Source organism: Strongylocentrotus purpuratus, unplaced genomic scaffold (genome assembly GCF_000002235.5).
Source record: "Strongylocentrotus purpuratus isolate Spur 01 unplaced genomic scaffold, Spur_5.0 spur5_scaffold_20, whole genome shotgun sequence".
NCBI classification, from domain to species: domain Eukaryota; kingdom Metazoa; phylum Echinodermata; class Echinoidea; order Camarodonta; family Strongylocentrotidae; genus Strongylocentrotus; species Strongylocentrotus purpuratus.
In genome coordinates this window covers 27,118,712-27,174,170 of record NW_022145606.1, presented here as the reverse complement: position 1 = coordinate 27,174,170, position 55,459 = coordinate 27,118,712, and the positions used below count along the sequence as shown (strand labels likewise).

The window sequence follows — 55,459 nt, the reverse complement described above, 5'->3', positions numbered from 1 at the left end:
TTTAAAGCAATTTTATATTTTTTTCAATTACGGTAGAAATAAAATGTTTGTCGTATACGCAATAATGAACTCGCATTTCGCTCACGATTAGCTACCAATGTAAACTTAAACTTGTATTAGAACAATCACAAACTAGTAAAGCGAACAATCTAAACGGAAAAAACAATGATTTCTTCTAAGTATGATTGTGAATGTAATATAATTTGAATGTTATTCCATTTGCAACTTGGAATGATTTAAAACAGACTTGTAGCGAGGAAGAAAAATAAATCCACATCGCCTTGTATCACTTCGAAAATGTATACATATTACTGTTCGATGATTTGATGGTTGACTGGATCAAAAATAAATAAATATATTTTAATGCAATTATGTTTGAAGAGCCTACTTCTGAGAATGTAAAATGTCTTTGTTTTTCCTTTGAACTTCTAATAATTTCCCCCATTATTTCTATGTCTATGTCATCTGGGTTATACCAAGAAGTCTACACCACCACTAAAACACATACGCCCGCATTCTACTACAATCTCGAACCGTAGCCATAGCTTGTAAATACTGTGCTTTAAAAGGATGGCTTTCCAAACACCTTCTTATTTGATGATTATTTATCGTTAAAGGATGTGGATCATACGTGTACGTCACATTGTTTGTTGTGCCATATATACATCTCTGTGTACAGTGCATATGGCTTTAAGCAAAACTGGATGGATATCTTATTATTTTGATTATTCTGAAACCTGACAGTATACACCAATACTTGTGTGCTACGTAATCTACCCCTTCAAATCGGAGCCAATCAATTTCTTTAACGATGTTATGTGTATGACTAGAACCAAATGTATCTATAAATATTGTAGTCGATGATTATTTCCATCGACAATATCCGGTACTATTGTATATTATGTTTTCGATATGCTCAACTATGTTTCTAACTTAGATTTCTATGTGCTCCCGAGTATTCCTATCTTAGTTATGTTAAAACAAGAGAGAATACGAAATTACCTTGTAATGGTAAGCCTTTTCAGATAATGCTTCAAAATATGAATGTATATTCTATGGCCAGTATATAAAAAAATGAAAAAGTGAAGAAGAAAAAAAAATATAACAAAATCACATTGGCTTATACATTATGCAAAACGGATGTCGGATGATTAATTTATTGTCAAGTTCAATGTCTTTATTATTAACTTTACTATTATTGTTATCATTTTTATTTGAGTGATCTAGGACGAATCTAGCTATCACCACTGTATAAACCACACAGTTTTACATGTTGACAAATAGGATATTCTACCTTATATTTCTAAGGTAAGATGTAAGAAAAGTTATGTGGCATGATTTAATGAACAATCATAACAGACATACAAACAAAATGTTTAGGCAGGCATTTAATTCATTTGAAAATGTTTTCCGTTTATTTTGATCGTAACGATAATTCAAACTTATCTCCGATAGAAAGAAATGAAAGATTTGTTAAGAATACTAAAGTGAAGAGTGAATTTTTAAAGCAATTTGATATTTTTTTCAATTACGGTAGAAATAAAATGTTTGTCGTATATGCAATAATGAACTCGCATTTCGCTCACGATGAGCTACCAATGTAAACTTAAACTTGTCTAAGAACAATCACAAACAAGTTAAGCGAATAATCTAAACGGAAGAAGCAATGATTTCTTCTAAGTATGATTGTGAATGTAATATAATTTGAATGTTATTCCATTTGCAACTTGGAATGATTTAAAACAGACTTGTAGCGAGGAAGAAAAATAAATCCATATCGCCTTGTATCACTTCGAAAATGTATACATATTACTGTTCGATGATTTGATGGTTGACTGGAACAAAATAAAATAAATATATTTTAATGCAATTATGTTTGAAGAGCCTACTTCTGAGAATGTAAAATGTCTTTGTTTTTCCTTTGAACTTCTAATAATTTCCCCCATTATTTCTATGTCTATGTCATCTGGGTTATACCAAGAAGTCTACACCACCACTAAAACACATACGCCCGCATTCTACTAAAATCTCGAACCGTAGCCATAGCTTGGTTTACGTTTTTGTTCAAAACCGGGATTTACAAAATAATCTAGTCTAAGGTCTAGGTTTTCTTTTGTTGAACGTATCCATAGACCCAGGGTTGGGTTTAACTGAAATAGTGCAGTTTTCCCATAAAGAAGAATACGGAAATACAATGAAATAAGAATGTTGATTTTTGTTTTACTTCATGTTGGCAGTAACAAATAGATGAATATCCACATTTTTCTCTCACCATGAGCCTGAAAGCTGGTCTATTAGTATACATTATTAAAGGCCTTATCCGATGAAAATATTACTTGATATAAATGGAAGACTGAATGAATGTAGAATACAAATATAAAGGAATGCAAAGTATTTACCCTTTCATTATTGCACAAAAGCAAATTAAAACCTCATTTCCGCAACCCTCCAAATTACAGGTCAACAGTGGTCAAATTTGTCGAAGTTAAAGTGACGAAATAACATGTGGACCCGATCGGTTCACCAAATTTCTGAGGCGATGTGAGCCGTGCTTAATTGAATGCAAAGTCATTGTGAATATGCGTACTCCACATAAGATGAAGTCATGTAGTCGATAGCAAGTTTTTAGGTCGACAACTTCCGATTTTCAAAGCTTAAGATTCTGAGTTTTCAGAGAGCTGGTACTCCTCTGACGGACAGTGAAATTGCATACAATTTATATTATTATAATCTGTGGCTTATAAGCTTTCCGTTGATTTATAATTCGTCCATTTCATTTTTCAGTTAGGATATGGTCTTTAATGGATGACCGATGTTATTTTTAGTATTATTTGTAAGATAACAAATTAAATATGCAACAACACGACCCATGTGAAATAAATTGGAACCTGACAAGAATTTATTCCTGGAAGTGCTAAAGCGCCATTAGGGCGGCCATGCTAAAGCAGTTGAAATCATTAATCGAGTAGCAGTAGCGTTAGGAGTCTTAAGTCTGTCAAACATGAGTGCTATAATTATACAAGAACCAACTTTTTTTAAAATTTTATACTACTTATTTCACTGTTTAGCAGCATATTTCAGATGTTTCTATAATGACTCTCTTTCTCTTCTTGAAAGAGTTTGGTCCGCAGATCATGGAGCTCTGCTTTCGTGAGCGCGCTCTCCAAGCCTGAGCGCTGTTCCGTAGCATTGGTCTTTGACCGCCATTTGAGGAGCAACTCACGCGTTCCTCTTTCGGTGACCTTGCCCTCGGAGCGATTGGTCTCGAGGCAGCGTCGTCGACTGACTTGCCCGATGTCCAGAGCCTGCATGAGAGACTCGAGTACCTCGTCGTTATCTATCTGGTCCGCGACCTTGAACAAAATGTCGTCTTCAACGCTCGCCAAACGCTTCCTTAAAGTAAACATATGTACAGTTAATAACTAAATTATTCATTCCCCTCATCAATTTGCTGGGTTTTTCGTGACTCAAGAATAGAAGGTGTACCGGTTAAAGTAAGGCCTGTGTTGGATATTTTTAGGTGTATAAGGTTTAATATGTCGAATTCTTAAGACAAGTAAATCTCTACAAATGACTTGTTTGCAAACTTAAAAAACAACGTAACTATATAGAATAGTATATAGTATAAGGTATAACATATAAAACATATTAAATTGCCACGAACATTTCGTAAAGCAAAAAACAGGTATCAATGACGCGGAACAACGGCTATGGTTACTTAGTCTTAGGAAAAGTAGACTTACTTCTTTTGGCTTTTGCTTTCTGGTTCATCATCATCGCTATCCACTACTCTTCTTTTTGCAGCTAAAAGGATTAGAAAAGAAAGAAAATAAGTGAATTTCACTCTTGCCATTAGGATGTTTCGTCTACATTTTATTTCATGCGTAGTTTCATTTTCACATAATAAAACTAACACACATTTAAAAAACAATCTCTACAATGGCCATGATGGCGGGAACTAGGTACTTTATACACCATGATCGACGATCGGAATTGTATACAAATAATAGTTGCCAATATAAACTTGTAAATATACCATTTTTTTTAAAAGCTTACAGAGAATAATATATCAAAAATGAAAACAAAATTAAGAGACTTTGGTTGAAACATTCATGAAGCAAAAATGTAATATTTAAATTTAGTAAAAATACATGCAAAAAGGTTTTACCTTGTATCACGGTTCTGAACTGAAGAGACGCCCTGTTAACATCTATCTTGTTTTTGTCTCCTTGGAAGAGTTCAACGGCCATGTTTAATTCGTTCTCAGGTTTCTGGCTGTAGTCTAGCTCCACAAAGAGGGCGTTTCTCTCTAACTGTAGAACATTGTCTTGGCTGATTGTCTATAAAGGTATTATAGCAATATAAATAAGGGGCGTACGCAGGGGGGTTTTGGGGGTTCAAACCCCCCCTTTGGTATTTTTATGTATGTAAACCCCCCCCCCCCCCTAAAAAAACCTAAAACCCCCCCCCCCTTTTTTTTTTTTTTTTTTTTTTTTTATTTAAAAAAAAAAAAAAAAAAAAAAATTATACTCACGGCTAACCTAAATTAGGTGACCTTACCCCCCCCCCCCCAACGACAAAAAATGTCAAATTATGAAATTTCGAGACCAAAAAAAAAAAAAATGTGTCCGCTTTCTCCCCCCCCCCCCCCCCCCCCCCCCCCCCCCGACGCTAACGACGCTTTTAATGATATGCAGAACTGTGCTTGTTCAGTTTTGGTTTGTATATATATCTCCAGATTTATAGAACAGTTTATTACCATTTTTGTGTTTCCGTCACACACACACACACAGATGCATATAAATGCGTTAAGTTGTGTTGCGGCCATTTAATCAACACTTAACTAAGTCTATTGACTATTGGCGGGGGAAAAAAGGATATTCATGGAGTTACAGTATTTGTCATTTATACTGGGCCAGACATTTCTTTGAAGAAAAAAAATTACGATAACCCCTGTGTATTCCCTGTTTAGAACGGGCTGCCCGAACACCCAACCTGTCCGGACAAACAACAATTTGGTATACACTTGCCTTCTTGAATTCTCGACGTTTCTTATCTTTGATGACAATCTGTAGGTCCGTCCCCGTTGGCCTAACCAGCAGTTCACACTCTTGAGTCATGGGCTTTCTGAACCCATACAAGGTTTCCTCCTTCTGGATACGCTAAAATATGACAAATAAACGAAGTTATTGGTTAGAAACTACTGTGAGATATTCAAGTGGGCATTCTTTAGTAGGTCCCCAGGAAAGAAACATCCGTGAATTTGATTATTTCATTCAAGCAGTCCCTTGCACAATATTACAATATAAATAAAGACAAAAGAAAGAAAAGATACATTCTTTTTGTTCATAGCCTATACCATATTTGTATACAAATAAACTATTACCCCGGTCATTGGATTCAATATTTGAATAAACTACAACACTCATGTTGGCATTTTTCCGTCCGTCCTCAGGAAAGAACCATCCATTAATTTGAATATTTTAGTTAAGCAGTCGGTTGCACAATATTACAAAAGAAATCATTCATATTTAGTAGTACATTGTAGATCAGTTGCTACTATGCAGATCTATTGTATGATGCACATTTTCTTCGATATAAATGTATTCATCTGCTTCCTAATCTGTACATAATGTTGTGTTAAGTTTTTCTTTTGAATAAAACAAAAATATTACAAAAGAAGGGTATTTTATATATTTTTTTGTCTCCTCACCTCACTGTGGCCTTCCGTCAGGTCATAGATGGAGCATCGGACGATGGGTCTTCTTGTTCTAGGCATCTCAATAGGCACGAAGGGAAGACATCCGACTTTCTTTCCATGAATGAAATTCGATTTGATGCGTATCCAGCAGTCTGCGAATTGCTTCACGTAGATGTTGATCCTGTCTCTGAAGAACTCGCAACCGGGTGGAACAAGTTTTGTCCTCGTGATGTTTTGATCTGCAGCAAAAGTAATGAATAATTGAAGAGCTTAATTCCAAAAGGAGCTAAGTCCACTTGTGATGAGAGTTGAGTTATTAATATCAGGAGATTGTTCACTTAAGTACCCGTCTTTCAACACAATTATTTACCTACATTTTTTTTTTTTTTGGGGGGGGGGGGGAAATTATGAGAAAATGCACCTTCTAATATTACTTTTCCGTAGACGCCTGTACACATTCTGGTAAACAAATTCTTTTTTCTCCGAAGTTACAAAAAAGGATTTAGCTCCTTTTGGATTTAAACTCTTCAGATTAAAGAATTATTTACCAGTTCTCAATCTGTCTGCATTTACAGGGGGTAATAAAAACATTGTCTATTAAAAGTTTGTTAACTCAATTTCATGTTATCCATTCCAAGCACGAAAAGAAATCATAACTGCAATGGTCTAAAGGATCATTACTGTAACAAAGTAAAGAAAGGAATACGGTTATTGAAATCGATTAATCTAGCTCCAAGTTGCTAAACGGCATTGGTTCTAAGCTTTGGTTAAAAGTTAGAGTAACTCTCAACTTTGTACTGGTGTGTTTATGTTGTATCATGTTTATATAATATGCTTATCTTATTATGCATTATGAGCGAGTAACTTAATTTCTTAAATTTTCTGAGCAATGTCTTGTCTCATATTTGGAAAAAATTATCAAATGTACATAAAGAAAATATAAATGTCGAATTAATCATATCAATACAAATTTAAAGAATATGTATGTTTGAGAATACGATATAGAAATCAACAAATCAATTATCAATGTTTACTTTAAAAAGCGTTAGCATAGCATTACCAATATTAATGTAGCTGAACAAGCTGTAAAAAGGTAAGAAATACGGAGCCTAAAATGCAAGATGCATAATACTTTTGAAAATTGTTATTCTACCATCATAAAGCTAGAACATATTCGTTATCATATAACCTGATAAATACAAAGAATGCGTTGAATAGACTTAAAGATAAACTCCAGTTCTGGTAAAAAAAGAAGGAAATAAATTCTCACAGAATCAAACGAAACTTACATTGAATGTTCAAGATTACAAATAAATGTCATGTGCCAAACGATATTGGAAGAAAATGTATACTGGCTGAGTAATGAACATAGAAAGAAAAGGAAATCAAGGTAGTACTAGCCCCGACACCATGTGTGTTGTCCCATATAAAGCTTCCTGTGTACAGTGCTTGTTACTTTACCAAGACTCGGTCAAATTTATTATGATTTTGATGACTCCAGAACCTTGCAGTGCACACCAATACTTACATGCTACATGATCAACTGTTTCTGATCCTTTCCACACCTTTTCTTTCACAATGCAATCGCATTACCAGTACTAAAGTTTATCTTTAATGTTACCTAAACTTTCATTCAGATACGTCACATAGGAACTTTTGATTCATCACTGTTCACTTTCATCTCAGGGCAAGTGTAATTATGTTGTTTATCCTCAGAGATTACAGAGAACTATACCTCCGGATCCTCGCTGACTGTCCTCTCGAGTGTAAAGCAACAGTTCGCCCTCTCCCGACAGAATTTGTTCAGTCAGCTCAGCGCAGTGGGTAAGTGTGAGTTGTACAGGGTCTCGAAAGGTCAGACCGGAAGGAAAACATCTGACGCTAGGGCATAGTGATACTTCGTCTTTTGATGTGAATTCTTCCGGAAGTTCCTCTCCAAGAAGCTGGACTTTGATGTCTCTGTTACCTGCAGGGAATTTTGGCGAGGGTAAAACAATGTCTTTTTACATATTGTTAATAACAAAAACTCAACTAAAAGCCCACTTTCTCAGTCAGGAATCACAAAGACCTTCGATAAGTAAATATCAGGCGATTTGAATAACTTTAATTGATGATTGTTACCAGTACTACATTGATGTAATCCAAACATTATTTCATTACAAAATTTGCCCTTGACTAAATCTCTCGAACTCCTTTCTCATCATGTTTGCATAATTATGTAGGCCTACGTCGATTACATTTCCATGGATGAGGCAGTTTCGAGTAATTGAACAAGAATTAACAAAATATACAAAAACATTTACAACAAAATTGAAAAATGGATAAATAAATGAATAAATATTTTTTTTTTAATCGAATAAACATTCGTGAATATATTAACAAATAAATCATTAAATCAAACAATCGACAGCAAAAAAGGCAAAATATATGAAATAAATATAACTTTTAACTTTTCCAAAGTTTAACGGACATTTCTTGAAATGTTATATAGATCTAGAAACAAAATAACAAATATTCAACATTAATGTTAAATTATACCTGTCAAGGCACCTGATGGAATGTTCAAAGTGACCCCGTGACCTTTGACCCTCAGGATACCTCCCTTACTCCCGATGGTTTTCCTAGCATACGGTTCATCTGAAGATGGAGACTTTCTCAGATGTTGTTCCACTAGATTTGTTTATAAAGTATAAATACAAAATTATAAACAATACACGTTTTTAGAGTAACATTGTACGTTGAAAAAGATTAGGCTTATTTTCTTTAAAATATGACGGAGCTAAGAATGTCTGACAACAAATATTGTTGTTTTAACGTATTCAGAGTTCAAATTAAGATTATTTGTTTTTAAATTTCTTTAATAACTCAATTAAGATTTAAAAATAAATGATCACACTCGTTTTGAAAAGACATCCACCTTTCCAAATAGCTAAGTTCAAAATGACAAGGTAAATTTAGCTATTGATTTGGATCAACCGCAAGTTCTCTAATTTATAGCAAGTTTGCAGTCTTATGCCTATTTCATTTTATTTCATTTGATTTATTTCATTCTTCAAAAAACATTAAAACATACAAACATGATATACAGATAAAGATCGATAACACCAAAAATACAAAGGGAAGGAGCAAACAGAATTGTATGGTAATGCGGGGTTAACAAAAAGGGCAATTAGCCTTATGAACGTCAACCCCTTAATCATATGTATTAACATAGTTGCGCCTGATTTCAATAGCAATTAAATTGCGATTTTTGTTTATAAGACGCGGCTCTAGAAAAAACCAATAATAACATTGACAGATCGTCTATGTAAGTAAAATAAAATTTCAAATGAAAGAAATGACTACTGAGAAAAGTTTGAATGTAACAGGCATATCAAAAAGATTTTTTAAAAATATCAATGGTTTGTTTTCATGAACTTTGTGTCAGCGATTTTACCTATATTATTGAATGAATAAATACCTCTTTCCACTTAAGGCAATAAGGTTTGATTTAATTTTCTTCCATGTATTTACAACAAAATTGCAACGCTATTTTTTTCCGTGTTATCACTTTGAATTGTATTCGATTTTTATTTATTGGTTTGGTTTTATAAAGAGTCTCCAGCAGGGCAGATTGCGACGGTCACTCTACACGGTAAAACAAATCTACCGGGTCATTTCAAATCATATAAAAGATTGACGATAGTATTTGAGAAGAAAAACAAATCATTCGAGGCTTCGAACCTACTTATCGTAAATATAGTTGTGGTACAAATTCAATACTCCGTTTTAAGAACTTGCCCTCCGTTATTTTAAAGTTATATATTATACAGTGAAGTATCAAGATGCCCATTATTATAACATGTATACAAATAATATATCTTACCGTCTTTATTGATTAGTCCACGATCAAAGTCACAAGTCAAACAGAAGAAAAAATGGTTATAAATGATGTTGTATAACATTCGTAAATGCGCATACATGATTTGGTTTTGAATACAAATGAGAAATACATATACAAATATAGATAACTGTAGAGTACATGTTCACCTTATGATTGTAACTCCCATTATTTGTAACGTTACACTTATGTATTTATTTATATTGCAGGTACTGAATGCCTCTTTAAAGTCCTTTTTTTAGTAAAATTTAATAGTCACAGCGGCTTTTTTGAGATGCGCTTGGTAATGTGAACGTGCTATAAGCATATATCTAAATCTTCGGATGTACTATGGTACATGATATTATTTACTTGATGCAGTATGTGTCATATTATTACAAGAAGAAAAAAAAGTTGTTCTGCTGTACATAATATTCCTTCTGTTTTGCTATATACACTGCATTGTAAATTGATTGATGTGACATATATGATAATACACCGAATATTGATTTGTTACATGTAAATTGATTTATATGTTTATAAACAGATTATTGATGTACATTAATGAAGTTTGATAAATACAATACAATACAAATGCAGAAGCCAAGATGATTGAAAAGTATATTAGCATGATTGAAAACAGTTTAATACTTACTTCCTTAATGTTGTTTATCGTGAAAGAAAATAACAAGAGATGTTGATTAGTAATAGGTTGAAGGATTTACTATATAACGGCTATATCACAGATCTGAGGAGAAAATACATTAAAGCCCCACTGCACTACGTTTAACTAATTGCGCCCTCTATATAACAAACAATGCCTAAGTGGTGACCGTTGGTCCCCCATGGTCCCCTTTTCTTATGTTAATTGAGAGCTGATTTGATGAGAAAACCACCTGTCAGTGCCTAGCAGGGAGGTCTAATCCCTCCTGGCCAAACTAGTGCAGATAGACTTTAAGTTACACAAACTGTTTTATGTACTCGGATACAGAATATAGCCATAGGCTATATGTTCTAATTTCTGGTAGGTCACCAAGTTAAATATGTGAGAAAAGGCATCACTGAAATATCTTTACGGAAACCATCATTATTATTTTTTTTGCATTACAGGTACCCCCTAAACAATATATATATATTATGGGTCTAAATAACGTCGCCATTACAAGTTATCGTCATTGATAACACAATCAGCTTGTGTAAATCCTGAAAAACTATGCCTAGATGTTGGTATACGCAAATAAATGATGAAGGTCACATATTAATCATATTTGTTTCATATCCTCGAAGCATATTTGTCAAGGGGCAACAAGAAGGTCACACAATTTAAACAAAATTTTATTAATAAGTAATATACTTAAGGATAGTATAACAAGTAGAAAGAAAGAGGAAGACAGAAAAAAATGACTATCAACACTTACCCACTATATGTTCAGCAAGATGGGCAGGGGAGGTGAAGGGGAGAATACAAAATATTTAAGTATGTTGATTGCGATATTTATTTCAGAAGATACTATTTTTTATGAATTGTTGATGGGCCCAATAAAGACAACATTCGTGCTTATCACGGGGTTCTATCCCCTATGTGGCTAAGTAATTAAATACATAAAAATATGAATGAATAGATAAGTACATACATAAACAAATACATTAATGAATAAGTAAATGAATAAAATTGATACAAAAGTAGATTAAATAAAACAACTTGTGATACACACATAAAACGCTCGTGTCTTGTGGCAGGTCGAACGATGACAAACAGAACAATTTATACATTTAATAAGTACAATACAACATATTATATGGACTCAAATAAATTTTTCTTTTTCTCTCACAAGGATGCCAGCACTAGAAATATTTCCAGATTAAAAGGATAGACTGTATTAGTGTTCTAAATAACACGAACAACTGATTTTAGCATAATTAGAATAACAAGTTTTAAAACTAAATAAAGTTACACTCACTGTTGTTATTGTGTGTATTCCGATGGTGTTATAGGCTGAATTATAAAGATGAAAGAAAATAAAACATGACAAATCGAAATGGCGAGTGATTATAATGTCTATTAAATGAATTGAAAACGAAGAAACAAAGACAAGAACAAAAAAAATTGATTCGGTCCCTAAAACCTCGAATACATTAACACCACAATTTGCCGACGGAGATATTGATCCTTTATGCTTATTAGTCAATGTTGGCACTAAATACAATTCTGTTATGCATCTGTTTTACAAAAAGGATTTTAACCTATCTTATCAAGCCAAACATCTACGCAACAAGTTCAATATGCACCCAGTATAAACATACTACTGAGAAGAAAAAAAAGGATGAATGAAAAACTTACTTTATATATCACACTAAATTATTGCCTTCATATTGCTCCATTTGCAAACATGTAGAAACGCTTCAGCTGAAATTTCTATTGCTGAGATCACTTTAGGAGACCACAAGTAAATAGTGTTGTCAATTTGCCGAGTGTGTTCCGATAATGATCCGTTTCAAAGAGGATACAAAAACTAATAACTAGCTGCTTGTAATTAGTATTTCTGAGGTGAATGCTTACTCATGTTTACATTATAAAACATTAACAGGTTTTGATCAAGAATTTGTCGGCTACTGCTATTTGAATGAAGAAGAGTGTTGCCGTTTTGCCGAGTAAAATTATATTCAATACGAAAATTAATCTATATCCAATTAATTAGCTGTCTGTTATGGCTATTTATGAGCGTAAAATGCATGATTTGTTTACACTGTGATATTAAAAGATTATGTTAGAGGCGTTGCCAACTATCGCAGCTCAAAGTCAAATGAATAACCTTTGCCCCCTTAATCGGCTAGTTTACATCTCATATTATCACTAGTTTCTGCCGGGCTGAAATGTTATCAATATTCGTACTAGCCCTTGTCTCAAGTCATATTCCGTTATCTCATTTTTAATTGCACGTACTCTCATGCATCTTAAACTTTGCCTCGTTAAGGCGAACGAACAGGAATGATTATCATTGTTGTGTACCGTAAGACAATGCAAAACATTATAATATTGTACGGACACGGGTATCAGTGGCAAAGCACGTCTTTTGATACAACTCTCCCTTGCTTTCAAAAAACACAAAACACAACAAACAAACCAAAAGGGGCAACAACAACAGCAACAAGATAATTAAATGGGTAATTTACAATCCTTCGATAAACATGTACCTAAATTTACAAATTTTCCCCACATAATGTTACTATTAAACTCATCTTAAAATTCATTATTAAGAACCACGTTGGTATATTTACTGAGAAACACATCGGCAATGACCCCTACTTGGATTCCAGCATTCCAATATGTGGATAATAAACTTCCTACCTGATTTTGTCGTAACCAACTGTAAGATACCTTTACTCCCTATTTTTCTTCTTCTTCTGTCTATGATTGACCCTTGCTCCTCACTTTCTCCCTATTCATCCTCCACCCCATCTCTCTTTCTCTATGTCTCTCTCTGTCTCTTTATCTGTCTCTCTGTCTCTCACTCTGTCTCTATATTGGTCTATTCTCCCCCCCCCCCTTCCCTCATTCTCTCCCTCTCTCTCTCTCTTTCTCTATATCGTCACTCTTTTTCTTGCCTCTGCTCGACTCTCCTGGGTTTTGTCTCGCTATTGGTATGCACTTTGTCCCTCCTTTCTCCCTCCCACTCTCTCACCCTCTCTCAAATACATCCCTCCCACCGCAACATATAACACCCCCCTCCCTCTTTCTCTCTCTCTCTCTCGTCACTCTCATCCTCGCCTCGATATTCTCGACTCTGCTGCTTTTCTTCTTGGTATTTGTGCGCACCCCCCTCTTTCTCTCTTCCACTTCCTTTCTTCCTCACAATCATAAGCACAAGCACACACACACACACACACACACACACACACGTACTACCACACAACCATTAACCATCAACGCACACACACCCACCTACACAATACGCACCAACCCGCACACGCTCTCGCACACAGAGCCCACATAATATACTACTTAGCTTTTATATAGCGCTTAATACAATGTCTCTAAGCGCTTTAGAAATATACTATTACCCCGGACATTAGATTCAGTGCTTACCCGCACATAATGTGTGCACATTCTCCACTCCCTGGGGAGCATTCCAGCCAGGCGTTACATGACCAACAATGACGGCCGCATCCTACTGGGTACCCATTTAATACCTAGGTGGAGAGTAGCAAGTGCAGGTTAATATCTTGCCAAAGGATATTATTGCCGTGTTGGGATTCGAACCCTCGAACTTCGCATTTCTAGTCAAGCGCCTTTAAACACTCGACCACGACACTCCCTATATACCGTCAACAAACACCCACAAATTATGTGGGCCTATTACATATCTAAATATACCACAGCTCAGACAACAGTTTTAAAAAGGCATGAAAAAGCAGTAGACGGCAAATAAGTGACCAATGTAATCATTTCGTGCTTTTCTTTTACATGCTCAATAGTGATAAGGAGAACAAATATTTTCAATATAAACATCTAGTTTCTGTAAGGTTCCGCCTTAATATCCGGAATCGTAGTGGTATTTCCCCCTTTGGATGAGGCAAATCTTCTAGTTGCAAAGCGGAGTCAGACACAATCTATCCCAGCACGTTGCTGGTTGTTTTATACATAGCTGGCTGGACATATGACGCAGCTTGAATCGCATCTGAGTGATTACCAGGTCGTTATACGCTTTACAAGATTTACGTTACCCCAATAGACGGATTTTCAACACAAGGAAATCAGAACACATCTGAATTTTAATTGTGAGACAAGGAGGAAACTTTGTGTTCTCGAGTCTTGGCAAGGGCTTTTGCCGGGGCTATTTTCGATGATTGAAGTATAGTTTGCAAAAAGTTTTCCTTCTGTCTAGGACGACCAGCGAAGGTATAGCCATGACTTAAATTTAGTAATTTGTCTTCACTAGGAGAGAAATACTAAAACATCACCAGTGGTTCAAAATTAAGCTTGGCCGAAACTTTCGTCTTGTTGGATAGTTTCATATAGGAAAACCCCCATTTTATAATCATGATAAATTAAATTTAAGACTAAATTTTGTGAAAAAGGAAACACTACTCCTGAATATGACAGGACTATTTCATCTTGCCTCGCTGATGTTCCCTAATTTCGATGAGTCCTTTTTGTTCATCTATGGATGATGTTGGCTCAACTTTATGTCTTCAGTGTTTTCAAGGTCCTGATCTTCACTAGACCAGCTAGATTAATGGACGCGCGATGCTGACCTAATATTGCATCTTCGTATCATGATTGGAGTTTGTGTACATAAAAAGAAAGAGGCCTATACCATCTAGTCCTCATTTAGGATTCACTAAATAGCCAAATGTGGAACCGTAAGCTTTTAATACCTGAAACACTGTCAATTACCAAACAAAATTAATAACGGCAGATCTTGTACCTAATCGAACCAAACCGTTGCAAATAGACTGATATTGCTACATGTTACAAAGGTGCGATTGGATTGTTTAGAAGATTCTTTTCGGAGCCTGCAACTTAATTTAGAGGCCTTTCTAGCGTGGATTTAGTATTGAAGACACTCCAGTACAGAGAATTCCTAATGGACTTGAAATGATGTATAGAGCAGAGGGCTCAACTAATCACTGAAAAACTTATTTTGCCTGTTTACTAGTGTGTTCACCTACATATTATGGCGTCCTTACTAAGTTGGAGGAATTCCTTTGCTGGACTCATGCTAGTATTGTTTTACAGAGTTGCTACAAGTAATGGTAAGTAACAAAAATGCACATTATTATCTATACGCAACGATGTGCCTTATAAATAACCTCCATTTATTTAAAAAGTATACTTGAATAGGAGAAATACAATAAGCTATACTGTACAACATAAGGAAAAAACACCCCCCCCCAAAAAAAAAAAAAAAAAAAAACATAGTATTTTTTTTTTAAAAGTCTATATTAGTCTAGGCTATACATATTACATATCCGAATATTTTTTTTGCGTAACGTAATTTTATACTAGCCTAAGTATCACATAAAGAGAGAATTTAATAAGCTTAGACACTTTTGACTGTTAAAAGCTCAAAAGTTAAAGCTCGAACCCGAATGTCAAGTTTGTGACATTTCTTTTGAAAAGAAATATCAGAATGTTCTGATTACATTTTAACTGTTTGACAATTCTAGGACATAACATTGGTGTCGGTATTTAATTCAGACTACCGCAGTGCTGTTGTGGAATGTTACAAGTCCATAGTGTTTCTTATAACACATGGTATGACGAAGGTCGCTTCTCTCATTAAGCCAATTTCGTAATGTATTTCAAATACATCTCTTTGTATTCCCTCGATAGATATTATTCATGCATCTGAATAATTGTATGACAGTATGCAAAATTACATGCATTACGCGTTGTTATGCCTGGATTAAATTTGCCCCCGGGCGCCGTATGATAAATTAGTCTACGATTTTTCATAGACATCGTAGGAGGCTACGGGCTACGATGTTTGTGTTTACATTATCTACGAGCATCGTGCCATTTATTGTATTGGCCCTCGGGGGCAGGCTGGGGCAAATCCGTACAGAGGCTGCTCGGAGATTGTACGGAAATCGTGCAATTTGCATGCAGTAGCCGTGCAGTCTCCCCAGCCTCCGCACGGAAATCATACGGAGCCCGTGCAGCTTCCGTGCAAAGGTTGCGCGGAGAAGGCGCGGTGACCGTACAGCAACCTTGCGATAGCTATGTAATTGCCGTGCGAATTCCCCATGAGTCTACAATCTCCGTACGATTTTCTTTGCCCCCATGTTCACCGAAAAATCGTACGTTTGCTGCACAATCAGTGCGAGGCCTCCGGGCGATGCCCGTGCGGGGATTGTGCAATGCCACCTACGACATGTATACGGGCTACGGGCTTACGATTTTTTTCAAATTTGTTTAACTTCTCGCGAAACAAAATCGTAAAGGCTGCGGAGCCCGTGAATCCGTACGAAAATCTCACGGCCGCCTTCTGCCACCGCACAGAGGCCGCACGGAAAAGGGGATACGGGCAGGATACGGGCTCCGTAGACTAATCGCAGGCCAAATGTAATCCAGGCATAGGTAGGTTTTATTGATGGCTTGATTCTCGTGCAAACATGTAGAAACACATATCCAACACATGCAAATCTGCCTTTTATATGTTATACAATCTCCGTCACATTCGTCGATACTAAGACCGGAAAACATCGAATTTAATAGCAGTAGGCTTAATTATTGTAATTGATTATTGTTTGGCTTGCCATTTTACAAATAATCAAATTGCAGAATGTTCAGAATGCATGTACGAGACTTGTATCTTATACCCCATTCACAGTGGCCTCAAACACCGCGACAGCAGCGGGACTGTCCCGCTGCTGTCGCGGTGTTGTCTTCAGTGTGAAGGCTCGGACCCGTTATAAACTATCGCGGGATAACACCGCCTCGCGATAACGCCGCGACAAACTATCGCTAGGTTCGCCTAGCTACAGCAGCGGGACAGTCCCGCTGCTGTCGCGGTGTTTACTCAGTGTGAAGGCTCTCCGCTATAACACCGCGACAAACACGTGTGATTTGTTTACTTACCTATCACTGGCCTCTTTTCTCCAGCAATGGGGAACATAAAGTGAAATAGAAATAAAGTAACCAGTGGATTCAAATTGATTTTATTATTATGTAGATATTATAATTATCCAAATAAAAATATTTCACACTTCAAAAAATTAAAATATTCTGACTGGAAGCAATAAAAATGCTAGTTTTTTAAAAAGTAATATGATCGAGGATACAAAAAGCAACTTGACATGTTTACGCGCTGAAGTATTTCCGGTCATGTCGGGGTCACTCGCGGGTCATGAGCCATGCATACACGTGTTTGTTACGGAGGTAATAAAAATCACCCGCTGCAGCGTGAATGGGTACATGATATTTATCCCGCTGCTGCAGCGGGATAACTTTTCTACTGTGAATGCAGTTGTAGCGGTGTTATGGCGGTGTCGCCGCTCCGCTACAACGCCGCTACAAATTTCAAAACCACTGTGAATGGGGTATAATTCCACAAAATGTTCCTCTATTACACATGTTTTAACCAGGGACGTGATAGAGAAGGACTGGAATCAAGCCGCTCTCCTTTGACCCCATGCTCCAAGCCGCCGAAAAGTTATGCGCTAATCTGCAACTGTTGACCAGGTGGTGAGATAAAAGAGCGCATGAAATTTCAGGAGTTAGAATTCCTACATCAGAAAATGGTATCACTGCAACTGTTCGCTGTCCCTTCCAATGATTTCTCATCCATTGTTGAATGTGTAAAGAGTAGAACAAGCGAACACAAACTTGTGTACTTTCATCCTTTTTTAAACTTGAAAAATAAAAAAAAAAACACGCGAAAACACGCATTAGCAAACTTAATGTTATTGAAGATTGTAAATCATGGATCAAATAACGGGACATTAAAGCATGCACAAATTAGCGCATCATCCTAAAATATTGAGTTTTTGACAGGATGTAATTTTTCTTTTACCAACTCTGGCACACAAATTAAGGGAAGGACGGAGTTCTAATTTGAAAATTTGTTTGCTGCACTATTCCCAATAAAATCCCCATATAAAGTTTTTGATTTACACTGAAATTTTGCCGGTAATTTAATATTTTGTAATAAATGTAAAACTGGTGCCTGGCTTCCGAAAGTCCCCGCAGTGGAAGCGCGGTTCGGAGCATGGAACTTCAAAGCCAAGTGGAATGTTACACATCCCATTGTTACGCTTTAGAACTCAAGAATGCGTTTGAATAAATTACAAGAGTTTCGCCTCCTTTTCTTTCACCTCCCTGTTTTAACTAAGGTTACATTGGTTGCCAATGAGGCATAGTATTGCATGTGAGATACTTTTGCTTGTTTACAAGGCGTTGAGTGGTATTTGAAAGGGTATTTGTCCGCAGAAAGTGTGTAAGAAGGGTGATTCGATGAAGGGTCGTGAATGTGGAAAGGGATATTCTTTTTAATCAAGTTGTGGAGAGCAGATGTAACCGGTGTGTTGGCTCAGTCAGTAGAGCGTCCGCCTCATAACCGGGAGGTCGTGGGTTCGAACCCCGGCCGCGTCATACCAAAAGACGTTAAAAGACGGAAGTTGCTGCTACCTGTTTGGCGTTCAACAATTAGTGGACAGAGCAACCTCGATCTGGCGCTGCTCGGTGGCTGCCGGGCTCACGATCAATTGGGCGAAAAGAATTTCATTTTCGGTTTAATAAAATTTGGAGTGGACTAAAGGATTATTATTATTATTAATTTCATACTGCTGTTCATGTGCATCCGCAGGTAACCTCCATGCAGCTGCAATGATTAACCTTTATTATAAGCTATAGCAAAGTGGGAGTTATCTAAATTATTTTTCTTCAATCCTTGCCAAGTTTTTTTTTTATATAGAACATCTGTTTGTAGTTTGCTTGTTACCTCCGAACTTTCTTTATCCATTAGCAATAAATTACATTTACAAACGATGAAAAACATGGTATGAAGAGGCGGAAAGGGTGAGGTACTTCCTACTTAAAACAAAGTTCATTATTCTGTCATCATCAAAACCTCAGTTTTGTTATCTCTTAACAAGACTGATGTTTTGTTTGGAAGTAAAAGTGTTTTAGTTTGCATTTTTCTGTCATCATGAAACTAAAAATAAATATATTCGTATTCTTTTCCAAGGGATATTAATTCTTTTTTTCCGTGTTTCGAAAAGCGAAAATGAAAAGAGATTTGATTGTTTTATGAAAATGTTTGTAAAATTGTTCTATATATATATATATATATGAGGAAGAGCTGGACAGCCATGGACCCTTTTCCGTATAAATAAAGAAATATAAAAAGCACGTAGCCATTAAAAATTGTGCTCGATTAGAAGGAAGGAAAACTAAATTGACAATATTCCACATCATAAAGGATGGCGCTTCCCCATTCCACTTTCTGGCAAGGAGCTATACAAATCTGTCCAACAAAAGCATTTTCCTAGCCAAGTTCTGTATGGGCATAATGATGCATAACTAAAACAACATGCGTGTACAAAATGCCTTTGCTTTAAAACGCATGTACTATAAACTATATTGATTCTATCTAAATTCGTCAAAGCGGCTCCGTTTGAATTAAATAGTTGCTTTTTTAAGGCCTATTCTACAAATACATGTAGAGACTTGCATGTCAAAAATATCTGGGTACTTTATTCGACACTGTACTGAATTTAAGAGTTGATTTTAAAATGATTGAAATCGAGCTTTCTATAATTATCACTAGATATATTTAACCATTAAAGACATTCCAATGCACTGGGGGGTGGGAGCGAATCAACGCAAATACCCCGAATCAGCTGATTAAAATCTACCAAGCATTCGAAACGTACCCTAGATACCTCATTAACCCATTTATTTTGGGATTTGTTTAAATTTACTCTCGAATTTTAATATCAATGCAACAATTACATTAATGTACATTGGGCTTTTGGTCCTACTCCTTCATGTTCAATTGTGATGTTCAAATAGCACATTTGGCCTACCTCATAATAATCATGTTTCTTATGTTGTATTACGTTATCAATCCCCATAATTGTTTTAAAGAATGTATTAAACCCGGGAACGTATGGAGTTCATCGTTTGCAAGAGTGCCATTGCTCTCCACGTAACGTCTGTACCAAGGATACAGAGTTGCAGTTAGTTATCATTTGAAACGCATTCCCTGCTTGTGTCTGTTATTCGTTCTCCTATTTAGTGTTAAGATTAAGATTTCCGCACATCAATTGTTAGACGAACTGGAAGTACTTCTACAATATTCCCACGTACGTGCTCTCCAGTTAAAAGCTATATTTCGAAAGTGTCATATTTTGAAAACTTAGTGTTTTTTCGCATAGTGGTAAATTTAAACCCTGTCGTGTGTAGGCAAGATGTGTTGATTGGACAAAAAGGCGATGGCATTTGTTTACAAAACCTAATAATTCCCTTGTTAACCCGCACTTGCTACTTTCCACCCAGGTGTCAAATGGGTACCCAGTAGGATGCGGCCGTCATTGTTGGTCAAACAGCTTGTGAGCGTCAAGTAACGCCCGGCTGGAATGCTCCTCAGGAAGTGGAGATTGTGCACACAGTGTGTGTGGGCAAGCACTGAATTCAATGACTGGGGTAAATAGTATATTTGTAAAGCGCTTAGAGACATTTGTATTAAGCGCTATATAAAAATTTATTATTGTAATTATTATAATCGTTTTACGTTTTGTTTTACAGTTCAAACTACCCCCATTCAGGACGTTGACGGTGATACACGTAAGCTCACATGGGTTCATAAGTCAAAATAAGAATAAAAGCGTATTAAGATATGAGGCAGAAAACCTCAGCTCTTTTTTTTTTTAATATAACGTGTAAATGAATCTCATTTGCGAGCAACAAATAATAATGATAATACTAATTTATAATTGTTTTAGAAAGAGAAAGTGCTACTTCAAATAGTACTACGACTACTATTTCCAGTACTACTGCTACTGATAGTAAAACAAGAAGTACAAATATTAGGCATTTGTACTTCGCCATCTATCTATAACTTATATTCTGACTCGGAGGCGCACTTCTATCAAACATCCCAACTTTTCCAATCTCACATAAGCATTGTCCAGATGTTCCTGTAATGGATTTTTCAGTCTACGAACTCAATGGCACGTCTGTTTCCACGGATGTCTCCAGAAAACTTTTGAAACTTGTAATATTACGCAACTTATAACATCACCATCATATTTGTTAGTACAAAGTCTTAACATTTTAATGGCTTCATAGGACTTTGTTAAAGGTAAAGACCAGTATTGGAAACGCCCCCATTTCAAAAAATGAAATGGAAGCTCACATTACCAATCTTGTGAAAGAATATGTTTTGACTAATACATGATGATAACAAATTTGCCGGGAAACCGCCTACTAATTCATATATTTGGTAAATTTGTTTCTCTCATGGACTGTGAGAGATATAGGGTAGTCCCATATAATCTTTCTGTGTATAGTGCTTGTAACTTTACGAAGAATGGGCCAAATTTCTTATCATTTTGATGATTCCAGAACCTTGCAGATGCTAGATGCTAGATGATCAACCTTTTCTGATCGATTCCACAACGTTTCTTTCACAATGCAATCGCATGACCATAACTGGTCTTTACCTTTAAATTCAACTTTCGTTTAATTGTGTGGATACCGTAAAAACATCTTCTTAATTTGCAAATTACAAGTTCCGATTAAGTTTATATTTTAAATTTTTTTCCAGCACCCGCAAGTGTAGAAGCCCTACAATTGTCACCTTCAACCACACAAATTGAAGTAGGCTGGGAACTGTCATGTAGCCTATGCTCCCCTGACTACTATATCATACGTTATAGTCTTTATCAGAAGCTTGCCTGCTCTTCACCAGAAACAACCCCAACCGAGTTTGAAGTGAACACCAACGTCACACAATACAATAATCTAGTGGGGTTGGAGCCTTACTCGCGATACCAGATCACCGTTACAGCTGTTAATGGTGCCGGGCAGAGTGAAGCCACGATCGGCTATGCAGATACCAGCCCAGGACGTGAGTAATGAACCAATAAGCAAAATACCCTTTCCCCATAACAGTTTCAAGACATGTATAAGGTGATATATTTTGTTATCCGTGTAATGAATATTGGATATATTATACAGAAACAAAGTAGTGACTGGTCCAAAGCTCGTCGCGTGATATCGAAGGCGAGGATCGTAATAATCTTGTTATCACTTCCGGTTAGCAATTCGCAAGGGAGAATGTTCACTCGTGATCACAATTCCCCTCGGCGCTGTGCGCTTTTTGAACATACTGCTCCTTTGAAAAATGTTAACTCCCTTCGGTAGTCCAAAAATGTTACACCCTACCAGTCAATATCTGCTTTAGATTACTTTTATATAACATACGTAAGGTGTCCTTGCTTTATGCAAAATTATGAATGGTACAGTTTGATTGCGATGTATGTTCCCTTCTACCTTCACGCTAGCGTTACTACGTAAGCAAATAACACGTGAAGATTTAACGGATTTAGGTTCGTTCTCTCATATTTCTGATTCACTTTAGCACCATCCAACATTACAAATGTCAGGGTTAATCCAGAAAGGACGTCTCCAACGCGATTAGGATTCACCTGGCAACCTCTCAACTGTAGAAATGCGAATGGAGTGATCTGGTACTACTATGCAAGAATCTACAAAGATGGTGATAGAAATGGGCCACCTGTTCAGAGGACTTACTTAGATGATGACTTGTCATACTCATCAGTAGAGTTCAATGGTCTTGAGACATGCACGATGTACGAACTGAATATCAATGCTTGCAACTATGACGTGTCAGTTTGTGGAAATGTGTATCATGCTATCAGTGTAACAGGAGTTACTTGTAAGTGTCAAATAGTTCAAAGATAATAAATGTTTTAATCACCCTTGTGATGTCAGATTGCCCTGTTATGTTGACGAACTTCAATTAAATGACTTTTGTTCCAAAACTGCATGGTTAAGTAATATATGTGGGAGAGATCCACATTCTTATAGTGATACCAAAGTTTCCTTTTACTTTATATGTCAATATATAGTCGCTAAGACAATTAGGGATTTTCAGGTAGGGATAACTATATTTCCCCGCTACAAAGGGTCGTTTTTACATTTTTACATTTTTTCCCAATCTCAGTCATTACGTTATATCAGGCGACATTAAATTTGTAACGTTTTCATAAAGAATTAGAAACATGAAAATGATAGTACGGGGCGAGGATTCTTAACTGAATACGTAAGCCTCTTTTTATTCAATATTTAGATACGTCATGCAATGTATGTTGTATTAATGATAATTATAATTGACTGTGGTTCAGATATGGACCCTGTATTGATGAGAGAGCTTTCAGTTATCAACAGTGGAAAAGGGTCCTGGTAAAATTATAAGAAAATATAAACACATACAATCTGTTTCTTGTTTCACACTTGTGTCGCCCGCAGTATGATGCTAAAGGCGCCCCAATATATAACCTAGCTTTGGGCAGACTTCCAATTCGTATGCTCACTGTAATAAAAGATACCTGTCTGTTGGATAGAAGAAGAAAAAAACATGTTCAATGTTTACAAAGATAAAAATAAATAATGCTTCATGTTTAGGTACAGTGAAAATTAAGCTCGGAAGTTCATGAAAATGTAATGAGACGGTGTTGCAAGACTGGCAGTCGGTTCTCTGTGTTATGGCTATTGGTTGGTGTAATATATATAACCTTCTATAATACAAACCGCTATCCTGAAATATACGATATTTCGCAAGATTAAAAATCAAAAATATTCTCTCTATTTGTGTTGAATATAGTCACATATGCATCCGCTTATGCAACTGGGAATCAACTAAGAGTTCAGTGGAGTGTTCCGTCTCAATGCAATGTGGATTACTACAGGGTATCATATCAACTCGTCTCACGTAGAGCGTGTCAAGATGTTCCTGTAGATGTTTCAGTCTACGAACTCAACGTCACATCAGTTTCCACAGATATCCCAAGAAACCTTTCAAACTTTGGATATTATACAACTTATAACATTTCTATCATAGCTGTGGTAAGGAGAGTGGAGAGCTTACCCATCAATGTTATTGGAGACACACGAGGTGGAGGTATATAAACAATCATGCTAATATATATATATATACTAGCGTTAGCGTATCTACGGGGGAGAGACTGGAGGGGGCAGAGGGGGCGCGTGCTTCGGTTAGCACTTGAAGCGAGCGCAAACAAAAAACGAATAAGAGAAAGAGAAAGGGTATAAAGAGAAGAAAAAAATATAAATAGCACTATTTTTTTTTTAATGTATAGGTATCAAATGCGAACATTTCTGAAGCTTGCTCGCTTTGCTCAACGCGTATGTTCCTTCAGATTCCGAATTGTCGCCCCTCAATATAAGACATAATTATTGCAAATGCCTTTGCTTGCTATCTATCTTATAATTAGCATCGGCCTCTTGTGAAATATAAGACAAAGGACAAATGCAAAACCGTATGAAGCGATTTGTAATTGTTTAACATTTGAAAGAAATCTTAAATTGTACAGGTCCTTTAAACTATAATCCCTATAGGTACGCCACGGAATACTAGATTTTGTAATGCATGACATGACAAGCAATTCCACTTCATAAAACACGTATCAAATCATTAGTTTTTCCTAATATACGCATAACCTCTGCTGTGTTCTGTAGGCACGGGAAGACCAAGGGCCTAATGCTTTTATTGCAATGATCGTTATGACGGACAGCCTTACATGACCTTACGATGAGATTCTAAATTATAAGAGAAATATTGTCACTTTCCGTAATGACTACTTCATTTTTTTGTTATGGTTTAAGTAAGTACAAACGAAATTCCGTGTTCGATTTCTGTTTTCGAGTTACATCTTACAACTACTTACATTTGCTATATTATTCAACACTTTGACTTTCTTCACAGAACCCTCTGCCATCGAGTCAGTGTCGTACACCTCTACTGCTCACTCATTGCACTTTGTGTGGGAGGAACCCTCTTGTGAAAACCTACAAGGTGTTTTGGATGGCTATGACGTCGATCTCTATGATCCTACTGGTGGGGGTAGACCTGTCCAGGATACAATGACCATACGACGAAATGATGTACGAATAACAGGTCTTGACGCTTGCACAGAATATCGCTTCAGAATAAGAGTACTTACTACCCAATTGAGAAGGAGTGAATGGCATATGGAAATGGCAATGACTAATATATCAGGTTTGCTAAATGAGATGAAGATGTGTATTGTTTATAAAGAGTTGAATTGCGCGATTTGTCCGTTGTACACATTGCACAATTGACGATTAAAGAGTAATTGCTTTACAAGGGACGGTGTGGGAAATTACATGTTTAAAAAAAAATCAGCTTTAATACAGTCCATCGCTTGACGTTGCTCCAAGATAGGAGCATAACATAGATCCGAAAACCAAAGTGTCATTGAAGTCAATACATATTGTTAAGATGGAGATTATATTTAATATAATCACAGTATAATCAATTCATTATTGGGAACTTAAATTAGCCCGAATTAAAATCATTCCTTTATGTGCACTTGCTTCTGGAATGTCGGTTATTACAGAGGTTACACCCAACAGCAGGAAGACATTGGCACTACTGGTCTAAATTCTAATAGCAACCTCCTTCATCTCCTCCATGCCATCCTACGTATATACTATGACATAAAAACTACTATGTTCTTAAAGGGAGTATGTGCGAGGATACCCCGATTGATCATATAGTTAATTTAGCAGGGACTGTCAATGGTCCAACTTTCAGTCTCCCTTTCTTGGAGTTGCGTACCAACTCTAGGTACAGGGTGTTCGTGAGAGGCAAAACCGGGAGCGGTTAGGGTGGTTCGGATTCCCAAGTAGCTAACATCTCCATCTTATTTGGTAAATACAAAGTCTTTTTATTTTGATGGCTTCATCGAACATTTTTTAAATTCTATTTTCGTTCAGAACCTCCAAGCTTTCTTGAAGCTAACATAATCGTCCTAGATATGACATCTCACTCGATCACCATAAGGTGGACACCCTGGAATGAGACTTATGATCATGGTGATGGGCCAGTGATTGGATATCGAGTCTACTACAACACACACGGACAGGATGACATAGCCAAGGCCCCAGGACATCTCATCATAGATACAACTTTCACCATCAATAATTTGACACGGGACACAGAGTATGATTTCAGAGTGACGGCTTCGAGAGAGGGGCCAGTGGGTGAGGGGATGTTGAGCTCAGTAGCAAGAACTAGGACAAAGTGTAGTGGTAAGAGCAGTAGATAATTATTGTGACAACTAATAATTACTGGATCATCATCATCATTTAATGGCCGTAATCTAGAAGGAGTTCACTTTTTGACGTCACTCGCTCTTTTTAGTCATCACCTTATTAACGTCTTCTAACTTAAGATTATGATTACGGGGTAAAGTAAATTCAATGAATGGAATTTATCTATTGTCGTAAATTGTATACAAAATATAAAAAAACGAAATATTCAACCTAGCGGTTACCAAAAATGTTCCGCCTTTGTCATTTCTCTAGAGAAAGACATTTTTAACTACTACACAATTTTGTTAACCGTTTGCACTTGATATCATTATGAATAACAGGCACCCTTTGTAAATGAAGCATATGCACCTACCAAATAATGATGGATATGTGAGCGAGAAAAAAAATCGTTGTAATTTGACAATAATATTTGCAATCCAGCTGAAGAATTGTACATGAATGGAAATAAAGTAATTATAAATATGATAAAAGTAATGGTACAGTTTATTGGATATTATGATCACTATTTCTCTCCTGACCATTAGGACCCTAATCCGCTGATGTTCCGAAAGACATTGATCTATTACAGTACATTTTTTTTGAAAGGTTCTCGTTTGTTAAATTTCTCGCTCTCAAAATAATGTAGAGTTGGTACATTTGGACCGAATGTAGTGAAATTCACCGTTAAAGAAAAGGTTCACTTCTTGGAAGAGATAAACAATAATTTGTGAGCATTACCATTGCGGAAGAAAATCGGATAAAAGATGTTCCCTGAAAAGTACGGCTCTTCAAATGCTATCATATTCTAAATATGGCATGTAATAACATATACATCGGGGCAGATTTTCATGCCACATGTTCTCGTAGCTCCATACACATCTTTCTGTGTACAGTGCTTGTATTGTAACCTTACCGAGACTGTGCCAAATTTCGTATCATTTTCTTGATACCAGAACCTTGCAGTACACACCACTTTACGCTAGATGATCAACCTTTTCTGATCGATTCCACACTTTTTTTTCTTCACATTGCAATCGCGTGACCAGAACTCAACTTTATCTTTAAGGCTAACGAGTAAAGCCAGTTCATAGTTGTAGTCTGAGCATAAGTAGATTAGCAGATAAGCAGACCAAATTTTGAAATACACAGAAAAAAAAAACTGTAAGGATGATCATGAAAGTTTTGTAATCATTATTCATTTATGCAAAAGCAGTGCACTCCATGATACCTAGGTGGAAGTATTCTTTGAAAAGGGGAAACAAAGGCTATTAGTGTAGCATCCCCCATCGCTGTAGGAGGGATTATTACAAAATGTACAAAGTGGAATCTCCTCATGTTTTGAAGATATGTGGATATTGGGGGTCATTGGGGACATGTGCTAACCGTGAACTGGTCTATTATCTAGACAGCACAATACAACTTGTGCATGACGTGAATATTCTATCATAAGCTCTACTGACCAGTAATTGAATTACAAATATGAAACTTATACGTCGTCGTTTTAATAATTTTGCAGCACCTTCTGAGCCCCCTGTTTTGTCTGTGAGAATTAGAGGTCAAACATTCATCACTTTGGAATGGGAGGTAAGCTAGAATGATGCACAAAATGCACACAACTTCTTACAATTATCTATGCATTAACGCATTTCAGTTCAATTTACATTATATCAATAATTAAAACTTGCTTAATTTGAAAAATGAAAAATGTGTTTCATTTTCTGTACGAGCGCTTTTAGAACTGTTGCAAATGCCGTAATAGTTTACATTAAAAGTAAATAACTTTGGATATTGCGTATCGTATGCTTATTCCGTATATGCGAACAAAAATTAGAAATCATCAATGAAACTTCTTCCAGTCAGAGTATATTGAAAAATGTAAGGCTTCGCGGTGAATATGCTAAACTTACTATGTGCCAATTGGTAAAATGGGTGCATTTTCCCATTTTCAAATTTATATCGATAACAGGTAATACCTAAGGAATCATGGGGATGCAGTGCCCTGTCTGACTTGGAAATCAATGTTAGTACCGATGGACAAAATGACTTTCCTCGAACCTTGTCATTTGATACTACGGCGGGTTCTGCTAATATTGGAGAGCTTGAGGATTGTACTACGTATGACATCAACGCAGCATTTAGAAACAGAGACGAATTGGGGATCTCTTCAGAAATATTGTCAGTGAGCACAATTATGATACGTAAGATTACTTGTTTTGTTCGTATATGTATATTTATTTGCGTTGAGTTGCTAAAAAAAAACGCTTGGGCTGTAATACATTCTAAATACCTCATAATGCTCATTCATTATGGCAATGTAGTCTATTTTCTATTCCTTCGTTATCCTTGAAAAGATAAAAATTTGTTTAGAGGACTATATCACTACGCTAAAAGTGTAGTGGTTATCATTGAATCATTATGTAACTTTAAGCAACACATGTCTTTCATGCGAGGAAATTTCAGGAGTACATGGTAGTCAAATATGGTCTAAATGCCAGCTGTATTCGTTTGTTAACGGATCATCAATTTTGTAATACCCAAAACACATCTACTTAATTTGCAAATTACAAGTTTCGTTTAAATTTATATTTTAAACTTATTTCCAGGACCCGCCAGTGTAGAAGTCCTACAAATGTCACCTTCAACTACACAAATTGAAGTCAGCTGGGAACTGTCATCCAGCCTATGCTCCCCTGACTACTATATCATGCGTTATAGTCTTCGTCAGAAGCTGGCCTGCTCTTCACCAGTAACCAACCCAACAGAGTTTGAATTGATCACCAATGTCAAACAATACAATAATCTAGTGGGGTTGGAGCCTTACTCGCGATACCAGATCACAGTTACAGCTGTAAATGGTGCTGGACAGAGTGAACCCACGATCGGCTATTCAGATACCAGGCCAGGACGTGAGTAATGAATGTATACATCCCATGTGTAACAGTCAATAATAAATAGATTTAAAAAAACATTAACAAAAACAAAACCTTCTTATTAGTTTTCCGATTTTGCTCAAACTTTTTTTGATTGGTTTGTCTGATTTTACTGTTTCTATTGAAAGTAAGTTATTTTTCGAGTGAACTTGTCCTTTAAGGGGTCCAAAAACGTCCGCTTTGGGCTATTTTAAAGAAAAGGGGTACTTTTCAAAATGGTACACAATCCTACTGTACGCGCCAGTATACTCGTTTAGGGGTATAGCTGTCAGGTTAGACCAGGGGAAAAAGGGGTAATCATAATGCCCATTAGCGAGACTTCCGGCCGCCGCCTGCCAGTATTTAGATCTTCATGGGATCAAGATGGATACCCACAATACCGACCCAGGCCTACCAGTCTCACGCCTATAGCTGGTCCCTTATGTTGTCATGTGACCAGAATTTTACCTTTTCTTTTGTTGCTCAAGGGGGGAGGGGTGTTTAGTATTAAAACACGACTCACTATGCCCCCCCCCCCCCCATTGAGCAACATATCGGCCGGCACGATTTTCAAATTTCAGCACAATAAATTTCAAACTATTTCAACCCCCCCCCCTCCCCCCCCCCCCCCTTAGAAATCCTGGATCCACGCATGCTTAGACCCCGGGCTAATAAGCATAATATAATTTACTTATAACAGTTAACAACGTGATATGTATTATTATCCGTGTTGTAATTATGAATGTTGGATATAGTATACAGGAACTAAATTGTTATTGGTCCAAAGCACGTCACGTGATATTAATTGCGAGGATCGTAATAAAGATATTTCACTCCCGGTGATGAAAATATAACTCTTTGGGAAAATATAACTCCCTTCAGTGGTCCGAAAATGTTATATCATACGCCAGTCAAATAGGTTTTAGATTCCCTGCATATAACATACGCATTGATTCAAAAATATAATTTTCAAGAATTTTTCTCTATGCAAATCATGAATGGTACTGTTTGGTTGCGATATATATTCCCTTCAACCTTCACGCTAGCCTTACTAAGTTAACGAATAACACGTCAAGTTTGAACAAATTTAGGTACGTTCTCTCATATTTCTGATTCACTTTAGCACCATCCAACATTACAAATGTTAGGATTAATCCAGAAAGGACGTCTCCAACACGATTAGGATTCACCTGGCAACCTCTCAACTGTAGAAATGCGAATGGAGTGTTCTGGTACTACTTTGCAAGAATCTATAAAGATGGTCGTACAAGTAGGACATCGGCTGGGAGGACATACTTGGATGATGACTTTTCATTCTCATCAGTAGAGTTCAATGGTCTTGAGGCATGCACGATGTACGAACTGCATATCAATGCCGTCAACTATGATGTGGACTATGTTGGAAATCTGTCTCAAGCTATCGGTGTAACAGGAGTTACTTGTAAGTGTCGAATAGTACAGAGAGAATAAATGTTTTAATCACCCTTATGATGTCAGATTGCCTTGTTATGTTGACGAACTTCAATTAAAGGAATTTCGTTCCAAAACTGCATAGTTAAGTAATATTTGTGGGAAAGATCCACATTCTAATATAGTGATACCAAAGTTTCTTTGACTTTATATGTCAATAGGCATCGAGACAATAAAGAATTTCAGGTAGGGATAACTATACTTCCCAGTTACAAAGTGTCGTTTTTACAATTTTACATTTTCTCCCCATCTCAGTTATTACGTTTTATTAGGTGACATTAAATTCTTAACGTTTTCATAAAGAATTTCAAACATGAAAATGATAGTACGGGGAGGGGATTCTTAACTGAATACGTAAGCCTCTTTTTATTCAATATTTACTTACGTCATGCAATATATGCTGTATTAATGATAATTATAATTGACTATGGTTCAGATATGGACCCTGTATTGATTATAGATCTTACAGTTATCAAAAGTAGAAAAGGGTCCTGATAAAATTATAAGAAAATATAAACATATAACATCTGTTTCTTGTTGAACACTTGTCATGAGTCCATCGCAGTATGATGCTAAAGGCACCCCAATATATAATCTAGCTTTGGGCAGGCTTCCAATTCGTATGCTCACTGTAATCAAGAATACATGTCTGTTGCATAGAAAGAAAAGAAACCATGTTCAATGTTTACACAGATAGAAATGTATTTTGCTTCATCTGTAGGTACACAAAATTAAGCTCGCAAATCCATGAAAATGTAATGAGACGTTGTTGCAAGACTGGCAGGCGGTTCTCTGTGTTATGGACATAGGTTGGTGTAATATACGATATTTCGCAAGATTACAAATTAAAAATATTCTCTCTATTTGTGTTGAATATAGTCACAAGTGCATCCGCTTATGCAACTGGGAATCAACTTAGAGTTCAGTGGAGTGTTCCGTCTCAATGCAATGTGGATTACTACAGGCTATCATATCAGCTCATCTCACATAAGGCATGTCAAGATGTTTCTATAATAGATGCTCCAGTCTACGAACTCAACGTCACGTCAGCTTCCACAAATGTCTCCAAAAACCTTTCAAACTTGGAATATTATGCAACTTATAGCATCTCCATCGTAGCTGTGTTTATGACAGCGGAGAGCTTAAGTATGAATATTAGTGGAGACACACGAGATGGAGGTATATAAACAATCATGCTAATACTAGCGTTGGCGTATCTACGGGGGAGAGACGGGAGGGGGCAGAGTGGGCGCGTGCTCTGGGTGGCACTTCAGGGGGCGCAAAAAAAAAAAAAATTAGAGAAAGAGGAAAGGGATAAAGAGAAGACAGATAGACAGATGCGAAAGCTAATGTGGTTTGATTAGCAATGGCGCTTGTAAAATGGCGACTGGCTGGAATGCTCCCCAGGGAGTGGAGAATGTGCATACCTTGTGTGCGGGTAAGCATGAATCCGATGACCGGGGTAATAATATGTGCTGCGCCTAGAAACAAAGTATGAGGCGCATTGTAAATGTGAGCAATTATTATTATTATTATATTATTATAATGTAAACCCTCAATTTGCAGAATAAATAGCATTCGAAAAAGAAAAAATATCAAGGTTTTGAATGCGAAAGTTTCTAAAGCTTTGTCGCTTTGCTCATCGTGGAGGTTCCTTCAGGCTCCAAAATGTCGCACCCCAATATAAGACATATTCATGCAACTGCCTTTGCATGCTCCCTATTTTATAATTATCATCGGCCTCTTGTGAAATATAAGACAAAGGATAAATGAAAAACCGTATAAAGCGAATTGTAATTGTTGAACATTTGAAAGAAATCTTAAATTTTCCGGGATTTTAAAAACCATATTTCCCAGTTACGCCATGGAATACTAGATTTTCTAATGCATGACATGACAAGTAAGTCCCTTTAATAAACCACGTATCGAATCATTAGTTTGTCCTGGTGTTAACGCCTCCCCTCTATAGGTCCGTGAAGACAAAGGGCCTACTCCTTTTGTTGTCATGTTGGTTATTACGGACAGCCTTACATGACCCTTACGATGAGATTCTAAATTATAAGAAAAATATTGTTACTTTCCGTTACTTTAATAAAAGTCGCCTTCTCGCTGCACAGTTTGAACATCCGAAACATAAGGCACCTCTTGGCGAAAACAATCCTTTTATTGTAGACAAACAGACATTGAATTAAATTTAGTTTTCTCCTTTTCTCTTTTAAATGCATTTTTTATTCTTTCTCTTTGTGAATCATGAATTTCTCCTCGGTTTGAAAAAGACGAATTTCCGGTGGGTGACAACGAAACAAGTGCAAATTCAACAGGAAGATGTCCATTCAACACTACTCACGGTTGGTGTTCATTGGCTTTCATTTATTCTAATCCCAGGAGGTAGACGGGGAAATAGGTTAAATAGAACGACTAATATGACATTTTCCCAAAAGGTTTTTTTTTGTTCAGATATGGCGCAGTAAACCGCCGCAAAAAAGTCCCCAAACTGTTTCTTGAATAAAAATGAATTTAAGCGAGGCACACGTAGAAAATATTAACAGGAACCCTAAGCCCCCAGCCCTCCGACCCAATTAATATTCTAGATCCGCGCATGTTTTTGTATAGTTCCAGAATCATGAATTACTGGAGAAAATTTCAATCAGAGACAGTACTTCTTTTCTTGATTCATGTCTCCTCGTTTCTTCGTAATAATAATTTTTTTGCCAGTGTTCTTTTGATATATATATGTATATATTTTGTTTTATACCGAACAGCCAATGAACCCATTGGACGAGCTCGGTGCATCGGCGATAGCATTAACCAGAGCCAATGGCAACACGTGGATAATTGCGGACCATTTAGAAATGTCACAGATACTCTCACCAAAATTGCACAGGTTTCTGGAATTTTTCTTTTAAAATGTGATCATTGAAAAGAGGCTTTTTATAATCTTCATATACTATGTAAAGCAATTGTGTATATGTACCGCTTATATCTCTAACCTGAAAACAGTTTTTGTTTTGTTTTAATGGATAAATATATTCAATTCACGTTCCCTTCTTAATCAACTTGTTTGTGTTAGTGTACCCCTACTGTTCATTTGTCAACTATACAATCATGGATGTTAGGTAATGCATATCCCACAGTCCAACAATTCTACTGATTCAATTCAAAAAAGTATTGGACGATTCATAGTCGAGGCGGCAACATATTCACTGACATATTCATTGACAAAACTTAAATAAGAATAGTTGCAAAAAGCCTACTCATCTTCACTCTTTAACTCTTGATAAGGCATTAAAAACAGAAAATAGGTTAATATTGTAGAGTTTAATCATTCGATTGCATTTATAAGATGTTGGTCTGTTTAAAATCCTTTGAAAACAGTAAGCGATTATAACCGCCAAATTCACTCGGAAATTATCTACCGGTTCATGAGTTGTAAAATTAGATATTATGTGACACTCTTTTTTGTAATAATAAAGATGGTATACGGATAATGAACCTAAACATATATCATTTTAATATCAAAAGGGAAACATGTCCGCAAATTTTGTATTACCTTCATGAGGGAAAGTCAATCACTTAAAATGTACATGCTGTAAGATTTTTCCCCTCAAATTGTAGGTAATCGTAAGTGAAGAAAACGCAGGTGAAGTGAGCCAGCAAGTATTATCTGTTACTTCCAACATCGAAGATATCACATCAGATGACATCACGTTTGTGGCAGAGATAACATCACAAATTGTGCAGCAAAATCTTACAAGTGAAGAGGTATTCTGCAAGTTGACTAATCCTATTGAGCATGAATTAAGTTGCGATGGATGATGAATTTTATTTTGTTCCGATGATTATCTAAAGGGAAGAAAATTGGGGTCTTCCCTCCGATACATGTAAAGTTTTTTTCATAAACATGAAAGAAGTAAATCCCATAACCGTTTTTTCACAATATTGGAAGCCTTGAAGCTTAAGTAATGTGAATGAAGAATTTACCAGAGCCTTACCCTTTATCTGGCTCTTTTTTGGAACTTTAGAATTATATTTTATTGGTTTTGTCCCTGTTCTTTCATATCTTTCTGACCACTTGGCGGTTTCTCCTTCCAGAGGTGGCGTAACAGCTTCAAAATAACAGCTGTCATGTTTAACACTTTCGTCAGTCAGATTTCCGAGATTTGCCAACTTTCCGCAACTATGGTTGAAATAATGTTTACATTTTGTGTTTAATTTGACAGGTAACGGAGTCTATAACGAGTATTGCGAGCAATATAGCTCAGGTAGAAACAGAGGAACTTGTAGCTGCTGAGGAAGACGGTGGGGCAATAACTAAATTTGTCCAGGCTTTTGAGGAACAAATCAGTCGTGTTGAGGTTGCCGATGGTGAGATGCTCAACATTCAGAAGCCAAATGTAGCAGTACAGGTGATTTTAAATTATATTATAGACTTTGAACAAATAATTTGATCTTAACCAGGACTCTAACATACAGAACCATGTTATACATTATGTAATTGTTTGCATGGAGTTTCAAGAACAACAAAATCGACACTGCCATTCGTCCATTTGTGGTCTCATTCTATCCAACAAGGCGCAACACTCCTACCATTTTTCTTTATACTTTAAAAAAGATCTACCAAAACATCACCATTAGTTGTGCATTTATGTGTGGGGAGAGTGACGGGACACATCACATTTTTAGAGATATCACTTTAAAACATCTGCATTATAAATACTTCAGTAGAAACTGATGGATCATACGTAAATTAGAGGGAATTATATAGCCAATTCAAATAGAAACGTATTTGGATTATTTTTGACAGCTCAACTCATCTTCTACTACGAATCTGTCAAGGGGAATATTCCATAGCGAAGGTTCTCTTCCAGTGTACAAAATAGACATATTTTGTTAGTCACCTGGTCATTATGTTTTTTGGGGAGGATGGAAACAGGCCATTGTTTAATATTTTGTTTGACCTGTTCTTGTTTTGTAAGGCAGAGCCATAGGCAAATCGAATTGAAAACAAATCAAGTATTGAAGTTTTAATTCACATAACAGGTCCAGAGTGTACCTGCTGAAGATATCATGCGTGGTATCGTGCTTTCGCTAGCTGGATCCAGTTTGTCAGACCTGACCAAGTCTAATATTACCATCAATGCTCCGACCCAAGATGACCGCAATGACATCATCGCCCAGGTCAACATTCCATCTTCACTTTCAGGATCGCCATCAAATGGCAGTGGTGAATACGTCCGGGTCAGCTTCTATGTATTCTCGACTCCTGCCCTGTTCATTTCTAAGTCATTACGCACAATCAGTGCAGATAATGAACGCTTCAATCGATCGGCTAACTCGCCATTGATTTCTCTCAGTATTGGTCAAGGAAAAGTAGCAGCCTTGACCGAATTCATCAATTTTACCTTCACTACACTAAAGGTAAGACCTATATCAATGACATGGAATGGAAGGTGTTTCTTCATTATACGTACTTGTAATCTGCCTTTAGCAGTATTTATAGATAATACAATGTATGAACATGTATTCCGAGCCATTTTCTTTCTGTTTTAACCCCTGTGTTTGACACCCTCGTAAAAGGGCTTTTAAAGCCACACTGTTCTACCGACTTGTAGCTACTTGCTCCCTCTATATAGAAAACAATGCTTAATCGGTGAACATTCGTCCCCCATGATCCTCTTTTCCTTATGTTAATTGTGAGGTGAGTTGATCTTGTCCAGTAATCTTGCAGAGGGGGGTGGGGTCTAATCCCTCCTATAAACTGGTACAGATAAGCTATAAACTATACCAATCAAAATCATTGATCATTATTAATTATGGCAAGCTTTATCTAACAAATTTGATTATGGGTCTATGGATTATTTGCCTTTTGTTGTTGCTGTTGTATAGTCTGGATACGTGAATCCCATTTGTTCATTCTGGGATGAGGAGAAGGAAGATTGGTCTCAGGATGGATGTGTTCTTGTTTCTGGATTCGGATCATCAGATGATCGCTATGATGAGGAGGGTGTGCGCTGTGCGTGTGATCATCTTACCAACTTCGCTGTTATAATGGTCAGTGAAAAGCAATTTCGCAGTAATTATATCCGTTGCACCGGTCAACTACTCCCCGGACAATTTCCTCTGGACAACATTACCCGACTCACTAAACGCTTTTGGTTATACTAGATCTATAAGCAGTATATATTACGCCAGCGGTGATGCGAATGGATACGGCTCGAAGTTTCTTTTCAGACTGGTGAAAAAATACTACACGTAACAGGTATTTGGGGACTTATTCGACCTCGAACAGTAACCCTTGTACTTCTGAAAAAAATATAATATAAAGTTGGTCTTTAAATGGGTTGAATCATAATGTCACATGTTGAGATCAAATAAAATTTGAAGGTATGGACACTTGTGTAAAAATTAGTAAAATGATATCCTTTTCTTTTATCTATCAGTTATATGAATTTGTACCCTATTCATAAAAATATCCCCCCCCCCCGAAAAAATAAATAAAAATAAATAAATAAATAATAATAATAATTTTAAAAAATCTCAGTTTTCAATTAACGCCACAGAGACTTTATGAGAGCTCATTCCAAATATTCAGTTTCATTTGAGCATGAGAAGAAGACGTTTTATTTAGGGCTCAAATTTATTTTATGCTACAGGATATCCATAGACAGAAGGATTCATTAATCGAGGCATACAACATCCTGACTTACATTGGATGCTGTATTTCCATCTTCAGTCTTCTTGTCACGTTGGCAACCTACCTGTGGAACAAGTGAGCTCATTAACAAAAATGTGCAATTATTATGTAATTATTCTCTGGCCATTCTATCTTCGATTTAAGTTGGAAGCTTTTGAACAAAAAATGTAAACATATACCATGAAAGAGATTAATTTTTAGAATTTATTAAATAATCATGCGCATTTAAATATGTCCCCTTTGTATACAAATTATCTCAAATCAAATGATTTGTGAAACACGTGTACATTTGCAACACTGTTCTGTTTAGTATCAATAATGTACAGATCGAGATATACAAAAAAAAATTAAAAAAGGGGGAAGAGAAGGGGGAGGAGTGGAAGAAGAAGGAGAAGAAAAAGATAAACAGCCATAATATGATTAGGCTACTTCCTTCGTGATGTAGGGTTGAGCGACGAGGGTAATAAGTAGGTTACCATATTCATGTGTTAATATCAGTACCATATATTGATATTCTATCAATTTTGTAGATGAAATCCTCTGCTTCATGGTGTGAAGTTTTTATACAATAGGAATCACATTCATTTCGAACAGCTTTGGCGTACATATTTTTACAATTTGACATCGTCGTGAATAGTTACAACCAGATTGATTTTATTAAACACGAGTCACCATTCTGAGTGTTTGTGCCCAGTAGGAGAGATAATAAGTAGAGCAAAATCACGTAATATCCTTTATTTTACACACGCTTTCTACCTATTTTGTCTTTGCTGTTGTTGTTGTGTGACCTTTTTATTTTTCTGTGCTGGTGATGAAGTGATGGTAATCTTGTACATGCATGGTATAGTGTTGCTTTGATGCTTTCCTAACCTATTTTTAACGTTACAATCTTGATAGGGATTTGAGGACCAAACAGACTAACCAAATCTTCATCTGTCTGTGCTTGACCTTGCTGTGTCTCTACACGACATTTCTCATCATGATCTCTCTGGATTCTATCAGAGATTATCGTGAGGTCCAAGCTGGACCCTGTGGGTTCCTGACGGCCCTAGTTCACTACTTCGTGTTGTCCTCTATTGCATGGATGGGTGTGGAAGGGTACAATACCTACCTCATCCTTGTGAAGATCTTTAACACCTACATCCAGAATTTCATGAGCAAGGCCTTCTTAGCTGCATGGGGTAGGGTATTTGTTTCCTTCAAATATTTTTTCCTGAAATAGTGCGTGCTTATGACATGAAGTGCCTGTTTTCTTCTTTACATATTGAAACCTTCGACCAACTTGTTTGAGCTTATACATGTAGGTACTGAAAGTATCCATAGAAAATGAGTTTGGCAAGGTGCGAAAACCTGCACTGCTGCGACCAACCTTCCGCAATCTAAATAATGATGAATGGGTGATCAAAGGAATTTTTTTTTATATCAATATAACAAAGGACATTTTTATTTACCTGTTTTTTAATAAACAAAATTAATTAAACAAACTCTAGAAGGATAATATATTAATTTCGCCATGCTAACTGAATGGTCATTAATTATGGAAAGATCACATTACGACTGACCATAGTCCAACAGGCATCAACTAATAATGCACATGAATTAGTCAATTTTGCCATCTATGTGTAAATTCTTCATTAATATTCTCGGCATGGCATGTGATTTATACATAGAAGAATCTAGACCCCCAAAAGTTTAATAATCGCGATATCTAATTCATTACACACAAAATTGTGTGAGCTGGATAGCAAACCGATATCATGAGTAGACATTTTGAAGAAACTAGGAAAGGAATAAGTTATAGGCCCATGTCCAAAGTAGCCGTATTATGAATGACTTAAGAATTTATTTTTTCCTCATACACGTATGTCATTTCAGGAATTCCTGCTTTCATCGTGGTTCTAACTGGAGCTATTGCTAGAGGCTCTTATGTTCATGATGATATGTAAGTGGTAATACTTGAAAGTTGAGCTAGAATATTGGATTGCATAGCATATGGTATACCTTAGTCAGATTCAGCAAAAATCATATTTCTGTAATTCAATCTACTTTACAGACATTTGGCATTTTGGTATCTCATTAAGTATGCATTTATGATCTAGAATATGTATCAAATTATCACTTTCGCGGGTATGTGTTGTGATCCAAGCTCTAGAAAGGCCACCAACTTTAATACAGTTAACACATATACTAAAATCTCAGATATTTTTGGTAATGGATGGGACAACAAAGCTTGGACTTGCCAACAACAAAAAATAGTTTAGTTCTTGTATAGAGCATAAAACGTTAAGAAATAGCATCTCTATGCGCTTCCAAACAGCTTTGGAAATTATTACCCTTTTACTATAATGGGAAATAATGTAGTATTAATGACTGCTTTGAGAGAAATAGATACTTTTATATGCCGAAAAAAAAGTAAACATATGACCCCACCTTGGCCTTTCTCTAGTTTATCTGCACGGTTGTTTTTATGACTATGACTGAGTGTATCTTTAATAGTAGACTAAATCTAGATTCTAGTCTAAGGATGATATTTTTACAATTTTTGGGGTGGGCCGGCCCTGTGGGAAATATGGAGAAAAAACTGCTCTTTCATATGACACATCACTTATTGAGTATCACCTTCAGGATAACGAGCAATATTAGTTTGAATCTCATAAGTGCGCAATGCATAGGGATGTGTGCAATCTCTATAAGATTGCACACATCCCTATGCATTGCGCACTCATGAGAGTATATGGGAAGGATTTTAGCACTACTACTAGATCTATTTTCAATATATTATGGAGAATTTGACCTACCCTTTTGATGTTCTTGCTGACTTGCTGACAGCAAGTCTTGCATTTGATCATCATCAAGAAGTATACATCTTGGGAGAGTTTCTTCAGCCATTTTTTCCCGAGAATGCCGTACTACTGTCGTTTGCTCTGTGCTGTGCTGTATTAACAATATCGACCAATTCTTCGCACACGTACGGTATCCTCGATCGCTCAAACCAGTTTTTAACATGTGAACCTATGGGTATCTCACCAAGACTGAACTTTTTTCCTGGTAACCATGGTAACTGGAATTTTGCCGGGATTTTAGAACTATTATTTTAGAACTATTACCTGGGTTTGGAATTTTAGCGGGAATTTTACAGGAATAGTTAAAGTTTATGAATGCAATTTCGACCAATCAGATGGCTGGATTTCTTAAGTGAGGTATATAATGAACAATGCCAATTGACAGTTGAATTGTTTTAAGGACCATGGACATTTCGTTAAACTATCACTATGATAGTCAGTACTGATTGATTTAATTAAGTCACTTTACAAAATGCAAACTTACTATCAACAGATGCTTTCTACAATTCTGGGCTCAAATCGGTGGTCTCCTGATTCCCATGGCCATCATCCTCCTCATCAACATTGCCATCTTCATTCTGGTGGTTCGACAGTTGCTCCGGTCAGCCAACATCGCTGGTCGGGTGAAAAGAGAGTCTAAGGTAGAACGTCGAGAGACTATCGAACGCGTCCAGAACGCGATCTGCATCTTGCTCCTGCTCGGTCTGACCTGGGTCACTGGATATCTTCTCTTGATCCCGTCATTCAGTCAGGTAAAGCCAACTAGCTTCAATAATAACTCCTGTGTGGTATCTGTCTCTTCTAAGAAATATCTTGAAAGCTCAGTTATGATAATTAAACACACCAGCAATACCTCTTTAGATGTTTAGTATCTGAAGAATTTGAGAGAAAATGCCATCATATACCTAATCATTATTTCTGAAACATTTGCGTTTAACAGGTGGCTCAGCCAATCTTCGTCGTCCTGAACTCCTTCCAAGGATTGTTCATCTTTCTACTCTACTGCGTCCGGAAGCCTCACATCCGTAAGAAATGGGGGCTAACTTGTTTCGACAAGTTGCTAAAGAACGGGGCAAGCACTTCCAGCGGTGTGGTGACCTCGACGGCGTCATCCTCGTTAGATGGCATGGTAAGCAAATTGCGCCCAGGAGCTTCGGGTAATTACTTGCTGCCTACCAAAGCCGACCATCCCAATCCTATGTGTATGTTCAATCCGACCTATGATATCAGCCAGATTGAGGAAGGGGTCACACCACCTATACACAAAGATATCCAGAGCTCCACCGAGGACCAGAAAAGGGACACATATCGTGATGCAAACACTGATGTCGTGACGGTAAGTCTCCCTCTTGATGCATCTCTCAGAGGTGATGATGTTTCCTCCACCACGAATGCTGACACGATCAGTGTTACTCTGGATTTGACTGATGTCAGGAAAGCTACTTAGGGCAACGGTGATTTTGCTTCCACCAACAATGATGCTCCTGTTAGTCTCCCTAAGGATGCCGCGGATGGCACCATGCACAACGAGAGGAGTGATGATGTTGCTTCTGCAACAAGTGATCAAGCCGTCAATCTTCAAATGGATGCAACAGACGTCAGCAAAGGAAATTAGAGCAGTATCATAGAGGCTGTTCACACCGGCAGAGATAGCGCGCGCTAGACCGCGCTTTCTCTGCGGTTTGGAAGGTACAACGTCGTTTCGGTCCGCCCAACAGCGAGCCACGGCGAGCCAAAACGGCGTGCCACTGGAGCACCTCTTGGGGGTGGTCCACGAGAGATAGCGCGGTCTAGCGCGCGCTAGAAAAAAGGGGGTGCTACGATAGACCGCGCTAACTCATTGCGGTGTGAACAGCCTCATAGATTCCATTGGCACCACCAATTTACAACGGCCACTGGCTCAGTTGAGGTTTTGACTATAGCGATGCATTCATTTTTACTGATTAAAACAAATATGCTTATCCATGTAAGCCATAAGAAGGTCTTATTGAGAGAGTATGATCTTGTTTTAGCATACTAGGCAGGGAAGGGGTATGGTGGGCATCAGCTATATCCACTCTTTCTCCGAGCATATGGCAATTACCAATATTCCGTCACCACATACTCGGGAAATACGTAATGTAGTATAGTAGAATGGTTTTTATTAGACAAATTCAAAATGGTAGCCCGAAAGCTAAATTACATTGCAAGTTTTACAAGTATTAAAAAGCATTTCAACAAAACTTAGATATAGACAAGTACACATAATACACAGTCGGGTAGATCATAACTTATAACTTGTTCCCTACTTGCAAACAAATTGATGATACAAATAGAACAGATTCGGCATTATTATTATTTCTGTAATCATTGCTAAGTGAGGAATATTCATATTTTAAAAAGAAATTGAGGCTGATTAATTGAGTTAAAACAAGTAAGTACTGAAGATTTGTTTAAAAATTTCGAACGGTAATGCACATTGAATGTCTATAAAGGTACACACTCTATACGGATTTATCATAGACACATGATTAAACAATTACCGAAAGGAAGAAATCAGGTCAGGGAGAGAACGATGTAGAGAGAGAGAGAGAGTTAAGTTAGAAAGAAAAACAGGAATACATGCGGAAGATGGGAGAGGGAGAGAGAGATAGGGAGGGAGTGGAATGAGAAGAATGGAACAGTTGGAACTGTGAAGACATGGAGGAGAGGAATGATGATGAAAGTAAAACGACAAAGAGAAAGCGATTAGAAAGAAATTACAAAGTAAATTACAAAGTAATTTGTTATATCTATATTGTATTTTATTGACGAAATTATATATCTTCATTTATTATGGTAGTTTATCGAAGTATTAATGACCATATACATTTGTTTTGATGATACTTTGTGGTGTATTACTCAGAGAAGAGGTCTTTTTATTTTGGGGGAAAATATGTTAAGATGATGGTGCGATGATATTTATTCTTAGTCATTTTTGTAACTGATTTGATAAACATGTGTACTTCGAAAGGATATTAGAAAATAAAGGTTGCGTAGCTTAAATCGAAGTTCCCAAATTTCTGTCCTCTTTTTTGTTGTTGACAGTTTGGCAGAGGTTGAAAAAACTGTTTCCATGCGGAATCGAACCGGGTTACTGGCTGAAAACGCCAATGCCTTAACCCGCCCCCCCCCCCCCCAATCAGTGTTATTTAAGGTACGCGTATGCTCGTTCCCTCTTTTTGAAAGCACCCCCTATCTGAGGACTGCCAACATTTCCGAACCCCCCTTTCGCGGGCTTTTTGCGGGCTTTTCCTGCCTTGGAGACCCCCCTAAATACGAAAAAAATCTCAATGTACCCCCCTAAATTCGGAATAATTTCTCAGGAGTCCAAAGAGATGTTACTCCATCGCTTAGAGAACGACTTCTCCATCACCGGCACCGTACTTCAATGGATTCGCTCCTATCTCATGCACCGAACTCAGAAGGTGATCATCAATGACACCAACTCGGAATCATTTCCCCTCATCTGCGGCGTTCCTCAGGGTTCCGTGGTCGGCCCCCTCCTGTTTATTCTTTACACCAGCCCTCTCTCAAATGTTATTAACCTTCATCAGAATATTCAACACACTATGTATGCAGACGACACCCAGATTTACGTAACTCTTCACCCAAACAGCAGGACAGTAGCCGCGAACAAACTCACCAGTTGCCTCAATGAAATCAAAACCTGGTCTTTTCAAAACTGTCTCTGCCTTAATGATTCAAAATCTGAAATGATTCATATTACTTCTAAATTTCGGAACTCAGACCCCTTTCCTGATCTTGTTATGAGTGATGGCTCTCTCAGTTGTTGTGCTTCTGTGCGTGACCTTGGTTTAAATATTGACAGCAATCTTACTTTCAAACAACACATTAGTAATATTTGTAAGTCTGCTTCCTTTGGTATATATAAGATCAGTAGAATCAGGAGGCTACTTGACCGACCCACAACTTCAAAATTAGTCCATGCTTTTGTCTCGACCCATATCGATTACTGTAATTCTTCTCTTTCTGGCCTCCCTCAGTCACATCTAGTCCCACTTCAAAGGGTACAGAATAGCGCTGCTCGGCTTGTGACTCTCTCGCGTAAATCAGAGCACATAACTCCAATATTGAACTCACTACATTGGCTTAAAATTCACCACCGCATATCCTTCAAAATTCTTCTCCTGTGCTACAAAGCTATCAATGGCTTAGCCCCCTCTTACCCTTCCGATCTCATATCCTTACGTTCCCGTACGTCGTCACGAACACTTCGTTCATCTTCCACATTACTGTTAACACCTGGACCCCGCACTAACACCCGGTATGGTGACCGCGCCTTTTCAGTTATTGCCCCCGCTCTCTGGAACAAACTGCCCGCCTTTATTCACTGCGCCCCCTCTGTATCTCAATTCAAATCTCTACTCAAAACCTATCTTTTCAAATTGTAAATTGCAGTTGTGCGTCGGTCAATGGAGGTGCGCACCATATTTGTCTTTATTTAGTTGATTGCCACTGTTTTTCTTACCTTATCTATGTTACTTTTGTATTTTTGCTTTTTCTTCTAATTTAATTATACGGGTTATAGTCTTCTCTTAATCAGAACACTGTGCGCTTAGAAACATCAGTATTAAGCGCCTAATAAATGTTATGTATTATTATTATTATTATTATGAAAGAAGAAAAAAAGAAAAACACCCCCTTTTTAAAGAAATCTCCGGGTGAAAAGTCAAATACACCCCTTTTTTTTTTACAATTCTCAGGCCGGACTTTGTCGCACGAAAAGTACCCCTTTACCGGACATTTTGGTAACACGCATGCGGTCATTCCGACCCCGGAGTGGGGGGGGGGGGGGGGGGGGGGGTTTGCCTTAAACACTATACCACAGAGACGGGCCAGTAGCTTCGGCTACACACATATTCAATTGACAGACAGATTGACCAATCTCTAAACTTCATTTATTAATTCCTTTGTTGGGGGCAGGCGAGTTTTGAACAATAAAAAGCCGCTTGACTCAGTTCGATCCAAGCAAAATGCTTTCAGATTCACGTATAGCTTAGAATAACTGTAGACAGATGTAAATAACCTCTACAACCGCTTTGGCGACTTTCTTGGAAAAATATATATATTCATGTATAATAATACAATGTGTCTGTTTATGTATTGTTTGTATACAGATGTGTTTATGGAATTCATTGAATCATGACCTAAGATCCAGTTTTATAATTAACAGATTTAAATCGATGTACTAAAAAGATATTATTCAAAGACTGATATTTGTTGGTGAGTAAGTACTTCTCGTTCATTTTTGTTAAATACTTTTATTTAATTCTTTCTTATTTTTTATCCTTTCTATTCTTTCTGCAAAACCGTCTGTATGAATGTGTTTATGTAGGTTTGTATAAGAGGCTGGTATTATGCAAGTCTTTAACATTTTATTAATTACGTTCATTGTCCTATTTTTGTTTGTTAATGGGCCCCGATTACAAGCAATTTTGCTTTATATTGTCTTTGTAAAATGTGTTATAAAGTTGAATAAATGCTGAATTGAATGTATATATTGATAATTACATTTATGTTTGAGGCCTAGAATCTTGACATGCGGTATATAAAATTCTTATCTGTTGATTACATGAATATACATCCAATTTATAAGTCAGCATTTAATTTTATGCTGAGAAAGAAAGTTACCCACAGTTAATCTAATTTTGCTGTTGTATTTGTAATGCTTTTTAAATGTTAATAAGCTGGATGAAGGAAAACAAAAATGTTTTGAAAGAAATGCGTACAAATGATGACAAAATACTGCCCTTTCGTGCAACTTTGTGTCATTCGAGTAGGCCTACTATTGAACCAACACAGAAATGATTGGTACTAGCTGAAAGAGAGAGAGAAAGAGAGAGAGAGAGAGAGAGAGGGGGGGAGAGGGAGAGGGAGAGAGAGAGAGAGAGAGAGAGAGAGGGGGCGAGAGAGAGAGAGAGAGAGAGAGAGAGAGAGAGAGAGAGAGAAGAGGGAAAGCCAGGTGTAGTGGTCCACCTCCACAATCCTTTACTTATACCGGAAGGAGAGACCGGGGATTACAGTGATTTAATTCACTTCTTCCCTCACAGGCACACGCTAGTTTTCCGGAGGGGGAGGGGGGGGGGGGGGGCAGAAGAACAAATATTTGCATCACTACCACTCTTACATGTTTCATGCAGGCCCCGCGAAAAACAAAATCAAAATGGGGGGGGGGGGGGGGGGGGGGGGGCTACGATCGAGTGGAGCGTAAATTGACGTGGGGTCTACGAGTAAAGCCCTAGGTGGGGTCAAGGGGGCGGACCCCAGAAGCTCAGGGGTTTGAGGCATTTAATAACGGTCAGATGAGCTTTTAATTGTTGATACTGTAACACTAGCAGATCGTCAATTGGCGTGGACTCCAGGGGGCCGGGAGCCCCAGGAAGATCAAGTTTTTTTTAAGGCACTAGATTACGGTCAGATGAGCATCCAGGGCCTTTGGTGGAGTCCAGGGGGCATATAGCCCTCTCCCATAAAATCGGGGGTGTTATAGTAATAGTAAACCAAAATATATTCAAGTTTATTTTTAGAGTAGTATTTATTCATCTTCATTTATTCAGTCATAAATATTAATAATCATAAAATGAGTAGACCTTATTGGTGCATGGTAGACGAAATGTGTTTTTCTTTTGCAGTGGTGGCGCTTCAGCAGGAAGGGGGGGGTATTTAGCACTTAATATAATTTTTTTTATTTTTATTTTATGTCCCCACTCGATCCCCTATTTTTCTTTTTGCCAGATCCACCGGGCCCCTACCCCCTCACTAGATTCGCCACGGGGAAGTCCACCCTGATATCAAGTTGGTTTTAATAAAAGCAGAAAATGAGAAGAAAAAAAAACAGGTCAGTAAAAGTTGAGACAAATATGATTGTCATGGAGTTTTTTTTCTTTTTTTCTCGAATTATAGGACGTTTGGCTTGCCATAAGTAATGCTTATGCTCAAATTGTATGGACAGCTGAATGATTTGACGAGAGTCAAACTCGACTTTGGGCAAGAAACTGATCCATTTGAAGTAAGTGTATCCATTCAAATAAAGCCTAATTAAAGGAATAATGTTAATGTGCTTACAAATCAAATGTTATTCATTGATAGTGTAAACTTAAGTATTTAGATCGATATTATAGACCTAGATCTAGTTCTAAAATTAATTATTCGCTTCCGTTTTGGATAGCACCGGAAGCGAGGCCAACGCCAGGCGAGCGAGGGGGAGGAAACCCAGGCCAGGAAGCCGGGCAGGGAGCTCCGACGGCCGACGCGACCCAAAGGCGTCGTGTTGCAGTCGTTGACTTAGTCAGTAGATGTACAGTAGGCCTATTTGTTATATATTTTTAGTGCACTTTTTCAAATTTTTCTGGGGGCACGATCCCCCCGTCTCCCTCGCGGGATCGCCGCGCCTGCCCTGCCCGTGGTCGCGACCGGTCAATGCATTGCCCTGTCTATGATCCATGCCATGTATGGGGTGACTGTAGAATCTAGGCTAAACAAAATTGCTGGGTTTTTCTCACATTCTGAAGTTCTTGAAGTCAAGAGGTTGCCCTAATTAATTATAAACACACATCAATAAACCTGATTAAAGAATGCAACCTCTGGAATGTGGTTTTCGAAAAGTCAGGCCAAAACTGGCGGTTATTGCTTGAAAGTGGATCGTAAATCACTAAATGCTTGCTCTCAAAACAACATGGCCGGGCATCGTTTCATGACAAAGTCACCAAAATCCCATTGAAATGTGTGTTAAAATGAATACATGCGTTTGGGTTTTAGCAGGAATATGTTTTAGTAGGGTATCTCCACGCCGGAGTTACGGGTCAAATTTTGGAAAGGTTTCTGAACAAGCGCCTAATGTATTTGCCGTTGATAATGTCGCAGCGCAACATAGGCCGCACCCTCAATTTTGACATTAACAACAACAAAAAAAAATGAAAAAAAAAAATGTCAGGGGCGGGATATGAACCCTCCCCTACAAATGTAGATGTGATGCAAATCACCGCCTTACACCGCTCGGCCATCCCGGCCCTGATGCTATCTCTTGCAGCTTTCTCTTGTGTATTGTGCCTTGGCTTTGCTCGCGCGAGCTAGAGGATTGAGGTTGCTTAAGCTATGGCAAAAACTAAAATTAAGATCTACCTGTAGAGTTTGGTTGGTAAGTTATGAATTTTATTTACGAGATTGACAAAACTTTGCCCTTCATTTAAAAAAATATAACATTTAATTGTCGGTATGACATGTGATACATGTACTCTAGACAGTTATTCTAGAAATGTCCATCACCTTTCATTATTGTCCTACATGGATGTGTTCAAATTTGTGTTTTTGACTTGCAATCTTTTTTTTTTTTTTTACTCTTTTGCCGCAAAGGCCGCACCCTGACTTTTTGATATTTTCTCTTCCAAAAATACTGCGGCCTTTACGCCGGCAAATATGGTATTATCTTATGACATTGAGTGACTGGAAGACAGTGATAGCCAATAAGAAGTGCCCTAGCTTGTTGGCGTCAATTTTGTAAAATGAGATTGGAATTCGCTGATTGGATGAAAGTTCTGTGGATGTGCTAAATGTATTCGCTAAAGTTCTATGTGACAAGCAAATCGTGCATACACACTGCGCTTACCCCCCCCCCCCCCCCCCCCCCAACAAAAAAAAAAAAATAAAAAAATAAATAAATAAATAAAATAAAAAATAAAAAAATGAAATAATAATTATAATGTTTTCATGACAAGCAAAGACTAATTGATGGCTTTATACCATTTATTCCTGTAGCATTTAAGTAGGCCTACATGAAGGTGTCAATAAATGGATTTAACACATTGTTTTGTTGTTTGTTTTTAGGTGTTATTAGTATTTTTTTCCGTGTTAATTTACTTTCTTTCCCTTTCTTTATTTTCAGTGTAAATGTTGCATGTGCCTGTTGTAAATAGAAAACAACAAACACAAGACGGATGATACAATGTCGGCGCAGAACCCCGATGACAACGATGTTGCTGCTCCTGTGCTTCACCGCGCAGAAGAGTCACTTGCCAAAAACAAAGGGACGTTCAATGCAGACAGAGCACGAATGAGGTGAGAAATATATTTCAGTATGCTTCTCCCTTATTTCTATAATTACAGACAATTGTTTACTTTCTAGATTACGTTGTAATTTTTAAATGTACTTTTTATATTCATGTTGTTTGGCGTCTGCTCACTATTCTTATGGACCACTATTCATAAGGACTGCTACTCATGATTTGAGAAAAGGGTCATTATTTATAAATCTAAAAAGAGGGCCGCTATTTATAATACAAAAAATATGTACACTGTATGCTGTACGTATTATGAATAGCGACCCTTGTGATTAATGACCCTCAATTTGAATAGTGACCCCCTTACTTTCACATATAGGAAGTTATGTGTTATGAATAGCGGTCCTAATGACTAGTGAGGTTACACCTATTCCTTTTTTTGGGGTCCTCATTTAAGCCTTTATTTTGCCTCCACAAGACCTAAAGGTGTTCCAATAAAGTTCAAGAAACTTAATAATGTACACGTCAGAATAAAGCAATTATTTCAGCTGTATTTAAGAGCATATCTGTTGCACACGATTTTCGAGCTTAACTTTCAAAATACCTTTATTGATATATGTTAAGTAGTAAGTGAAAACTGAGAACTTTCATGAATATTAATTACTGGTACCATTTCCATTCTTTTCATGTCACTACATTTAACTAATCTATCGCACATGTATACTTTCATTGGGTCTCTTTATTTCATTCATAGATATTTAATTTCTAGAATGCCCTTTTCTTTGTGACATTTCTTACAGGTGTTCAGTCAACAAGTCTAGCCCTGCCACAGGCACACAGCATGGGGATGAGCTTACCGAAGCACTGGACCTTACCCAGCCCCCGCAGCGAAAGGATCACCTAGGCAGCCTCAAACATGGAATGCTTGACAGCAAAGGATCAAAACATTTTGAAGATCAACAAAATGGCCTTGATGAAGTTACAGACAGCCCCTTGCGTACAACGCTCACTATCAAACAAGAAAATAATCTGGAAGGCTGGGGTGAAGAACAAAATGACCTTGATGAAGTTCCAGGCAGCCCCTTGCATATAACGCTCAACATCAAACAAGAGACTAATCTGGAAGGCTGGGTTGAAGAACAAAATGACCTCGGTGAAGTTCCAGACAGTCCCTTGCATACAACGCTCAACATCAAACAAGAGACTAATCTGGAAGGCTGGTGTGAAGAACAAAATGACCTCAATGAAGTTCCAGACAGCCCCTTGCATCCAACGCTCAACATCAAACAAGAGACTAATCTGGAAGGCTGGGGGGAAGAGATTCATCGAAAGCACCCACCACTACAAGAAGAGATTCCCCACCGCCCTCTCCACAAGACACTAACAACAAACAGACGTAAGCAGCATGTCCAAAGGGACAAGTTTGGTCAGGTGCAGTATCATAGAAACGATCCTCTAGTTCAAGGGGAGGTTCCCAGCTGTCCTCCGCACAGGTCAGCCAAAGCCAAAGGGCACCATCAAGATAAAGATAAAGACCTTGAGGGAGATCTAAGTCACCACCTGCAAAGGGACACCGTTGACAGTCCCCTGCTGAAGATACCCAAGGTCAGAACCAAAGCAACACATTTTCAGGGCCAAAGCTCTGGAGTGGCCAGAGATCAGATCTTGCAATCTAGCTACACACACAGAAAATTGAGAATTCCAAGACTTGACAAAATTGTGAACAAATTGCGAACTGTGAACGAATCCAAGGAAGCGTCAAGTTTAGTACCTGATAAAGACTCCTTCCTTCTCGGTAGGTACATTTTAATTGTTGCATGGTAATGATATTGTATGCAAAGTCACCAGTCTTTTCAACTCATTGCTTACGTGAACCGTGTTGTCCCTGTATTAAGCCTGTGAAGATCAGAGAATTCAGTAGTCAATGGGATATCATAATGCTTAAGGCAACTGTTCAAGACTACATGTACATGTATGTACATTAGGGAATTCATTTGCCTCTTGTAATTTGTGTACAGCTAGAAATATTTAAATTCAACATCAAATTATTGTACCTGACATTCTATGACATTGGACCGGTGTGTTGGCTCAGTCAGTAGAGCGTCCGCCTCACAGCCGGGAGGTCGTGGGCTTGAACCCCGGCCGCGTCATACCAAAAGACGTTAAAAGACAGGAGTTGCTGCTTCGTTGTTTGGCGTTCAACAATAAAGGGATAGAGCAACGTCGATCTGGCGCTGCTCAGTGGCTGCCAGGCTCACGATCAAAAGAATTTCCATTTTCGATTTAACATAATAAAATTTAGGGTTAAAAAGAGTACGGTATGAAGAAGATAAAGAATAACATTAACCTGTGCACAAAACCAAAGTCGAACTTGAGTTAATTCTGATCAAATGATCAAGAAGTGCCTCCAAAAAAAAGTTTTACCATACTCGTTTTCCTTGATGGACTGTGTTATGAAAACGCAAACACAAAGTTTGGATTTGATTTCCAATCATAAATATCTTAATAATCAGACAGGCGATCGACTTGTAAAATTCACGGGGTTCCTGACTGATCTAAAGGTTTATAATTATCATTGCAGCATGATCAAAATCCAGGATTTTGTATCAGAATCTGAGTCAAAGTTTAATACTGGATCCCTTTAAACCACACTGCTAATAATCCAAAATCTTTATTTTTTCAGGCGCTGATGTGAATGTTAGTGCAGAGGCGTCCTCCAGCAGTAGAGCGACAAAGGGGATGCTATCTGGTGGCTCTACAGATGCAGACAACTTTCTTAATCCTGCCCCACATGGGCACCGGAGCCAACCAAGTGGCTTCCATAGCAAAGAGAGGGTCGGAGCATCTATATCAAGCAAAAAGAAACACCGTTCTAGAAACATGCCTCTCGTAAAGAAGACTGAAAAATCTGTTGAAAATGATCTATTGAAGAAGAGATGTTTGGTGGTGGAGAACCTGGTGGTGGGGGAAGCCTTTGTTGCTTCTGCTTCTGCTGGTGGTGATCTTGTCCTTGAGAGGGCGTTGCCTCCTGGGCAGCAGTGTGCCTTGTGTAAGGAATATGTTTCTCATGCAAGTCTCAACAGCCATCGATGTAAGGTGGGTGTCTCAGGGACAAAGCAGCCTCTTCTCGATGGAGAGTTCTCAGGTAAATCTCATAACCAGAAATCCTATCAGTGCAAGGTGTGTCAGAGACCACTAACTGAGGACAATGGCGATGGTACGAAGCGACTCGTATGTAGGGAATGTGCAGGACGAATGGACCAAGGCGAGAGTGTCGATGTCTCAGGGGATGTAGTCCGGGGCATTCACCAATGTGATCGATGTGAGCAATCCTTCAGCAGTCGCTCAGGTCTTAGCCTACACTTACTGAGTCACGTCGAAGTCAAGATGCACGAGTGTGACGAGTGCGACAAGACTTTCAAAACACAAGGCAAGCTGAGGGTACATAAACGCATACATGCTGGGCAGCCTCCACACCAGTGTCACATCTGCGACCGGACCTTCGGTAAAGGCAACACCCTCGTTTGCCACATGAGGACACACAGTGGGGAAAAACCTTTCCAATGCGACCTTTGCGATAAATCCTTCACACAGAACAGCGCGCTCACGGTTCATAAACGTATCCATTCGGGCGAGCAGCCCTTTAGTTGCGAGCTCTGTGGCAAAAACTTCCGGGATAAGAGCAATCTTCGTAGGCACGTTCGCACCCATAGCGGAGACCAACCGTTTGAATGCACCGTGTGTGGCAAGCGCTTCAGCACCAAGGACCACATGAACACGCATTTTCGCATTCACACCGGGGACAGGCCATACCATTGCAGCATGTGCGACAAGGCATTCACACAGAGTAGCACACTTGTTGGTCATATGAGGACACACACGGGAGAGCTCCAGCTCAGGTGCGATGTATGTGGCAAGAAATTTAAGGACAGGAACAGCTATTCTACCCACATGAAACTACATGCTGAAGACAGCAATTGAAAATCTACATTTTCCAGCACTTGAAAACTGTGCCCATTATTTTTGTTACCGATTACCCCCTTTCCAATGCATGTTAGTTCTGAATCTCCTTCCCCAACCCCCCCCCCCCCTCCTCCTCTCTAAAAGAGAATTACATGTATATATTGTAACATCCTTCCTTTAGTTTGCTACCCATCCCTTTTTCGTACAATGAAAAAATCATGCATTTGGTCCTTCCCCCCCCCCCCCATCCCCCCTGCTCCCATCCCTCTTCAATTGAACACCTTAGTCAGTAGCTCTAGCTCCTTTTCTATCCCCCTTTCCCCCTCCCTAATTCGGAATTCCTCAGGAAATTGTATACTCCAGAGCTAAGATATATACTATAGTGTACATGTATTTTTTGTGAGTTTGGGCTATTCTTGAAATATCCTAGCATTGACTCTCAAAAGCATGTAGAATATTATTGCATCAATTTAAAAATGATTCCACACACATTAAATCCACACTGTATTAGGAGCACTACCACAAAAATCCCCTGCAGCATCATCTCAGGTCAGCTGTAGCAGTATGGTCCTGTAACTCGCTGCTTCCCTCCCTGCGCTGTTGGATCTCGCATCAAGTCCTCTGTCTGCAAAGTGGGAGTTACTAATGGTTTACGCACTGTTGGCAAGTTGACCATGAGATGGCACTAGGGGATAAACAGTACGATAGGGCAGGAAGTTAATAAGTTCTGTATCACTTTAAAGCCTGTCTGTGCTAGTTAAGCCAGGAGGGATAATACCACCCAGCGTAGTCACTGACAGGTTATCTCATCAACTCGGCTCTCAATTAACATAAGAAAAATAGGATCATGTGGGACCAACAGGCACCACTTCGGTATTGTTTTCTATATGGAGGGAGCAAGTAGCTTCAAATAGTGCAGTGGGGCTTTAAGGCACATATGTAGTTTGGGTATTTGTAGATGGCTCACAAGGCTGACTGACGATGTTGATCTCATAGGCTCTTTAACAGATTTGTTTTAAATTACACCATACCAACAATTTTTAATCTTCACTAATGTATCTTGCCATTTTGTTGGTTCTGTTGGAACTGTCTTCTTTTCTGTATTTTCTTTCTATATCTGTACATGTATTGTAATATTTGTAAAAACATACTGGATTGAATGCACCATCATGAGGAACATTAAAACCATACCAGACAGGAATGCTGATTTGATCTGCTTTTTAACCCCCCCCCCCCCCTAGATTGGTAACACTTGTATTGTATGTTGATCTGTTATTATTACAAATACAATGAATTTATATCATGAAAAGCATACATAGAACAATGTAATGAAGTTGACATTCTTTTTCAGGGTATTTTAGAGTTTTATTATGAACTTTTCAATGGTTACCCATTGAAGATTTATGGTATGGTATTTTTCTACTGTTGTATAAAGAGATAAAAATGTAGTTGATCCAAACTTCTAAATTTATGGCAGTCCTCTCAATTCCATCTTGGTTAATACATTTATTTCCTACTTGTGAGTTTCAATTTATACCAAAATTTAATCAAACCAACTTTTGTTTCAGTTATAAGTGGAACAATTTCAACTCTTTGAAAGATACATGTAGCCCTTTTCCAAATACATTGAGGAAAAATGAAATTATACAAGTTTGGGTAATTCTGTATTGATACAAATCACAAATTGATGATCTGTATTATAGGCAGAACAAATGTACCTTATTTACCAAATAATCCTATGCTTTTGATAACATTGTGCAATAGAGCCTGTGAACATATTCAAAATTTTCTGTAGAAATATATTTTTTCTGAGATTGTCACAGATTATGTAAGCCCTCTTCACCCACCTTTTCTCTTTCTTCAATATGTGTAATATTTATTTAGAAATATAGTCATGAGGTTGTCTCATCAACTTTATTTTAGCTATGCCAATCATCCCTGATGGGGCCTGTTTCATAAAACTTGTTATGAATAATAAATGCTAAATTTCTATGGCAAATTTTCTCTCAGCCAATCACAAGCCATGGTTTCAGTAGCTTATAACAGTTATTGTAACTTGTTATGGATAACAAGTTTCATGAAACAGGGCCCAGGTATGAATGAGTACATGCATAGCCTTGTACGTATATTAGTACGGTGAAACCGGAGCAT

At 37.7% G+C, this 55,459-nt stretch overlaps 4 protein-coding genes and 1 long non-coding RNA gene across 5 annotated transcripts; 4 read left to right on the top strand and 1 right to left on the bottom strand.

The window, feature by feature from the left end:
• Positions 1–4,968: 4,968 nt before the first annotated feature.
• On the bottom strand, positions 4,969–15,282 carry LOC115927663 (netrin receptor UNC5B-like). The gene is made up of 6 exons (XM_030993810.1): positions 15,252–15,282; positions 8,240–8,371; positions 7,437–7,667; positions 5,714–5,940; positions 5,031–5,162; positions 4,969–4,995 (listed from the first exon to the last, which is right to left on the bottom strand). The coding sequence occupies exons 1-6, from the start codon at positions 15,280–15,282 to the stop codon at positions 4,969–4,971; spliced, it is 780 nt and encodes a 259-aa protein (XP_030849670.1).
• An 18,285-nt stretch (positions 15,283–33,567) lies between these two features.
• On the top strand, positions 33,568–35,155 carry LOC115927113. The gene is made up of 3 exons (XR_004065420.1): positions 33,568–33,654; positions 34,386–34,532; positions 34,991–35,155. It is a non-coding gene; the product is annotated as an uncharacterized LOC115927113 (long non-coding RNA).
• A 664-nt stretch (positions 35,156–35,819) lies between these two features.
• LOC115927102 (adhesion G protein-coupled receptor G3-like) lies at positions 35,820–36,988 on the top strand. Its single transcript, XM_030992578.1, has 2 exons — positions 35,820–36,188; positions 36,657–36,988. The coding sequence occupies exons 1-2, from the start codon at positions 35,838–35,840 to the stop codon at positions 36,933–36,935; spliced, it is 630 nt and encodes a 209-aa protein (XP_030848438.1). The 5' UTR covers positions 35,820–35,837; the 3' UTR covers positions 36,936–36,988.
• A 1,455-nt stretch (positions 36,989–38,443) lies between these two features.
• Positions 38,444–41,922, top strand: LOC115927662 (adhesion G-protein coupled receptor G2-like). Its single transcript, XM_030993808.1, has 5 exons — positions 38,444–38,645; positions 39,340–39,406; positions 40,801–41,059; positions 41,248–41,643; positions 41,755–41,922. Exons 1-5 carry the CDS (start codon positions 38,444–38,446, stop codon positions 41,920–41,922), a joined length of 1,092 nt encoding a protein of 363 aa, XP_030849668.1.
• A 7,314-nt stretch (positions 41,923–49,236) lies between these two features.
• Positions 49,237–54,685, top strand: LOC115927337 (zinc finger protein 813-like). Its single transcript, XM_030993113.1, has 3 exons — positions 49,237–49,403; positions 50,146–51,140; positions 52,029–54,685. Exons 1-3 carry the CDS (start codon positions 49,291–49,293, stop codon positions 53,324–53,326), a joined length of 2,406 nt encoding a protein of 801 aa, XP_030848973.1. The 5' UTR covers positions 49,237–49,290; the 3' UTR covers positions 53,327–54,685.
• The last annotated feature ends 774 nt before the right edge of the window (positions 54,686–55,459 follow it).

Excerpts from the sequence above, each read along its gene's own strand:
- LOC115927337 (XM_030993113.1), top strand. The coding sequence starts at position 49,291 with ATGTCGGCGCAGAACCCCGATGACAACGATGTTGCTGCTCCTGTGCTT. Across the intron at positions 49,404-50,145 it reads GCAGACAGAGCACGAATGAG|GTGTTCAGTCAACAAGTCTA; the intron begins GTGAGAAATATA and ends CATTTCTTACAG. Across the intron at positions 51,141-52,028 it reads TAAAGACTCCTTCCTTCTCG|GCGCTGATGTGAATGTTAGT; the intron begins GTAGGTACATTT and ends TTATTTTTTCAG.
- LOC115927663 (XM_030993810.1), bottom strand. The coding sequence starts at position 15,282 with ATGAGTCCAGCAAAGGAATTCCTCCAACTTA. Across the intron at positions 7,668-8,239 it reads TCCATCAGGTGCCTTGACAG|GTAACAGAGACATCAAAGTC; the intron begins GTATAATTTAAC and ends AATTCCCTGCAG. Across the intron at positions 5,941-7,436 it reads CAGTCAGCGAGGATCCGGAG|ATCAAAACATCACGAGGACA; the intron begins GTATAGTTCTCT and ends CTTTTGCTGCAG.
- LOC115927662 (XM_030993808.1), top strand. The coding sequence starts at position 38,444 with ATGATCTCTCTGGATTCTATCAGAGATTATCGTGAGGTCCAAGCTGGA. Across the intron at positions 38,646-39,339 it reads GGCCTTCTTAGCTGCATGGG|GAATTCCTGCTTTCATCGTG; the intron begins GTAGGGTATTTG and ends ATGTCATTTCAG. Across the intron at positions 41,060-41,247 it reads TGATCCCGTCATTCAGTCAG|GTGGCTCAGCCAATCTTCGT; the intron begins GTAAAGCCAACT and ends TGCGTTTAACAG.
- LOC115927102 (XM_030992578.1), top strand. The coding sequence starts at position 35,838 with ATGCGTGGTATCGTGCTTTCGCTAGCTGGATCCAGTTTGTCAGACCTG. Across the intron at positions 36,189-36,656 it reads TTACCTTCACTACACTAAAG|TCTGGATACGTGAATCCCAT; the intron begins GTAAGACCTATA and ends GCTGTTGTATAG.